The sequence below is a fragment of the Schistocerca nitens genome, chromosome 4 (genome assembly GCF_023898315.1).
Source record: "Schistocerca nitens isolate TAMUIC-IGC-003100 chromosome 4, iqSchNite1.1, whole genome shotgun sequence".
In the NCBI taxonomy this organism is placed as follows: Eukaryota; Metazoa; Arthropoda; class Insecta; order Orthoptera; family Acrididae; genus Schistocerca; species Schistocerca nitens.
In genome coordinates this window covers 159848563-159920651 of record NC_064617.1, presented here as the reverse complement: position 1 = coordinate 159920651, position 72089 = coordinate 159848563, and positions in this window count along the sequence as shown.

Genomic DNA, 72089 nt, shown 5'->3' with positions numbered 1-72089 from the left:
AAAACTACTAACAATAAGAATTATCACGTGCTCCACATGATATTAAAATAAAATAGCTTTTAAGTTCAATTTCCCGATAAATGGCACAAATGTGCATTAAAAATCTGTTCAGTATAAGTACGAAGATATAAAACTGGAACCATCACGCAGATATTTTGTGGGAGGTGACCTGTGCCTTATTTGCGATACGTAGCATGTGCCACATGTCTGCTGAAGAAACTACTGAGACACATAACGCTTGTTTGTCAGATTCTGGAGTACTGCTGCGCTGTGTGGAGTCCTTCCAGAGAGGGTTGACAGTGGATATTGAAAACCGTCACTGAAGTGCAGTTCATTTTTGTACTATAGAGAAACAGACAATATCATGGACATGATAAGCGAGTTAGGGAGGAAATCATTAAAACAAAGGTTTTTCCCCTTGTGGTGAGATCTGTTCACGAACTATGAACTACTGTCTCCTTCTAATGTCAAAATATATTGTAGACCCCTACCTGCGTAGGGAGAAATGACCATCGAAATAAAATGAGACGTAGTGCTCCCACATAAAGTTTTAATTGCCATTCGAGATCGAAGAAAAATCAGGACACATTCGTACTGTTTGTTCACCTGGGAAAAGCGTTCGACAATGTAACATGGTGCTAGATGTTAGAAATCCTGAGAAAAGTTGGGCTACGTTATTGGGAAAGACGGGTAATATACAAATAGTACAGGAACGAAGAGGTAAGAATAGGAGCGTGAGAGCAAGAACGAAGTGAACGGATTGGAATGGATGTGAAACAGGGATGTAGTCTTTCGCCCGTGCCATTCAAGCTGTGCATCGCAGAAGCAATGACGAAAGTGAAAGAAAGGTTCAAGACTGGGATTAAAATTCAAGGTGCAATTGTATCACTGTTAAGTCTCAGTGATGACATAACTATCTCCAGTAAAAGTGAGGAAGAATTACAGCATATGTTAAATGGAATGAATAGTATAATAAACAAAGAACACTGTTTGAGGGTGAAGCGAAGAAAGACGGAAGTAATGAGAAGTAACTGAAATGAGAACAGCGAAAACTGGCCATCACAATTATTGTTCACAAAGTAGATTAAGGTTTGCTAAGTAGGCAGCAAAATAACTTATGACAGAAGGAGCAAGGAGGACATGAAAAGCAGGCTAACACTAACAAAAATGGCATTCCTGAACAAGAGAAGTTTAATAGTACCAAAAATGAGTCCTAATTTGAGAAAGAAATTTCTGTACGTGTACGTTTGGAGTAGTCTACATTATTGTGTGGCAGAGAGATATGAAATTAGGGTAAATCAAAACAGAAGAGAATAGAAACAATTCACATGTGCTGATACAAAAGAATTTTGAAAACTGGGTGGACTGATAGGGTAAAGGATGAGGAAGTTCTCCGCAAAATCGGCGTGGAAAGGGATATATGAAAGTCCCTGACGAGAAGAAGGGAGAGGGTGTTAAGACATCAGTTAAGACGTCAGGGAATAACGTCTATGGCACTAGAGAGAGCTGTAGAGGGCAAAATATTGTAGAGGAAAACAGAGACTGGAGTGCAGCCAGCAAATATCTGAGGACGTAGGTTGCAAGTGCTGCTTCAAGCACTTAGGTGGGAACTGCAGAATAATCATATTGGCGTGGATGAAAATCCATATTTACATGTAGCTATAGTCGTGGATGTCCATACTTTCTCTTCCAGATTAATAAGGATTTTTGCTGTCTTGCAGCCGATGAAAACATTAAATGAAAATCTGAGTTTTTTTGTTTCATACTTCTGATCTACAGTTTTCTGATGTAGTCAATGGATGGAAAAGTCTTACAAGTGTGGCTGCATTACGCGTACCAGCCTTTGACAGGGACTTATTTTCAGCGCAAGTAGCTTCTTCTAAGATATTGTGACGAAACAGTGAGAGCAGCAATCGAGCCATAGATAATAATGGGGACGTTCACTAAAAATTAACTTACGCTCAATATGTTGTTAATTTTGCTGGAAGCGAATTTGTTGTATTGTTGCATCCACCGAAGTAAAACAGGGAGTAACGGTTGCACACGGATCACGCTTTTAGCATACCTAAGGGACTAGACTGACAAGAAGAAATAGTCGTAGAAAACAGAAAAATAGCAATAAATCTTTTAAAAAATGTGAATGGAGTGTCGTTGTTATTAGTATAAGATAGTAAAATTTGACCCATGGGAAGTAGTTCAGGAATCAGATATTGTGAAACCCACGTCTCGTGAAAGTGCTTGACGTTTGGTTACTGATGATTCATTTTACTCATTTTATTGAAAGTACTGTCTTTGTGAGGAAGACATCTGAATAGTAGTATTTTTATTTACTTCTAGAGAGAGTTCATTCGTTTCATAATGCAGTTCTGAATTGTGTATAAAATGAAATAATGCAGGGTTGGTAGGATTAAGGCATGGTGCCCACCAAAACGTGAATGAATGGTGCTCCCAAGTTTCCAGCAAACGTCAGCAACATAATGCGTGATGGTAACGGAAAGCGAAAACACGAAACATTTCACAATATCTCGTTGTGCAAATGTATGCAAACTGCGACTTTTTACTGTTGCAATTACGTTATTTCTGAACTACATTCCAATATGTGAACTTTATGGTATTTCAGTCATAAATAACAGATGAGCTATCCATCTATTGATTACTACCGATCTCAACATCCACAGAACAGCAGGTTTCAGAAATGAAGCAAGAATCCGTTCAACGCAGCAATAATGTGGGCGTGGGGGAAACTAAAGCAAAAGTCTTACACGTTTTTACAAAAACATAACGTTCTACAGGTATAGGTGTTGGGAGAGAGAAGCAAGGTAGCTTAAAATTTTCATTAGGCCCAAATGCAATCAAACATCAGAGGACGGTGATAAGTGGTAGGAGAAAAGCAGTGGAAAGAAAATCAAATTTGGGGGAAAAACACTGAAAAAGTTTAAATTTCCTGTAAACTATTGCTACCCATACGGTTGAAACAAGAAAGAGAACAAGTGCTGAGTGAGAAGTGTTTTCTCCTGAATAGGAGATATACTTCTAACACCCATAGATACACAATTGAAGAGTATCGTTCTTAAGATAAAATGAATAACATGATATATTCATAATATAGAAAGCTTCACCGACATTTTGCTTCTAATGATGTTCTTAAATTAAGGAATAAATTAAAAACGTCACAAATATATCAACCCTTTTTTAAGTATCGTTCTACCACGAAAATGCTCATTTACGAAACTTATATTGAAGGATGTAATTGCCGAGGGAGAAGGACTACTGGGAAGTCTCTGGAAAGTGGTGTGGATACACAGTTCTTGCTGTTGACAACTGTCGCGGATTTGTACACAGAGTATGGTCGTAGTGGTATTTCACGGCCCGCTGGCGACAGCGTTTGTGTCACCTCAGATGACGTCAGCAAACACAGATGGAAACACCAATTCAGAACGCATGACTGATTCTGTTTGGAAAGTAGCTGCAACGTTAAATTTAGCTCATCGGTCATTCGGAATAGAACAGCATATTGTGGCTCTTTGTCGGAAACGATAATTGAGAAAGAATGCTTCGCGGTTGAGTAGTCAACAATCAGCGAATCGGGAGTTCGTGTGTTGCTATCACGTTACTTTTGTATCCCGAGGCAAAGCGCGTCATCACTGACATCAAGTAATTTTCAGAGCTTGAGCGGAGTGAAGTACATTTTGAATGAATACATCAGAGGATTAATAAATGTAAATGTAGAGAGTTTTTACAGCCCTTGCATACCATTGTAAGTGGATTCTGTTTCATTAGATTGCTGTAACGAATCAGTGGATAAAGCTTTCTTCACGTTCGCACTTTTCGTTACATTTTACAGACCATTACTGAAATTGGAAATCAATAGAGACTCACTTTTCAAGAATGTCTGCCAGTGCTTTTCGGTCAAACCGTGAAACATGGAATATCGGTTACTTAGTTTTCCTTTTCCATTAGATAACAGTATAAAGGACAATTTAGCGCACCGTCTCATTTACGAGGGTTGTCCAGAAAGTAAGTTCCGATCGGTCGCTAAATGGAAACCACAGCGAAAATCAGATACATTTTATTTTGCAAGAGTTAGCTACACTTTCCAGATAGTTCTCTACATAGTCGCCGCTCCGATTTAGACACTTTTCGGAGCGTTACACCAAATTTCCAACACCATCGTCATTGAAGTCAGCCGCCTCTGCTTTCCGATAATTCTCTACGCTGGTCTATAGCGCGTAGCCTGCTCCCAAGTGTTCTTTTCATATCCAGCGTTTCATGTGAACAGAGATGATACTCAGGATGAGGCAATTAGGGCTGTGCCGTGAGTGATCGAACACTTCCCATTGAAAAGGCTGCAGGAGCGTCTTCCACTGCCCCTGCAGAGTGCGGCTGAGAATTGCCATGAAGAAGGAAGTGCGTGGCAGTTGTGTTAGGTGGGCTGCATTCATTAAGGCGAAGCCTCTAAGCGGGCACCCCTACTTGGCGGGACACACCGTTGTTCTAGACACCTTTACTAGCTCACAGTGCGCTCACAACTGAAAAGAGCGTATTGATGCGATCGACGGACATACTAGAGACACTGCCCAACACACCTGTGCAAAGCTTCGTCGGGTTTTCACTGTGGTGTCCATTACGCGACAGATCTGAACTTACTTTCTAAACAACCCTTATATGTCATCATGGAGAAGGAGTATAATTCTAAATTAAACAAATGCGTAGAAATCTGATATGTTTAAACCACCAAAAAAACTTTAAACTGTGGAACTTACTGGGAAACTATCGAGAACTTAAATCTAAGTGACGATAATCATCTTGAACACACTCCACCCTCACCGCATTTCATTTATTGAGCTTTAACCGTATTTTTCATCTCCGTACAAGACACAAACAAAATTCCATTTCTCAAAACAGGCATATTTTTCAGCAAGAGCACTATCTGTTATTTCATTTATAAATGTGTGCCGTCGGTAGATGGATTTACTGCTGTTAACGATGGTGACATGTGTAGCATTCAGACAACAATAGTCAACGATAAATCTTTCTGCTTTACAGGCCTCATTGGAGATAACGCAACCGCCTTACCTCCTTCTGCATGACAGAATGACGTATTATTCATCAGTGAAGATAATTTAGAAGAAAAAGGAAGGGGAATTAGGGTTTAACGTAACGTTGACGGCAATAGAGGTGGAGCACACGTTCGAATTGAGCAACGATGTGTCCTAGTGAAAGACGTTCTGCCGGTATTTCGCTTACGCTATTTCGTGAAACCGCCAAAGGCTCTGCCGCAGTGTTGAAACGGGTTCCAGTCAGGTCGCCGAAGTTAAGCGCTGTCGGGCTCGGCTGATCGTCCGCGTGGGACGAGCGTTGTTGCAAGCGACCTTCACTCAACCCTGGTTCGACCAACTGAGAGCTACCTGACTGAGAAGTAGCAGCTGCGGTCACGAACACTGGACAGCGGCCGGAAGAACAGTGTGCTGACCACGCATTCTCCATGGTCGCATCCAGAGACGCTTATTGGCTAAGATTGACACGTCGGTTGATCTGTATGGTTAGGTCTCCCGAGACTTGTTCCGCGAGCGAGAGAGATTTAGTGAGACCATTGAAACCATAAATCTGCCGGCCGCGGTGGTCTCGTGGTTCTAGGCGCGCAGTCCGGAACCGTGGGACTGCTACGGTCGCAGGTTCGAATCCTGCATCGGGCATGGATGTGTGTGCTGTCCTTAGGTTAGTTAGGTTTAAGTAGTTCTAAGTTCTAGGGGACTGATAACCACAGCAGTTGAGTCCCATGGTGCTCAGAGCCATTTGAACCAAACCATAAATCTGGATGATTGGATTGCAGTTTTAATCAGCCTCCTCTCGAATTTCATTTCAGTAACGTACTAATTTTGCACCTATCATGGTTAAGATAATAGCAGAATGATTACTGTGGAGAGTAAGGCCTTAGAAGCCCACCCGAATGGCCGTGCAGTCTAACGCACGGATTTCCGGGAGGGAAGGAGCGCCTGCTCCCCGGCACGAACCCGCCCGGCTGATTTGCGTCGAAGTCCGGTGAACCGGCCAGTTTGTGGAAGGTTTTTAGGCGGCTTTCCATCTGCCTCGGCGAATGCGGGCTGGTTCCTCTTGTTCCGCCTCAGTTACACTATGTCGGCGATTGGTGCGCAAACAAATTCTCCACGTACGCGTACACCACCATTCCTCTACCACGCCAACATAGGAGTTACACTCGTCTGGTGTGAGACGTTCCCAGGGGGGTCCACCGGGGACCGAACCGCACAATAACCCTGGTTTTGGTGTGGGGCGGCGGAGGGGTGAAGTGGACTGCGGTAGTCGTCGTGGGATTGTGAACCACTGCGGCTGCGGCGGGGGTGGAGCCTCTCCATCGTTTCTAGGTCCCCGGTTAACATACAATACAATACAAGGCTTTAGAAAAACCTTCCTGTGACAAACTATGGAACTACCTTCATTAAGATGGTAGATCAGGAGGACTCTCGATTTTGAAAATGATGTTCATGATTTTCTTTCAATAAAATAAAGACCCAATTACAAAGCTGTCTTTAGACCTTTATTGTACACCCTTAAGACACTATCATGCATAAGACAAGACAACGACATCGACGAAAAGCCTTCAAGGATGAGAGTGGTGGATAAAAGCACTGAGCCCCACAATGTTCAGCCTGGAACAAAATTTCAAAAACTGTTGATACTGTCCAACATTGTCAAAAATGGTTTTTAAAAAGGCTGCGGCATTCTAAGATACAAGGAAATTTTGTCGACAAAGAAGTCATTATGAAAACGTGCACCTCAAATCAAAATTGAAATGTATGGAAACATCCTAAGGACTAAGTAGAAAAAACAGACTCACAAGTTGCAAAAATGTAACATTTATAGCTGCCACCAACTCGAAAAATATTAAAATACGTTCAACTCGCATTTTTAATACTGAAACTGAACAAGCCTTTTATATTTTTTAGAATTTCTTCAGTTGCCATTGGAAGTAAAAATCGCTTGCTCTTACCAGTCATTGTTTATAACACTAAGTGTTCTGTGACTTTTGCCGCAATTTTGATTCTTTTTCTTTGTTAATAATCTTGATACACAGCTTTCATTACTTTGGGCTATTTGCGACGGCGTGCGTTACCTGTCACTTTGGCGCTGGTGTATTTCGTTTCTGTCCGTGCGAGTGACAAGACTTATCATTTGCATTTCTTGGCTGCGGCATTTAGAACTGCCACTTGAGCTTATTTAACTGCGTATGGTATGTTTATTTTTTGCCTTATTTGACATCGCCAACTTTTTTTATTATTTTTGCACGTTTTTTAACCTTGCAATTGCATTTGTGTTATGGGGAGAGTTTGTAATCCCAGACTGAAATTACTGACAGCGCACCAGACTGTGAACGTCGAAATAAAGGAAATCTCCAGAAACAACTATGAGATTAATATCACAACGGTTGTACTCGAGTGCTCGGTTGTATCAGGTCGCCATGCTGTAGCTCGCGGTTTTTACATATTTTAATATTTATGAGAGATTTTACATAGACTCTCTGGGGAACAATCTAAGTCACTAAAATTCAGGTAGTAAAATTCTATCCTTGTCTAATCCCTTAATACGAATCAGACATCGCAGTTATCAGCTATGCTCTATAGCAAAGAATGAATTTTTTATCGATATTAACAGTCACGATTGTAATCGATTAAAGTCGATGTCATCCACGTAAAGTGCTTGCGTCGTGGTCAGAAACATTTGGAAGAGTGGCTGAGAGCTAAAAATAAGGGTGAAGGTATAAAATTCTACTGGACTTTAAAAGTAGCAATCGACTATTTCCTACAGAAAAGTCAACTGGTTTTCCGAATTCCTTACGACAGTATAAATTTAATAGTAGAATTTGTTTGAAAATTATTATCTTTGTTTTAAGGCTGTGTAGCATTTATTGTATTCAACTTACAGTAATGTATAACACATCAAATAAAAACGCAACTCGAACATTGTTTCTCACAAGTGTTCAATGTGACCACCTTTCGTCACATGACACCCATCAAGTCGATGGGCGAGTTGTTCTCAAACCTTGATCGGCGTGTCTGGAGAAAATGTTGCAACAACTGCTTCAAACCTGTTCCTTAAGGTCGCAGATCAGGTGGTTATGTTACTTCACGAACCTCAAGGCTAAAATTCGCACTGCCTCATATCGGGTGAACACGGAGGCCATGCGAAATAAGTTCTGTCTTCCCGCCCCTTGCGGCCAGTTCAGAGGTTGGATACAACGTCTTTTAACCTACCACGTACTGTGTTATGCCAGTGACGTGGTACATCATCTTGCTGCCAGATAAAGTTACGTAGTTCAACTTCTTCCTAATGAAAAAATTGCTCCAGCTCTAGCACATGAAGGTACGAAACATGAGTTTCAGTGGCTTCACTGAAACAGAATGATCGATAAACATTCCGCTGTGATATGGCGCAAAAAAGTTTCAATTTAGGGGAAGCTCTTTGCAGCTGTACCATTTTGTGGGGATTTGCTAGCCCGCAGGTACATGATATGTGTTTACATTTCGACTTAAGTGATAAACCGATTGACCAATAGGATGACACGATACCGAAATTCTTGCAGCAACTCCTTGTTTGCAAAGTGGGTACGTAAATCGTGGTTTGTAGGCTCTAGAGCTTGTAACAGTTATACAAACAGAACTGAATTGCTCTCTCATTTGACGTATTATTTTTTATTTTAAACTGAACGTAATAAATGCTGCAAGGCCGTAAAAGACATACATTAATTTCGAAACACCAGCTATTAAATACTGAGTTTAGTCGTTCCCCACCTCCACCAATTAATTTTTCTCTCCACACTCCAATCAAAATTAAATTTCGACATATTTTGGTTCCTACTCGAAATGTAAAAACTGTTTGCAGCGTTACGCTGTAATGTATTTTCTTTCCTGCTGTATAAAGCTCCATATTACGCAGAATAAATTTAGGGAATATCCTCGGTATATTTTCTCTCAACCTTCCAGTCAGTTATGATTTTTTATGACTAGTCACAAATAGAATCATTAGTTGGTTGCAGCAGGAAGTAGTAATTTATTCAGCCTAAATTAAGGTGAAGAATAATAGTGGACCACCAAGAACGAAGTGCTCAGATTAAAAATGGTGTAAAATAGGGGTGTAGTCTTTTGCCCCTACTGTTAAGCAATGATGGAAATAAAAGAACGGTTCAGGAGTGGAATTAAAATTCAAGGTGAAAGGATTTACATGATAACATTCGCTGATGACATTACTATTAAGGGAGAAAGTGAAGAAGAAATACATGATCTGCTGCAGGAATGAACAGTCCAATCAGTACAGAATATGGACAGAGTAACTGGGAGAAAGAGGAAAGTAATTAGGACTACTAGAAATGAGAACAGCGAGAAACTTAACATCAGGATTGATGGTCATGAAATTATGAAGTTAAGAAATTCTACTACCTAGGCAGCAAAATAACCAACGACGGACGGAGCAAAGAGGATAATAAGCAGACTAGCACTGGCAAACAGGACATTCCTAAGGCCTTAATTTGAGGAAGAAATTTCTAAGAATGTACATTGTGAGCAAAGCATTGTACAGTAGTGAAATAAGGACTGTGGGAACTCAGGAACTGAAGAGAATCGACGCATTTGACAAGTGGTGCTACAAACAAATGTTAAAAATTAGGTGGTCTGATAGGGTAAGGAATGAGGAGGTTCTGCGCAGAATCGGAGAGGGAAGGAACATACGGGAAACACTGACAAGGAGAGGGGGCAGGATAATAGGATATCTGTTAAGACATCATCGAATGGCTTCCATGTTACTAGAGGGAGCTATAGAGAGCAAAAACTGTAGAGTAAGGCAAAGATTGGAATACATCCAGCGAATAATTGAGGAAGTAGGTTGCTAGTGCTACTCTGAGATGAAGAGGTTGTCACAGGAGAGGAATTCGTGGCCTGCCACATCAAACCAGTCAGATAACTGATGACTCAATATGAAAATGTATTCCATCGTGGGCAAATTGTTGGTGCTTCCCCGACCAGTGTAGTCGCAGTGTTATCTGTTATCTCAGCAGGCAAGGTATTGAAGATCTGTACCAGATACCGCTGAAGGAGAAAACATCATCTGCTAAGTCACAACACGGCCGACAATGTGTGTTGAATCCTCATGACAGACGGACGAGGACTGTGACGAACAATAAGAGGAAGAGAGGTGGAAAAGTCCCTTCAAAACTGAGTGTCGCACTCGCGAAGCCTGCCAGCACCAAAAAACGTGAAGGGAACTCCTTAGGTCGAGAATTTCAGGGAGAGCGGAAATTCCAGAACCACTTATCAGTGACGCAAATGACCGCAACAGAGAAACATGGTGCCGAAGTCATAATTCATGGTCTGTAAAGCAATGGAAGAAAGTCTTGTTTCACAGTGTTTCCAACTTCAAAGTTCTAGTCCCAAAACTGAAACATGGCGTGTTTTCGGTAATGATTTGGGCGGACATATCGTGGGTCCCCTCGTTACTCTGCAATTTAGCATAAACGCCAAGGATTATATGGTCCATCCCATGGTACAATGTTTGTTTCCTAATGATGATGCTGCGTTTGAAGACGACAGCGATCCTTTTCACACAACTCTGATCGTCCAGTATTGACGTGTAAGCATGAGCATGAATTGTCCGATCTCCATCAGTTCTCAGTATTATTAACCATTGTTGTAGACTCTGGAGAGAAGGCTGCGTGGTCGCTGCCCACCTTTATTATCGTTACCTGAACTTGCAATTTTTTGCAGGAAAAGAGGTAAAAGTTTCCCTTGAAAACGACACAGGTCTTGTATTTATCCATTCAGAGACGAGTGGAACCTGTTTTGAATGCGAACGGGCTCCAGGAAAGATACTGTGCTTTCCGTGTTATCATAATATTGTCCACCCCCTGTATACGTGATGCTAAGGCGAATGGAGGGTCATTCTGGAGACGTTACGAACCGTAAATGGGGTCCGTCTTGGTAGCTGCTGAGTAAGCGCGGCGAACTGCTAACCGAAGGAGCCATGGTTCGATTGTCGGCCAGAGATTTTTTGTTGCTCAGGGACTGGTTGTTGTGTTGTTCTTACATTTGTACCGTAATAACTGATACTACGCTGTTGAGGTAGATGTATGAGCTATTACCGAAATGCAATAAATTAAAGAAAAAAACTCGCAAACGTGAAATTCAAAAACGTAAGTGACTGCGACAAAGGGCGACTGTCTTGGACCGGCGCCTGGAAACTAGTGAACAACGAAGTGGGTCAGCTGTTCGCGTGATATTGTCGTGAGCGTATATGGATAGTGGTTCAAGAACGGAGAAAGTAGAAGAAACCTGTTGGAAGTTAACACCTCATTACTGAACTTTTAGGTTGTAAATTTCCTGGAACTGTAAAGTAGAATAGGTGGCAATGTGCGGCAGGTCTGAAAATACGCTATGATGTCGATTCTGTCGCTAGTGTTTAGGAACACAGCGTTGTACAGTAATATGATCGGTCAAGTTACTAGTATATACTGTGCGCTTCTGACGGTAACTGTTTTCGGGAGACCTGAGTGCGAGAGATTCGGTGAGTGTTTTTCTCGAAACAGGCATTGTTGGACAGGCAGGAGGTTTCTCCCGACCGTTACTCCTCGAGAGCATGGAAGGTTTTGGGCAAATATCGTAACCTTGATACCCGACTATGGTGCAAAATCGTAAGTCTTAAGGTATGCAAGTAATTAGCACAGCGAGCATTCGGGTTTAATAACAGAGTGGAAACAGGAAAGGAAATGCAATTAATCCTTAAATGAAGAAACATTTATCCTGAGTTATAAGTGGTAACATATATTTGTTTTACAAAGAGAGGAAGAGGTCTCCATTGTTGTGGGGGATTTGGCGATCGCCTATAGGTTCAGATCGAGATCGAGCAGCTGGGTGCAATAACGGATGCCAGCCTGCTAAAAACCGTGGCATAAGTAACCAGTTTGTGTGTTTGTATGTTGGCAGCACTATGTAGCGCTCTGCATGAATAACTCTGACAGCGCTGTGCGCACTCTGTAAGAGACTCTCTGTGGCTGGTCGGACTCGCAGTTGGAGGTGGACAGTCAGCAGCAATGGAGGTTGGGAATGAGTTATCAGCAGTTATGGAGGTTAGAGGTTAATAATTAGCAGTATTGGGGGTTTGTAGTATTAGCGCGAGGCGGACGGTCTGAGTCTGTATCCGTCGTGGAGATTTATTACAGATAATTATATAACTTTTTCAACTGGTTGTGACTTGATTAAAGTAAAATCTGCTAAATACATTGTTTGTTCTGCAACAAAATGTTTCCTTTGCTAACAACATGTGTATTAGTAGTTAGATCTTTCAGTAGTTAGAATCTCTTATTTAGCATGCAGTATTGGCGCTGCTTTGCTGTAATTCGTATAATGAAGATTTCCTGTGAGATAAGTGACTTACGATATGTATGGGATATTGTTAGGATTTATTCTATTTTCGGGTCGTTCTTTTGTGTTAATTATTTGAAGTCAGGTTATCATTTTTGAACAGTCAGATTGCTTTGTGCCAGAATATTGTGCGTCAGTGTTGAAATGTTAAAGACACGCAAAGAGACAGTACGTTCAGTTACACTAAGCAGTTTCAGAATTAAATAACGTAGAAGTTTCACCTTCTCAGCTATAGTAGTTAAGGTAAAAAATAAAATGTTAAATTAAGAAGTTTCAGTGGGACCCAACCTCATTGGTATGGTACTTGACAGAGGTCGGATGAACATTCTCAGCGTTAACAAATATTCTAGAAGACACATTAGAATCGGCACGTTTCACACTGTTCAGCTGTCCGGAAAATCCGTTTTAAGTAATGAACTGAAGACAGGGACAATCTTCGTTTCCTTGTGTCTTTGCCCCTCACCGGCGTAGGGTCGGCATGGTTAGTAACGGATATGGCGTAGTTAGTTTGAGAGATAACGGAGATTAATCATGGTTCCATATCCCACTTCCTAGTATTGAATACTTTTTCTTGTTAACGTATAACTACCTTTTCTTCTTGTAACACACATATCTATTGCTATTTATAAAGGAATAATTTGTAAATAGCTCAGCGGAAAATGATAAATCTAACCTCCCTGTAGTATAGAGTTCGGAAATTGAAGCATTATCTGCGTGATTGCAAGCTGGAACATAGACTGGTTTCCCACACCTAATAATATGATCAGACTTAATATGCAACACATTTCTTAACACGTGGAGTAAACGCTGTTCCGTCTTCTTTTGTGCATACGGTACAGTATTTAACAATCGTTTTCTGAACATTGTTGGTGAATTAAATAAAAATTTAGCTTTAACAGGGAATCGTATACCTCTCTTTGGAAATGCCTTTCCGTGATTGATGTCCGAAATACTCCTCTGTGATACAGACGAGGGGGAGACTGAGTCAATAATTAAATCACTTAAGACTAAGGACTCTCATGGTTATGATGCTGTGCCTAGCAGAATATTAATGTACTTTGCTGCAGATGTTAGCCCTGTATTTAACCATTTTCGTAATCTTACTTTAGGAATGGTCAGTTTCCTGAACGATTAAAGTGCTCAGTAGTAAAGCCACTTTATAAGAAGGCAGAAAGGGATAATGTAGACAATTTTAATTTCTATGCCACCAGTGTTGGCTAAAGCTATTGAAAAGGCCATGTATGTAAGGACAATTGTTCATTTTTATATCACACGATTTGCTACTAAATGTACAGTTCGGCTTTCGTAGTCGTTAAACAACGAAAATGCTATGTTTTCTTTTCTCTGTGAGGTACTGGATGGGTTAAACAAAAGGTTTCGAACGCTAGGCATATTTTATTTAATTAAGGTTTTCATTGTGTTGATCACAAAATATTGCCCCAAAAGTTTGACCATTACGCATTACAGGGAGTGGCTCACAATTGGTTCACCTCGTACTTTAGCAACAGACAGCAGATGGTCATTATTCACAATGTTGAGAATAGCTGTGATGTGGGGTCTGAGTGGGGTACGGTCAAGTGGGGTTGCCTCAGGGCTCAGTGTTGGGGGCCACTCCTGTTCTTTATTTATGTAAATGATAAGCCCTCTAGTGTTACGGGTAACTCTAAAATATTTATGTTTGCTGATGACATTAGCTTGGTAGTTAAGGATGTGGCGTGCAACATAGGCTCTGTTTCAAATAGTGCAGTTCATAACCTAAGTTCGTGGCTTGTAGAAAATAAACTAGCTATAAATGGTTGCAAATTCATCGACCTCCGTTATTGGGTGGAGAACTGTAGGGCCCCCCTAGACAGGTCAGGCGTGCACTACACACCGGAAGCAGCTACTAGGGTAGCAGAGTACGTGTGGCGTGCACACGGGGGTTTTTTAGGTTAGAGGGACCCCCCCTTGGGCGAAACGATAAAATACCTGACGGCTTACCAGAGAGAACATTATCATCGTTGATAAAGAACGTCCGTCCTCAGAGACCAAAAACAGGAAAAGTTAACGTAATATTGGTAAACTGCAGGAGTATCCAGGGCAAGGTTCCTGAATTAGTATCTCTTATTGAAGGAAATAGTGCGCATATAGTATTAGGAACGGAAAGTTGGTTAAAACCGGAAGTGAACAGTAACGAAATCCTAGACACAGAATGGAATATATACCGCAAGGATAGGATAAACGCCAATGGTGGAGGAGTATTTATAGCAGTAAAGAATTCAATAATATCCAGTGAAGTTATTAGCGAATGCGAATGTGAAATAATCTGGGTTAAGTTAAGTATCAAAGGTGGGTCAGATATGATAGTCGGATGCTTCTATAGGCCACCTGCATCAGCAACCGTAGTAGTTGAGCGCCTCAGAGAGAACCTGCAGAACGTCGTGAAGAAGTTTCGTGATCATACTATTGTAATAGGGGGAGACTTCAATCTACCAGGTATAGAATGGGATAGTCACACAATCAGAACTGGAGCCAGGGACAGAGACTCTTGTGACATTATCCTGACTGCCTTGTCCGAGAATTACTTCGAGCAGATAGTTAGAGAACCAACTCGTGAAGCTAACGTTTTAGACCTCATAGCAACAAATAGACCGGAACTTTTCGACTCCGTGAATGTAGAAGAGGGTATCAGTGATCATAAGTCAGTGGTTGCATCAATGACTACAAGTGTAATAAGAAATGCCAAGAAAGGAAGGAAAATCTATTTGCTTAACAAGAGTGATAGGGCACAAATCGCAGAATATCTGAGTGACCACCATCAAACGTTCATTTCTGAGGAAGAGGATGTGGAACAAAAATGGAAAAAATTCAGAAACATCGTCCAGTACGCCTTAGATAAGTTCGTACCGACTAAGGTCCAAAGCGAGGGGAAAGATCCACCGTGGTATAACAATCATGTACGAAAGGTACTACGGAAACAAAGAAAGCTTCACCATAGGTTTAAGAGTAGTCGAATCATAGCTGATAAGGAAAAGCTGAACGAAGCGAAAAAGAGCGTAAAGAGAGCAATGAGAGAAGCATTCAACGAATTCGAACATAAAACATTGGCAAACAATCTAAACAAGAACCCTAAAAAGTTTTGGTCATATGTAAAATCGGTAAGCGGATCAAAATCCCCTATTCAGTCACTCGTTGACCACGATGGCACCGAAACAGAGGACGACCGAAGAAAGGCAGAAATACTGAATTCAGTGTTCCGAAACTGTTTCACTGCGGAAAATCGTAACACGGTCCCTGACTTCAGCCGTCGCACGGACGCCAAAATGGAAAATATTGAAATAAACGATATCGGAATTGAAAAACAACTGCTATCACTTAGTAGCGGAAAAGCATCCGGACCAGACGAGATACCCTTAAGATTCTACAGTGATTATGCTAAAGAACTTGCCCCCTTTCTATCAGCAATTTATCGTAGATCTCTGGAAGAACGTAAAGTACCTAGCGACTGGAAGAAAGCACAGGTCGTTCCCATTTTCAAGAAGGGTCATAAATCAGATGCGAATAATTATAGGCCTATTTCACTTACGTCAATCTGTTGTAGAATAATGGAACATGTTTTGTGTTCTCGTATTATGACGTTCTTAGATAATACAAATCTCCTTCATCATAACCAACATGGATTCCGCAAACAGAGATCATGTGAAACCCAGCTCGCCCTATTTGCCCAAGAAATTCACAGTGCCGTAGACACTGGCGAGCAGATTGATGCCGTATTCCTGGACTTCAGGAAGGCATTTGATACGGTTCCGCACTTACGTTTAGTGAAAAAAATACGTGCTTACGGAATATCGGACCAGGTTTGTGATTGGATTCAGGATTTCCTAGAAGAAAGAACACAACATGTCATTCTTAACGGTTCAAAATCTGCAGATGTAGAGGTAATTTCGGGAGTACCGCAAGGAAGCGTGATAGGACCTTTATTGTTTACAATATACATAAATGACTTAGTTGACAACATCGGTAGCTCCGTGAGGCTATTTGCAGATGACACGGTTGTCTACAAGAAAGTAGCAACATCAGAAGACTCGTACGTACTCCAGGAAGACCTGCAGAGGATTAATGAATGGTGCGACAGCTGGCAGCTTTCCCTAAATGTAGATAAATGTAATATAATGCGCATACATAGGGGCAGAAATCCATTCCAGTACGATTATGCCATAGGTGGTAAATCATTGGAAGCGGTAACGACCGTAAAATACTTAGGAGTTACTATCCGGAGCGATCTGAAGTGGAATGATCACATAAAACAAATAGTGGGAAAAGCAGGCGCCAGGTTGAGATTCATAGGAAGAATTCTAAGAAAATGTGACTCATCGACGAAAGAAGTAGCTTACAAAACGCTTGTTCGTCCGATTCTTGAGTATTGCTCATCAGTATGGGACCCTTACCAGGTTGGATTAATAGAAGAGATAGACATGATCCAGCGAAAAGCAGCGCGATTCGTCATGGGGACATTTAGTCAGCGCGAGAGCGTTACGGAGATGCTGAACAAGCTCCAGTGGCAGACACTTCAAGAAAGGCGTTACGCAATACGGAGAGGTTTATTATCGAAATTACGAGAGAGCACATTCCGGGAAGAGATGGGCAACATATTACTACCGCCCACATATATCTCGCGTAATGATCACAACGAAAAGATCCGAGAAATTAGAGCAAATACGGAGACTTACAAGCAGTCGTTCTTCCCACGCACAATTCGTGAATGGAACAGGGAAGGGGGGATCAGATAGTGGTACAATAAGTACCCTCCGCCACACACCGTAAGGTGGCTCGCGGAGTATAGATGTAGATGTAGATGTAAGACTCAGTTTTTACAGTTTCTAACACAAAATTCAACAAAACCTGACGTTTTAATTTCACAGAATTCGCATATAATAAGTGAAACTGATCAGTTCAAATCGATGGTTCAGATAGATAGTAAACTGACGTGGAAAGCCCACGTTGAGGATCTTGTTCAAAGACTTAATGCTGCCATTCTTACTATTCAAAAGGTTTCTGAAGTGAATGATCGTTCGACCCGAAAAATAGTCTACGTTGCTAATTTTCATTTGCTTATATCTTATGGTATTATATTTTGGGGTAACTCTCCCCTTTAAAAAAATGGCTCTGAGCACTATGGGAGTCAACATCTGAGGTCATCAGTCCCCTAGAACTTAGAACTACTTAAACCTAACTAACCTAAGGACATTACACACATCCATGCCCGAGGCAGGATTCGAACCTGCGACCGTAGCAGTCGCGCGGGTCCAGACTGACGCGCCTAAAACCGCTCGTCCACACTGGGCGGCCCTCCCCTTTCCAAAAGGATATATTTGGTTCAGGAACGGGCGGGTCGGGCAATAAGTGGTTAAAGTTCACGAACCTCTTGTCGACCCCTGTTCAAGAGTCTGGGTATTTTGATATTGGCCGTATTAGTTGATTCCCAAGAATAAGCAGCTTTCAGTCAGTTCATAAACGGCAGAAATCAAACCTGCATTTGGATCGGACTTCCTTAACTCTGGTCAGAAAGGTATGCAGTATACTGCTGCATCCATTTTCAATAAGCTACCACTTGAATTCAAAAACTTTAGCAGTAATCCACGCGCTTTCAAATCAAAGCTGAAGAGTTTCCTCATGGGTCTCTCCTTTTCTGTCGAGGAGTTCCTTGAAAAAGTTAACATATTGTTGTTGTTATTGCGTTTACTTAAACTTACGGACTGACTTTTTCCATGTCATAAAAATTTCATTTTTATCAGTTATTACTTTTATGTTATAATTTCATGTTCTGATACGTTCTATAACCTTAAAGATTTGCTCCTCAGATTGGTCCTACGGAAATTGATGTGTAAATAAAAAATAAGAAAGGAAATAAATATCATCACCCCATAAGAAAACTGGAATTGATTGTTGAAGTAATTATTACTGACCACTACGTACGAACCTCAAAATATGAAGTAATGCAAGGAAGGAAATAATCAGGAAGGAATAAGAGATTTTTTTCCTTGGACTCATACATCGATTCACGCTCATCACTTTTTTTTACATGCTGGTTCTACTAAATCTTCGTTCTGCAATGGACAGATCTGACCTATTTAGGTCGACGTCTATGACATTTATAGTAGTCTTGCATAATTTTCTTTTTGTCCTGGAAATCATAGATACACGAGCAGAGTTAGCACTTATTGTGTTTAGTAGCAGCGTAACGATGTCTCGAAATACACTAAACTGAAAGTAATATCTGACTGAGCAATTGAGACACTAATAAAGTACGAGTGCAATCTTAAGGATTAACTAGTATTCGACTGGCAAAGCATCATATCCCTGCTTTTAATATTTCTACTCTTATTGCTTTTATTGTCATCAGACGTAAGAGTAGTTTTCTGTCCATCAATTACCCATCAAGTTAGTTCATTAGTCTAGTACCTTTCGGCATACGTCATTCTCTGGCTGTCGAAGACCCCCTGAGGCGTCGTCATTTTAAGCACGTTTGTATAACGTCCTGCTGCAACACCTGTCAATTGCTTCCTATTTAGTTTTGCTCTGAGTAACTTTTTTATTCAATATCTTACATGAATTATGAAGTTTCTGAATATTCTTCGAATTGACTGCTTGTGTAATGTCAGTAGACTCCATTTCAAAGCGTGAATCCTCGTTGATAATCAACTTCTAATATCTGCTTTGTCTGGCACAATATCGCTTTGTAAGTAGTTCTATTTTTTTACTACACTGGCTTAACGTTCGACACTTTTATTTAACAGTTCATGGGCCCCTACACAACACAAAAACATTTATATCTCGGCATATTTTGATGTTTCCGCTAAAGTGTTGTATTACGCTGCCTCTTCATGTCATTAGCAATTATTTCTAAACCTTATTCAATAGCTGTGGATAGTTTATGTCACTGCAGAGCTTAGCACTTCCATTGCACCTTTATTTTTAATTGGAAACTTTCATTTCTTTTTAAATTGACGTTGAAAGTAGAAATTATACAATCGTTTCCAAATACGGTGGTGTTTCGGTGTAAGTACTTGTCTAGTGGATACCAGGGCGCCTTAATATTTTATTGTTATTTATCAAAAATGACCTTAGTGTTCGTACTAGTTGACAAAATTATTTTCTAAACTTATATTTCCTTATCACTTCGTGTGTTGTGATCCATTTCAAAAACGTCAAAGAAAAGATATATCCAATAAGAATTCACGTTATGTGTAAGCAGTTACAAATCGTATTGATAAATAATTCCTTGTTTGATTTTGAGTGTGTAGTATGTATACTATTCAGTGTAAAGGGCACATCTGTGTAGTGTACACAATCCTCTGCGAAACTTAAAATCGAGCTAGATGAACTATCGCAATATAGTAGCTAATAGATGTAAAAACTGAAAATGCTGTAGCTTGTTCCCACTGGTCTTCCAGTCGCACGCAGAAAGTTTCACGTCACATGGCATGAGTCTAGTTTAACTATAGTGCAAACGTAGACTGTCCTCGGTACACGAGATAGCTGGAGGAACGGGAAAAGCTAGCATGTGTCAATCAACGGGCAGCTGCGGTACACCGTGGATGAGTTCATCCTTCAGCCTGAGTAGTGACTTCTGACGTAATTTGGGGAACGTAATGTTCCCAGCAACATTGTCAAACTTGTTTGTTTTGGTGGTCCAGTTGTTATATTGTGGAAAGGCATAATGCTGCATGGGCGTACTGACTCCAAGTTCAGTGGAAACAGTACTGTTACCCGTCAACATTATTGTCCTTCCCGATGTCTGTCCTTTAATTTTTATGGATGACAATGTGCAACCGTATCGAACAGCGCACGCGGAAACTCTCTTTTAATGGGGGATATCGGCGAATGAAACGGTTGTCCTTTCCCCGACAAATTCGATCGGTCTCGTGTGGGATGCGCTGGGGAATCGTACTGCTCGACCAACGCACCAACGACCATTCTGCAGTTATCAATCGCCCTGTTTTTTTTTTTTTTGTTTTTTGTTATGGTTTTAGGGTGCAAAACTGCTACGGTCATTAGCGCCCGGAATAAAGGCTCTGGTGCTGCAGTCGAACGCCCTGCCACAGGAGCTCGTTACTAACCATGGAAGCACGTCCCAGGGCATGCACTGATATCCATAGTCATCCTACACTTTATTAGGGGAAATCCCTGGGCTACACAACGGAGTGGGTGCGGTTATATTTGTAGAAAGGGGCCAAAATAAGTTATACATTGAAGGCTTTCACGACCGGATGGTACTGTTGTTGATAATTCTTCCGGGTTATAAGGCCGTGGTCCATGGAATTCTTCAGTTCCTAATGTTTCGTCCAATACTACGTTGGACATCTTCAGAAGTATGGCTGGTCCTGCTGAGTCCTGACGACAGTCGGCAGGACTCAGCAGAACCAGCCATACCTCTGAAGATGTCCAACGTAGTATTGGACGAAACGTTAGGAGTTGAAGAATTCCATGGATCACGGCCTTATAATCCGGAAGAAGTATCAACAACATAGTAAGTTACTTTCAGTTGCACTCAAAATTTAACTTTATTTCTTAATACACACAATCACACAATCAAGAATCAAAACTCTCAAGATTTTAATGCAAGAATTCCGTTGATTTAATTTAGATCGGCTGTAGGTCACATCGAAAATCCAAGGCACAAGGCCTAAGCAAGGAATTGACGTACAAGAGTTCATCTGGAGGTTTCACTTCTTCAGAATTTTTTTTTACTTTCAATGTAAATAAACTGAGGGCCTTAGCTTAAATTTTTCCAATGAAACTCGGATGAAGGCATCACATTAATCAAGAACAGTGTTACAGCTTGAGGCTGAGATAAAGATTTTCAAAGTTTAATCTAAATAGGCTGAAAACTCGGCTTAAGGCCGCATATCAACAAACAATTTAACGGCTTAAGGCCTATGAACAAGAGCTTTCAATTTCAAAAGTTTTGCACCAGCTCATCATACAAACAATCCTGTACCTTCCAGTCTGTCGGTTTATGCAACGACTAAATATAACCGTTATTGAGACATTGGCCCTTGCTGTATATAAACGTGTAGGGTTGGTAGGCTGCATCCGATGGCAACTAAAAAGCCGGCGTACACAACGAATTCACAGTGCAGGCAGGTCATTACAATTATCTTGTCAGTAGCACGGAACAGAGTGAAAAGTGATCTTAAATTTCCAGGCGCAGGTTACTTACTGATAGAGTATTTTCAGCTCACCAACTGGAGGACTTTGTACCAAGCCACGTGATCAAACGGCAAGGTGTAATAATAAAGGTTGAAACCAGCTTAAATTAGGAAGAACTATTGAACTCTTGCATGTGATAGTTTTACCCTATACGGTCTTGCATGTTAGAAGCATGTCAAAAAGTTGATGAAGGACGGAGTCACCACTAACGCACCATTTATTGGTTTAGTTTGGTACGCAAGTACTGCCACATTGTGTTTCAATTTACGGGATTCATTGTACAGCGGATATTTATGTTCCTTCTGTGCGCCATTGTTTAACTGTCTCACACTGAGTTATGTAAGCACCCAGTTCCACTCGGGGTATATTTCGTAAACCACATCAAATACTGACGAATAGATTCCACAGACCGAACGTGAGGAGAGAGGCTAGTGTAATTGGTTAATACAAACCATACAAAAATGCACGGAAGTATGTTTTTTAACACAAACCTACGTTTTTTTAAATGGAACCCATTTAGTTTTGTTAGCACATCTGAACATATAAACAAATACGTAATCAGTGCCGTTAGTTGCATTATAATATGTTAATTACATCCGGAGATATTGTAACCTAAAGTTGACGCTTGAGTACCACTCCTCCGCTGTTCGATCGTGTGTATAGGAGAGTACCGAATTACGTAGGGGTCCAATGGGAACGATGATGGACCTTAGGTACAGAAGAGACTGGAACAGCACATTACGTCCACATGCTAACATCTTTTTACTGGTCTTTTTCACTGACGCACATGTACATTGCCATGAGGGGTGAGGTACACGTACACACGTGGTTTCCGTTTTCAATTACGGAGTGGAATAGAGTGTGTCCCGACATGTCAGGCCAATAGATGTTCAATGTGGTGGCCATCATTTGCTGCACACAATTGCAATCTCTGGCGTAATAAATGTCGCACACGCCGCAGTACATCTGGTGTAATGTCGCCGCAGGCTGCCGCAATACGTTGTTTCATATCCTCTGGGGTTGTAGGCACATCACGGTACACATTCTCCTTTAACGTACCCAACGGAAAGAAGTCCAGACGTGTAAGATCAGGAGAACGGACAGGCCAATTTATGCGTCCTCCACCGCCTATGAAACGCCGGTCGAACGTTTACCTTACCCCTCATGGTAATGTACATGTGCGTCAGTGAAAAAGACCAATAAAAAGATGTTAGCATGTGGACGTAATGTGCTGTTCCAGTCTCTCCTGTACCTAAATTCCATCACCGTTCCGTTTGGATCCCTACGTAATTCGGTGCTCTCCGATACACACGATCGAACAGCGGAGGAGTGGTACTCAAGCGTCAACTTTAGGTTATAATATCTCCGGATGTAATTAACATTTTACAATGCAACAAACGGCACTGATTACGTATTTGTTTATATGTTCAGATGTGCTAACAAAACTAAATGGGTTCCATTTAAAAAAACGTAGGTTTGTGTTAAAAAACATACTTCCGTGCATTTGTTTATGGTTTGTATTAACCAGTTACACTAGCTCCTCTCCTCACGTTCGGTCTGTGGAATCGATTCGTCAGTATTTGATGTGGTTTACGAAATATATCCAGCGGTAATGTTAGGTGACTCACACTGTATATATATATATATATATATATATATATATATATATATATATATATAAAATTGAGCAAGAATAGCTTTTCTATAACAACTGTAACATACCTGAGAAAAACTCAAAAGCATAATTAAATATTTCTTTACTTGGCAATAACATTATTTCCCATTTGAGCTACTGATAACAGAATTTTGTGCAAAAGTTTTGACGAAATGCTGCCATAGGTGTTTGGGCGATATTTTCGTTGATCAAAGCGATTTTCGGGCGGCACCTGCAACTCCAAGTACATTTTTATGCACCAATTTTCATTTTATGTTATTTTAATTATGTTCACAGATCAGCTGCCTTGTGAAATACTGAAATATAAGGACCCCACTGTTCGACCTCTCTCCAAATAAAGACTGCAGTGATAATACTTAACCGCCATACATAGGTAATTAGGCTGTTATGTAGTGCGTACATATTTTTACCTTACCATAATGGTAGTGCGAATCAAAATCGTATTTCCTCTTCGTTCTTGTCACAATTACAAACTATCGCAACAGCACACACCGAAAAAACGAAAAATTGCAGCACATACATTGAATTCAGCTGCAAGTAAGAACTTAAGTGATTCATTAAACAGCTACTAAGCTCAAGTAAGTTCAACAATATACAGTAGTTTGCCTTGGCAAAAGTAGAGGCGGGCGATAGCTCAAAGTGCTATTGTACGTCGGGAGTTTAAATCTATAGATGGCTTTGTTTGCTGCCGATAGTGCGTGTATCATCTTTGGCATACGTCTGAAAATCAAAATAACTTTCAATTTCACTACACAGCAACTTCTTCGTGTGCAATTTAATTTAGGTGAAATGGGGTCAGGAGCCCCCTAACCCTCTCCCACGCTGTCTATGTCTTTGACATATGAAGTGAATTAAATAAATGAAGTGCAATATATAGTATCCTATACGAAAGATGTTATCCTTGCCGTGAATTAATGTGCTCGTTATAGAAAAATTATTACTATTATCAATATATAACGTCAAGATTTTAAACATGGCTGCAACAGCAACTGTTGAAATTCTTCACGCTTTGACCCTGTGCCCATAGTCATGTTGTACTAATGGAGAAGATGTCTCAATTATTGACGACGCCTGTGGCACAATTGTTTTATTAATCTCCATTACATGATGTAATTTCAGATTTTGTACTTCTGATGAAGGTATATTTATATGTACCGAAACCTTGGTCAAGAAATTTTAATAAATTTTTATCCTTCAACTGTTTTTGGCTGTCATCCTTTATCGTGAAAAATATATAACGTCATTACGTAAAACAAAGCTATTTACTACGTAGATCAGTTACAGTGGCTATGCACAACACTGACAGATTAATCGATTACTACTTTAATGAAACAAACGGCATATTTACTTAGATGAAGCTGGAATATTATGCTGCTGTGAAGTCGACAAGTAATACCAATGGTAATGAAATTATATAAGGAAGTCAAGACATAATCTTGATTGTGTGTAAGATAGAGGATTAATTGAACTTGATAAGTCTTACGTATTTCAATGTATGATCAGTGTGAAATGAAGGTTATGTTGAGAATACAGACTGATAAAACAGTCTAATCGCAGTCACCCGCTAAATGGCATAAAATTTATATTACAGCCTCGGAAATACAGCCGTAAAAAGGGATATTACAATTACCAGGAGCAGCTATTAGACTATTTCTAACACTTGGGTGAAGTTGTTCGGTACGAAATGCGGTCACTTGTGGAGCTGGATGGGGACCGATGTATTTGCTTATTGCGCGAGAAGTAGAATCAAAGAGGATCAATAGTGATAGAGTGTTTGTAGGAGGATGAAGATATTGTAGATCGTAATCGGACTTTATTACTAATGTTGATATTATATTGCACTGAGGAGCGTAGTAAAAAAAAAGTTATGTTAAGAAAATCTGATCCCACATACATACAAGATAAAGTAGACTTCGAAGGAGTAATGTTAATAATAAGAAGAATGAAAGTACTCATGGTATGCTGTGTCTCACAAAAATCTGACCTTTATCGAGGAAACTAAGTTCTTATACATGTTGCTGACTAACAACAGCCATGGTCAAGAAGCCTTTTTACAACTGACCCAGCTTGTGGTTTGTTTGGATACACACTAGAATCTAGATGGCAATTCCACGTCTTAGTGGGGATGGATGTAACGATTCATCTATGTCGGCCATTAGTAAATAAATTTAATCCTCGTGCATGTGACTGAGAAAAGGGACTGAATTAAACAACATTGCTGAGGGACCAGGCGAAACCCGAAACCCCAGGTAATTTATTACTCATGCGCAAATGTCTATTAAAGTTTGTTATAGAAAGTAGATCTTAAAGTTGTCAATCAGCATGCAGAAGTGTTGGAGAAATATAGCGCCTGGCCACGTAAGGGGTGCAGTGACACCAGGCTGACAATACCAGCAGCTGTGGAGCATCGGGTGACTATTGATGCGGAACGTGAAACTGAAATGAATATCGTTAACCGTCAGTCTTTGAGCTGGTATATTTGAACGGCTAATGAAACATTTCTACTTTTCGACAAACTACAACTCTTATTGAAATTAATACTTGATGTTAATTGGGAGTAAAGTATTCCAAGCTAATGTGAGAATTCACAGCACGTTGAGAGTAACGTTGCCGGCCGCTGTGGCCGAGCGGTTCTAGGCACTTCAGTCTGGAACCTCGTGACCCATATGGTCGCAGTTTCGATTCTAGCCTCGGGCATGGGTGTGTGTGATATCCTTAGGTTTAAGTAGTTCTAAGCTCTAGGGGACTGATGACCTCAGGTGTTTAGTCCCATAGTGCTCAGAGTCATTTGAACCATTTTGAGAGTAACGTTGTTTCACAAAGTATAAATGAAACAACGTTACAACATTTCTAATCGTTATGATTTTTAATTTGAAGATGTTCCATTGACACAGCTGTATTGTGATAAGTGAACTGTAGTTAGTTATCCTGAACAGTAACATTTGAATGTGGGAAAGTAATTGCGAACAATGAATACAATTTACTCTTTCGGATCGGTAGAATTGGAATTTTCGGATCACAGGCAGAGACGAACTTTACTTTCTACCCAGGCAGTTTATTATAAAGGTCCATCAGTCTAACGAACCGTTACGTTGATAAGCGGATTTAATATTGCTGCCGTATTTTGGATTATTACCTGAGCGAATAGATTCATCACCTCCTGAACCGCTCAGGATCGGAACTGTACAGTTGTAACTTCGTTCTCCAGTCACAACCCGACAAGTGGAAAGCCATACAAGGTAACAACAGCCTTGCTAACAGGCTTCATCGAATACTCGGGGACATTACTGTCCCCGGACTGGTCCGCTAAGTCACACGATATTACTCCCGCAGAAAATTTCGGGGGCTCTATGGAACATCGTGTGAAACATAGTGCTGAACATTCCCACTATGTTGTGGCTTTACAGGATGTCGGCCTCTGTCGTTACTTCAGCAGGAATTATCACACTTGTGGACATGTTCATTGCAAAATTTAGAGATTGACGCGGTGTTATACGTTATCAGTGTCATGTCTTCTTGGGGCAGCTTATTATTGAAGCATACAAGTTGTGCAGTAGAAATATTCTAATATTACTTTCAGATTAAAGTAAAAGTATTCTACATATCAATGGCAGTAACATATGATATGGGGGTAAATGCGCAACGTTAGTGGTGTTTTCGACTATATGAATCGCAATACAGAACGTCTGTGGTAGGGGCAACAGCTGCGTATCTTTTATTACCTTGGTGATCATAACTGGATTTAATAACACAGTTCCCATACTGAGGACAGAGCACAGTTGAACGAAATTGCCTTATCATTAGTTTATTATCAGTTTGTTAGCACAATTTGGGATGTCTATTGTATGAGTGCTGATTTTGTTCCAGTATTCAATTTAGGGGTGAAATTTAGACCAATTCCATTTTAATTTCAGATAGTGCACCACATTTCAAATTGCATATTGTAATGATTACGACTAACTGAAGTATCTCTGTGTCGAATTCGTGAGAAAATTAATAAAGTCATTACCTTTAGCAAGTTGCAGAAACGTGAACAAGGTATTCTGCAGTTGCCTCTATTTCGGCATATATACTGAGAAATCACCCTAATTTTAACTATAGTTCTGCTAGCAATGTCTTGAGTTGACACACGAACGCCTATACCTGTCTCTCACTTGTGTACCCACTACACTACGAATTCGTCCCATATTATGCCAACGTTACAGTCTGTCACTTGACTTTGTCCATGATTTAAAATCCACAAGTTTCGCATCGTGTGGATGATGAGTAAGTCACCAGAGGTTCGAAACTGATGATAAAGGATCAGGAAATACCGCTGTTGGGATGGAACTCCAAAATAAAAGGAATAAATAAATATTCTACACAACAAAAGCACATCAGACAAAGTCCACATCTCATCTTCAAAATGGAAGATGGAGTGGTGCTGACGATCATTTGAGTTTTTACGCTACAAGAAATAGCGTTGTTACATTTTCAGCAAATTAGCTTCATCTACTTTTTGGTTGGTAATTTTTGCTAGTCTCCAATTATTATTTGATATAAATCACATTAACTACTAATACTAGCCCACCGATCAGTTATATGTTTCGTACACGGGAGATATATCAGAATGCACAATTTTTTTATCCACACTTAAGTTTTAAAACTAAGTCCTGTATGAAAATTTTATCTGTGAATAAAATTCATTCACTCCTCTGTAAAATGTCAACGCAACGTCATTACTTACGCAGCAGGAGAATAGTGATATAATTCGTTCTCAGTAAAAGAACTAATTAGCTAATGAAAGTAACAGGTAATTAAACAGAAACCACAAGAGTCAGTTTAAACATTACAGTTAAAATATTAGTTTTCGTACGAAACGCCGCAGCTCTACGCTTAAAATACGTTGTATGTTGGCTGACTTGAAAATAACTAAATAAAGAGCGAAACTTTGAACTGTAAATTATTAAATATGTAAAAACGTATATAATGAGCAGTTTTAATTACTCACTACGAGCCGAGGTTTTCAATTTCAGCTTGTAATTTTTCGCTGTGGTTGTTGGTATGAAGAATGTGTATTTTGCAACGCAATAACCTGATCAACATACTGATGTAGCATACCAGAATCTCGAAGGTATTAATTGGCTCCAGTGTAGATGCAGTATATTACAGGTCACCGAAGAGGCCCCAAACAACCTGCTGTTCCCAATTATTGTTTACTTTCTAGGAAACGCCTTTCCTGATAAGTAACATAGTTTTCTAATCATCAGATCGCAAAAGAAAAAAAAAAACTGATTCAGCAACTTTCACGCAAGCAATTATTTCCCAAACTGTATTAACTCAGGTCAAGGTCCGCCGTGTTTCCAACTTTTCAATGAACATAAAGGACTGTTTTACAATGACGTCGTATACATTCAATAGCACCTTCTGTTGCCAAAATTAAAGATTTTGATAGTTGGTTTTGAAGCCTGTTCTAACAAATGTTCGTAATTCAATAAGTGAATGATTTTTACGCTCTGAACCTGATGAACACTAGGAGAACGTGATAACTCACGCAGAGATACAACAGTCAGTCAGTACAAAAAAGCTGAATTTTGTGGTCTTTTCGTGACTATGTGTGCCAAAGTAGCGCGACCCCATAGGAACGTTGCACTGACTCTCTATGAATTACTTCATTCACAAATACTCAAACGTACGCAGTTATCATGCCATATCTCATTATAGCCAACGTATGCTAGACCAACATTTCTGGCCCATATACTCGTCAGAACACGTTAACAACGGCTCTCAGCGACTCATTAACCACCCAGCCGTCGTTACAAATACTTTCACTGTGGTATTCAAGAGAATGCCTTATGTAAAGAAACGTCAGCCTGGAAACTACGAAATATTCACTTAACTTATTGTGGAAATTAAGATATATTCACTTTACATCTGTGATACCACATACTGTTGTAAACAATGGCCTAGTAACTGTAAGTACGTTAGATTACATTTGCTACACAAATTTTCCTGAAGCGACAAGAAACAGTTGTTCAGGACTCGCAGAAAGTCATTAACATCTCGCAGGTGGAACTAAATAGTTTTGACCTACACCTCTCGTTCCACGGTATCTGCCGAATAGATGAAGAAAACACATGCTTATATCTAAATAAAATTGCATTGATTCCGGTAATAATTCTGTTTCAGTATCTACAATGTACAGATATAAATGTATTTCGTTTGAACGTTGCAGGTGGATCAGGGATCACGCGAATTGTTGATTCCAGGTACTTGACAACTAATATTTTAGAAGTTCTTTTGTTCAACAGCAAGTGTAGCATACTAATGAAGAACATATGAAGGTAATATGCCAGTTCAAGAGATTATCTGAAAGCAAATCTCTCATTATCGGTGTTTCATAAATATTCTGCGTGAATACTGAAAATAAATAATTCCATTCTTTACCAATGAACCACACGTAACAAGTCTATGGGACTGTTCGCCACCATACGCGGAAACCACTAGTCCTACAAAGTAGAAAAGATGTGTTTTCGTTAGGGATGGTGAACAACTACTGACAGCTTTCACATTATGCATATTAGAGCATATGTTTACTCCACTTTTTTTTTCTTGTTTTGGTCCATACTAGTTACTTTCAAAATAAGGAAAAGCTTGGAGCAGAAGAGACTTGTTTAATATTACCGAGGATGATGAAGTGCTCGTAGTTATTAAGATTTACATTTTAGTTCCTTTATTTGTTACAGTTTTTGCCATCCCTGAATACTGACAACTCCACCCGGAACATCCCGAGTAATAAGGAACAAGAAGGAAGCGAGGTATGAATCTGAGATGTTGTCAATGTTGTGGTCTTCCATCCAAGGACTGTTTTGATGCAAGTATCCGTTATAAACAGTCTTGTACAAGCGTCTTGATCTGCGGGTAACAACTTCAACCCACTTTCTTCTGAATCTGCTTACTGTATTCATCTCTTCATCTCCCTCTACGATTTTTATCCCCCACGCTTCACTTCCGTACTATATTGGTGATCGCTTGATGTCTCAGAATTTGTCCACCCATCGGTGCTTTCATCTGGTCAAATTATACCACAGATTTCTTTTCGCTACAATTCTATTCACCAATAGTTACGTGAACTACACATTCAATCTTCAGCTTTCTTCTGTAGCGCCACATTTTAAATGTTTTATTTTCTTCTCTAAACGGTTTCTCGTCCATGTTTCACCTCCTTTCACGGCCACACAGCTACATACTATACAAATACTTTAAGAGAAGCCTTCCTGACTCTCACCTCTATACTTGATGTAAGCAACGATCTCTTGTTCAGAAAGCCGGCCGCAGGCCGGTGTGGCCAAGCGGTTCTAGGCACTTCAGTCTGTAACCGCGCTACCGCTACGGTCGCAGGTTCGAATCCTGCCTCGGACTTGTATATGTGTGATGTCCTTACGTTGGTTAGGTTTAAGTAGTTCTAGGTTCTAGAGACTGATGACCTCAGATGTTAAGTCCCATAGTGCTCAGACCCATTTGAACCATTTTCTTCTTCAGAAACACTTTCCTTGAATTTGCCGTTCCACATTTTATATCCCCTCTACTTTGCCCTCTTCAGTTATGTTGCTTTTGTGATCCTCCCCCCCCCCCCCCACATTTCAAGCCACTATCCATTCTGTTCAATTGCTCTTCCATGGTCTATCTCTGACAGAGTAACAATCTTATCGGAAAAGCTCAAAGTTTTAATTTCGTCTTCCTGAACTTTAATTTCTATTCCGATTTTTCCTTTCGTTTACTATTTGCTCAGAGTATAGGAGATAGGCTACAACCCTGTTCCACTCCATTCGCAACCAATTGTAGGGAAGCAGCCTACTCACGCCTTGTAAAATTCACATGTCTTTCCATTGTGTGCCAGCCAGTCCACTGTAACTAGCTCTGACGTCATAAATGTTGCGCAATACTTTAAAAATCTAGTAAATAACCTGAAACGTTTCTAGCATGTCAGGAGTAATACTAAATCAATATGTTTTGATTATCAGTTCAATCACTTTAACCATTTTCGAAATTTGGACGTTTTCTGTAAAAATCATTGGGGCAACAGAAAAGAGCTAGAAACTTAAAAATTATATTTAGATTCCTTTTGCATAATAATTCAGTAGAAACAGTATTCTGGATCTCACAAATTAAAATTTTAGTTGAAATTCATGATTTTCTGGTTTTTGTCTTAGAAATTAAGGAAGCAAGATAGATTAAGTAGGCGAATAAATAAAGCTAGGATGTTTAAATTCAAGTAGAAGGGAGATCTGCTATAATCATAAAAATGTGAGAAGTTTCAACAGAATAACTATGTAACTATAGCTATAGCGTATCTCCAAAGAGCAAGTTCAGAGCTCCTCTACTGCGTGTAGTGTAATTAAATTAATTCTCTCGCCCAAAATATTTGACTTAGCCACGTCAGACTTTTATTATGATTACTTACTTGTGTGCTGATTGCACTATTAAATTGAAAGCTTCATCGTACCAGCAAAGGAAGCAATGATTTATGCGATAAATTGAAGTGGTGCATTACTAGCCCAGCGGCTAGTCGGGAGAGCAGATTTCATCAGGCGTTCCCTTAGCCGTCCGCACCGCGCCTTTATACGTAAGAACGCTGTGCAAGAGGAAGGAAGGCCCCAGTTCTCTCCAGATGCTGATTAGAGCACCACCTGTGCCGGCAGTCGCGTCGCGTAGGTATCGTTGATATAAACAGCCTCGGATGCAGTAATAAGTTACTCGGGATACGCGTAACCATGAAACCGTTTTCGAGTGAAGTGTTAATTCTGGGAGGACTTTAATGATCTATCTTCAGTTTGCGTATGTCCTATTTTCACATGCCGCCGCAGGACAGACATTCTACCATTATTTAGTGTGACGTTTGATGATTATCATCATCAAATTATGGCGAGCATTCACTTAAACAATTAATTTGAACAGTTGTAGTTGCATCAGCGCATTAGACTCCGAACTGCTCTGGTAGTTTGATTGTGTGGATTCTTTTTGGTCTGTGATTTTCAGAATATAGTGAACATTTTAGAGAAAATGGTTTTTGATTATGAATCCCAGACAATCTTCTAATTCCTGAGAGCTATGAGCTGTAGCTACAAATCTATTTCTCAGATGAAGTGGGCACTAGGAATTCTAATTACAGGCTTCACGTTTTGCTAATCACTTTCTGGTTACCAACATTGTAGTTAGAGAGCCAGCGTTGACAATGGCAAACAACAGCATTAAATAACTAATAGGAACATTTAACAATTATTCCACCCGCCGCCTCACACAATGCTTCCCTTCCATGCCCCACGACTGTTGTAACTGCCGTCTGGTTTCTGTACAGGTTGTAAATATCGTTTCACTCCCTGTATTTTACCCATGCTACCATCAGAATTTCAACATTGTCTAAAGCTTTATACAAATCTACATATGTTTAAAACATAGGTCAGTCTTTCCTTAACGTATCTTGTACGAGAACCCGTAGGGTCAGTATTACGTCGCATGATCCTGCATTTCTCCGGAATCCGAAATGAACTTCTCCGAAGTAGGCCTCCACAAGTTCTTCCATTCTTCTGTAACTAATTCTAGTTACTGTTTTCATCTCTGTCAGCACCTTATTTCATTGGAACTGGTATTATTATGTGTCTGAGAGGATTTCGCCTGTTTCGTACATGTTCCTCACGAGATGGAAGAATTATGCCATTGCTGGCTCTCTTATGTTGTCTGCAATTCTACTGGAATTTCGTCTACTCGGGGGCCTCGTGCTTAGGTCATCTAGTGCTCTGTCAAATTCTTCTCGCAGTATCATATCGCCCATCTACTCTTCATTTAAGCTCTCTTCCGTTTCTATAATATTATGCTCAATTTTATCTACCTTGTATTGACTCTCGGTATACTCCTTCCTTTCTGCTGAATAACTATCACAAAAATACTTCATGAATTAGACACAATGAAACTGAATTCATTAAGCAGCAAACTATATAGACAACGATCTCAGTTTAGCATAGAATGTACAGTAATGAGAGCAACATGTTTACTGCGCTCATAAACACACTTACAGTGCAATAATACTCATTGTTTCACAGTTTCTACTTCCACATTCTTCCACAAAGGCATTTTGCTTCAACATACTTTGGAAGTAGTGATTACTGTGAAGTAATCAGTAAACGTGAAGTGGATCATTACTTTATCTTGTAACATTCATACCGCTAGATTTGCTTAAAAGTACTAACAAGCCACAAAATTTGTTATTAATACACGTTGTAAGAGGTCCATAATAAAGGAATTTGTTGCTAGCGCGCTCGAGCAGATGTAATTTCGATGGATTGCTCACTTGCTGCCTACGATATGTAAGCTGTCAGATAATCTCAAACCAGAGAGCAGTGTTGTATGCAGTAGGAACTGTGTGTTAGTAGCAGTAAGTAGTTGCCAGCAAGCGGTCTGGTTGTATTGTATTGGCAGGGCCGTTCGTGTGGAGCGATGGCGGAGCCTGAGCGTTGTAGTATAAGGTAAAAGCAGCCTCGTGCATATGTAGTATTGTTATATCAAGTCCCATGTAAGTGTTTTTTAAAAAAATCTCTTAATAATAATCTTTCTCATAAAAAGTTACTTTTGACAATCATTCATTTCAATTTAAAAAATTTACTAATTTCTCCAATCCTTGGTCATCCCGATTATTGAAAAAAAAATCTTGTTTCTTTTTATACATGACAAATCTATCGGCCAGCATTGCACTGAGCAGCACCAGAAAAATTTCTTATAGGAGCAGATATATACGCATTATCCGGCGACCTAATTGAGGTAAGATTTTTCAATTTATTCAGAACGAATTTTCAGGGCCATGACGCAGCACTGCTGACGTCTAAAATTTACCAGTTTAAATTCACACATTCAATTATTGAAAGGTTGTAAGTGAGCCACAATTTTTTATTGAGAGATTAGTCACATTTTATTATTGATAGGTTACGCAATTTAATTGTTGAGAGGTTACAAAGTAATGTACTCTGAAATTTTAAGTACCTACGAAGTCATATTGAATTTACCTTGGAGAGCCATACAGAACTTTTCGATATTGGATATGTGATCAAGCAGCACTGAAGTACAGAAATGTCCTAAGAAACTGTAGCAATAAAATCCAACTTCATCAACTTCTTGTTAGAGAAACTGCAAATTTTCAACCAGTAATCTGATCATATTATACTAATACAATGTAACACTTCCATCACTAGTTGATTACAAAGAATGTGATAAAAAGACAAACTATAGTGTCTCTGAATCTCTAAATAGCTTGTGAAATTACATAACATGATTTCAAATGGACCAATACTGGATTGTAATACACTAACACAGTTATTTAGTCACACAGAGCACAATTATCTACCACAGAAAGTCAAATGTAGCATAGTTAAATTATGATTACTAATAAATAATTCTCTGTCTTAATTGTGTGTTTAGTTTCGTCATTTCTCGGTTTAGTAAAAGTTCGAAAATCTACAAAAATGTTTAGTCACACGCAATGTTGTTTCATAGCACCCAGAACATAATGAATTGGGCGAATGGTGTTTGCTGTCTTGGAGTTACATGTCCATTCTGGGATATTATGCTCTTAATTTCTTTCCAGATTTTCCAATTTTTTTTTTTGCAAGCAATAGGCAGCATACCCGTTCCGTTTCTGATCCCTAGTCTTACTCTTTGCCTTGTACAGTACCTTTATTCGTCAAAATGTTTGCAGAACATCATTTCTACATTGTACAAAAAGGTGTCTGAAAATTCTCAATTTAAACTTAAGTGTGCTTCCATTAACAATTACACATAATCATCCCAGCTCAACCATGTGTGACCTTTACCATTCGAAAATTTGCGAAATAAAAACATCGTAGTCATTCCAAACTGTAAACTCAGATCTTGTGGTGGACTGGCGTAATTCAGTGTGGTGCTTATGTTTTCGGTAATACTCTTCTACCGTGCGTACATTTTCCCAAATGCATGCTTTCCCGCCTCAGCAAGGGATTTTGTATAACTCCAGTTTTCGAAGGCCTAGATCGCCCACAGAATCTAGCAGTGCGGACGTCTTAGGGGGTTGGCGGAATATACTTGGAACTTTGTGTCAGTCGAAGATTGCGCTGAATTTTCTGCGTGTATTGCCAAATAAGAGGACGCACGATTCTGATTTGTGATCCTTTTCTTCTTCCTATTATTGACTAGGTACAGCCTACCAGTGCCCTCGTCTTACCAGCCTTCTGCTGTACAATATCTAAGAATTGATAATCGCAGGAACTATCACATAATCTGTTTGAGAGATCATACATGCAAGTTGATGACGCAAATGATACACAGACGAATAGTGTAGACAATTTAAGAATTGTCACATGACAGTTTCCATTTGCTATATATGAAGGCACAAGCACACGTTTTGCGTTCCATAGGGTTCGTCGGCCTAGAAAGAGCGTCTGACAATGTGAACTGAGGCAAGTTATGTAAAACATAAATATACTATAAAGTGAAAGATGGGTGACGTGCATGGACGACAAACGTACTTGGATTAAAAAAGGCGTAAGAAGGAATGCAGTTTTTCTCCTCCACTGCGCTATACGTATGTCGAAGAAGCATGGTAGTAAAAGAAGATTTAGTAGTGGGATTAAAACTTGGGGGGGAATGCATACCTATCATAAGCGTCATTGAAACCAGGTGACAGTAAAGAAAAACTGCAAGACCTGAGGTGAATTGATGGAATTAATGCTGTGTTGGAAAGAAAATAACGGTAGATGGACAAAGCACTGAAGTCACGAAGAACGCGGCTTGAGAAAGCTGTCACCATGCTTATATCACTGTAGATAGTTCGTAATTTTAGGAAGAAATTTCAAAAAATGTACGTCTCGAGCACGGAATTGCATGGAAGTGAGTCACAAAATGCCCGAAATCTGGAAAGAAAAGGATATTAGCTATTGAGGTGTCGTAATAAAGACGAATGTTGTAAATTTTGTAGACTTGTAATGGTCCTTACTCTTTTTATTTAACCTAAACGTGTTGATATTCAATAGTGACTTTTCCTAGGAATATGGCTATATCTGTATTATAACAAGTATAAATGTTGAATGCAGTACTCAACCATAAGTAAAACATACACTCGGGGGATATATTTTTACCGAATTTCCGAATTTCAGTGCAAAAATTAGTAACTTGCAACTTCAAAGTTGTGGACAGTTGAATTTAATAACTATTCTCTAACTGATATTATTATAAGATCCACTCTAACGAAGATTAGGAGGGTTGGATCTTCAATAATGGCAACTATTTATTTACAGCTCGTACGAAATAGATACGTGTCTGAAAGTTTTACTGACCTTCAAAGTAGTCACCAGCATTGTGTGTAACCGGTTGCCAGCGATATGGATGTCGTAGGATTCTCTTAGCAGTGCCAGTTGTGTTGACAGTTCGAGTGGCGCGCCCTATCACCCAACGAATTTTGCAGCAGTTCTGAAGCGAATGCCGTGAAGCGTTTCCTTCGGTTTAGAAATCGAGTTGAACTCACGAGGGCTTAAGTCAGGGGAATGCAGTAGGTGATGTAGCACTTAGCAGCCCCATCAGTCAAACAAATAAATAAATAACAGCTTGCACTGTACGTGCTTCACCATTGCCCTACAAAATGGTCAGGTCCTGCAGAAAGTGTCATCACTTCTGTCTCTAAACTGTTAGTAGGCTGTGTTACAAAAATGAACGTCTTCATCAGTTCAGTGACACCTCTTAGTAACCTATGCTGTTATTGCGTCCTTGTGTATGAATCAAACCGAGCAACACTCTTGTCACTGACTTTTTTTTTTTTTTTTTTTTTTTAAAGTTTGTGCTTAATTCCTGTGGAACCAAACTGCTGAGGTGATCTGTCCCTAGGCTTACACACTAATCTAACTGAAACTAATTTACGCTAAGGACAACACACACACCATGCCAGAGGGAAGACTCTAACTTCCGACGGGGGGCGCCGCGCGAACCGTGGCAAGGCACCTTCAGACGACGCAGCTACTCCTCGCGGCTGTCACTGAATACTAATGGCAGCAAGAAAGAACAGTGCCGAAGCAAATGACATTTAACTTGTGACCTAAAAAACATTGCAAACTTATGCTTATATACAGTGAATACAAAACAGCAGCATCTGTGTCAGTTTGTCAGAAATTCGGTATTTAATTTGCTAGAAAGCTGAGTTGTACCATATCGGTAAACGCCGTTAATGAATTATTTGAAATATGGATGTTTAATCAATAAGATGATATGATAGATTCTCAGCTCATTTAAGGAACAGGTAAGGAATCTCACATGAGTAATACGATTCTAGTTAAAAATTACTTGAAGAACTTCAGTTAAATTTTATGTTAACGCGAACTGTGATTACTGGTCCCGTCCTTTTACAAAAGTAAAGAATTCTAAGTACAGCTGGATGCGATGATGCGTCGCACGTAGCAGTACGTTATATCCGTCGCCAACATGTACTTGTAGCATATGCCACCCGTCCGTCCATAGATACGGTTGCCAGCATGAACGGTATTATAATGTAGCAACATTATTGCAACCTTTGATCTCCTGTGGAGCTAAAAGACTGAGCAATTCCACCTGTTGTCATAGTAAAACTTTGGCGCGATTGAAAGCGCCATACAGCTAACTCCGTTCATGTACTAACGTCAGGCTCCCTATCAGCACACTACGCGCTCGGCGCCCCTTGCCTACTTCTACTCTGTGCTCTGAGATTAATTATATAATGCAGAACTGACGTATGTAACCTACACCAGGTACCTGTGGCTAAAATGTATTCACAATTTAATTTTTCAAAGTATACGCTTCTGAAATATGAAATACTTTATAAAAATATTTAAAATTAATAACAATAACTTTATTACAAGACGAAAAATTGAAACATTTACTTAATTCGTAGAAAATGCGTAGCGCTGCGTATCTTTGTGTTATAACCTAATAAAAAATGAGGAGGTTCTCCACGATATTGGTACGAAAATGTGTGTGTTCCAAAGCAAATAGAAGACCTGACCAGATAAGACATGTTCAGATTTCAGAGAACAACATCCACGGTGCTAGGACCCCTTTCTAGCAAAACCAGTTTGGATAACGTAATTAGAGTTACGAGCGGCGTTCAATTATTAATCAAACCATTTATTCTGAAAAAAAAAATGTTGGTTTTATTAAGGATTTCAATACATCATACCATTCGCCACGCTTTTGGATATGAAATTCCTTTTTTGTGACGTCCTTACAGCACGCTCTGCTGGTGCACGTCGGAACCAATACCCCTCCTCCGTCCCCCCTTCCCACCTATCTACGCGTCCACGTACTACTTCCCGCGGAGTGCATTCTTCATTGAACTAATCACATGGACGTGGGACGGTGTGCAAACTGGGTTTGTAGGGTTGATGAAGAAGAGTGAAATGAAGTTATGTGAGCTTCTATTAGGTGCGCAGAGTTGAGTGAGGTCTTGCGTTGTCATGGGGAAAGAAAAACGCGTTTGCATTTTTGCAGCGACTAACATAATGCACGAGTTATAGGTATACGCACCCGGCCGGCACAGGGGTGGTGGGACAGGTTTGCGCTATCTTGTTACTCCGGCCGGAGTGGCCGTGCGGTTCTAGGCGCTACAGTCTGGAGCCGAGCGACCGCTACGGTCTCAGGTTCGAATCCTGCCTCGGGCATGGATGTGTGTGATGTCCTTAGGATAGTTAGATTTAATTAGTTCTAAGTTCTAGGCGACTGATGACCTCTGAAGTCGCATAGTGCTCAGAGCCATGTGAACCATTTTATCTTGTTACGATGACAGATACCTCGCACAATGAGTCACCGTGCTTTTGTTCACCGCCAAGTCTCCGTAGATATTCTCCAGTGAATATCTTAGTCGAGTGTTTTTCTGTCAAAAGAATCTCAATGACAGCTCTCTAATTAGAACGCAATTTCGTTACAGGCGCCATTTAGAAGGCTACGCATAGCGCCGCTACCTAATGGAATTTTACGAAAGTTTAGGGCTGAAAATGAAATATTCCAGGATGTTCCACAACAAATTCAGCCTTTTCTTAACAAAAATTGGTCAAGAAAAACATTTTACATTACTTATTAAACGCCCTTCGTATATTCAAAAATTTACTAAGGATGCTGGCTGTAAGTGATGCTCCGAAACGAAGTTGTTAGCACAAGAGAGAATGAGGGCCACGGATGTATCAAACCAGTCGGAAGACTCATGATCCAAATAACAACTATACCTACTTAATATGGTTATTCCACTTCACCGAACTGCTCTCACTAGGTGTCCGATTTCGTTCGACCTTATGGTATATGCAGGGCTCGACTAGAAGTGACACAAGTGGGTGCTCCAGATGGCCAAGCGTTTTGAGAAAACACCATTTCTGGTGTAGGTCGGGCGAGAAATGAGCCATTTATATTAGCGTAGTTTCCAGGTAGCGGCCTGCGCAATGGAAAGAGTACAGAAATGTAAGCCAGGTGCCGGCCGAAGTGGCCGTGCGGTTAAAGGCGCTGCAGTCTGGAACCGCAAGACCGCTACGGTCGAAGGTTCGAATCCTGCCTCGGGCATGGATGTTTGTGATGTCCTTAGGTTAGTTAGGTTTAACTAGTTCTAAGTTCTAGGGGACTAATGACCTCAGCAGTTGAGTCCCATAGTGCTCAGAGCCATTTGAACCATTTGTAAGCCAGGTTCGGGGGCGATGGAGCCCCTACGTGAAACCTTTAACTTAGTTTCGCCGCAAATAGACCGAAAAATGTGTAGAGAGTAAACGCGGATGCAACGCAGTGTGGTAAAATCATTTACGGAAAGTTTATTTCTGGCTTTCTACGTTCGTGCAGAAGAGAGCACTGACTCTGTTGGAGCGAGTATTCAAGAAACGGCGGACGAATTGGCGGCAAAATACAGCAATATCGCGATTACATCTTCAAAATCTGGGAAAATTACAACAGCCTTATACTCAAACTTTCGACTAACTCGATGAAGCCCTACGTGCAGGAAAACAAATTGCTTCGGTTAACTGACCTGCGGGGAAGACAAACAAATACACAATTATACGACGAGAAGTTTCCAGATGAAAAAGGATTAACATCTTGCAGAATTAAAACGATTCCCACTAAATGAACTCCGCTGCTGAAACCCTATAATATCTGTTTTTATCATTAGCTACAGACTTTAATCAATAGGCTTCAGAACTACCCTAATCTGATCCAGAGAGAAAAAGAAATCACTTCCCAAGAAGACTCCGTAATATTACTTGTACATCACCGGTTATCATAGCCGGTATTTGGTAAAATGAGGCGTTGCGCGTGGTTTCCTGTCTAACTGTGCCATGAGTGAGAATTTTTTTAACATTTTAAACCAAGTTTTGCTCTATAGAAACTTCAAAATAAACATGAAATTTTAAAATTGTGGCGTTTGTAGCGTCTGCAAGATACGGAGAAAATTACAGCTTCCCGTGTTTTTACGATGAATCATTCTAGCACGTGTAACTGTAAAACAATAAAAGTAATTTTAAAAATGGTTCAAATGGCTCTGAGCACTATGGGACTTAACTGCTATGGTCATCAGTCCCCTAGAACTTAGAACTACTTAAACCTAACTAACCTAAGGACATCACACACATCAATGCCCGAGGCAGAATTCGAACCTGCGACCGTACCGGTCACGCGGTTCCAGACTGTAGCGCCTAGATCCGCACGGCCACTCCGGCCGGCAAAGTAATTTTACATATGAAGTTCTTGTATACGCCTTTTGATAGCTTCCTGGAAATGCATATCCTACCCCGGATTATCCCTTGCCTTAGCTTTTAATGCATTTTATGAAAATATTAATAAATCCATTATAATGAACATTATTTCCATTTATTTATTGTGATTGTAGCGTAAAAGACGAAAATGAAAAAGTTCCTGCCTAGAGGCTCGACCCCACGGCCCATGTATTACCGCTCTGTACTCTTTCCGTTGCACCAGCCAGTGCCTGAAAACTACGCTTGCGTACTTGTATATGGCTGATGCCACACGCACTCCGTGCGGAAAATGCTATTTTCCCTAAACGGTTGGCCATATGGGGCTCCCATTTCTTTCACTTTCATTCTTGGCCAAGCCCAGCACGTACCATTAATCTGAACTAAATCGGTGATGAGTAGCAGGCGCGGTCCCTTTGGCAGTCTGTTCACGATAGTAACAGCTACTTAGTTCGGGAACTCTGTCGAAGCTGACTGGACCACCGAAGTTGTTCGGAAATACCGAATACCGAAGTGAGTATGAGATTCACACTGCAGGTCACTCCGAGTTCATTGATGGAGATGCATTATTTGCCATTTAACACTTTATTTCTAGATATTGGGATAAGAATTAACTCACCAAATTTAGTAAAACGTCCTCACTCTTCGAAATGGCTTGAATTGGCTTTCCTTCTACTCTCTGGACACAAAAGTAGCACCTGCCTTCCATATTTAAAGATAATTGAATACACAGTAGAATTTGCTAAAATGAATAATTATTCTATGAAACGAATATTTAATCAGCATGTTGGTAACGACGTATACATTTTTCCGGATCGATACGAACGTCCACTGCGTTATTATTATTATCAGTTGCTTTGGTGCCACTTAAACTTCCATATACTGGACATGGTGTTGTCCTTGTAAACCTTACAAGACCATTTACAAAGAAACCTTGACACATTACTTACGTGTAATGTGAAATATTAAAATACAATGCTGGTACTTAGTTCATTTCATCCCGATACCGCTATTAACTCCACATCCACAAACTTCACGGACTTGGAATCTAGGAAGTCCGACGTATAATGACACATACCACATCACTTCTTCCAATACGCTGAGAGAAACTTCCGCTTACTGTTTAAGCACACACACATTGTAGATTAACAGCAGCCGACGACGATGATCCCTGAATCTCACACTACTATTTAAGGACACCCATTTCTGTTGTTGTAAGGAAATATTTCCGTTGCCGCTTTCAGCGCTGTCGGAGCCGTAATCATGACATCAGAAGACACGACCCGTTTGTATCGAATTAGAGCTAGCGTATCTTTCCTAGTCTTACAGCCTACGCCAGCTGCTAACGACAATACGTCGGGGGGTTTAAGCGTTGATACAGTCATCACTGATACCACACTGTTTAGCCTATGTTTTTGAGAAAGCTGTTTATGAGAACACACATCTTAAACCAGCAGCTACACACCATCAATAACGTTAATTAAATACGGCCCGAAACATTGGCAGCTGTTTACTACACTTCATTCACTATCATTAGATTGTAAATGCTTCGAAAATTTCGATCTCTTTTGCTGGTATAGTGTTGGTCGTGTTGTTTTGCTAGGTTCGTGTGAATTTTGTGTCATCTGCCTCGATTCGAACATATAACATAGTCGATCTCTTAGTACTGAAGTTGCTGCGTGATACATTGACAGGAGAAAATAGCGGTGGGGAAAAGAATCTGAGCTCTTTTAGTCAGAGGAAGGACAATGTATCCATAGATTTTGGAACAGTTTTAGTTTCGGTTAGTCTGTATGAAACATCTGTTCATAAACAGTATATGACATCACAATGTGCTCTGTGGGGGTCATTCTGCCTACCGGAGATTCCAATAGAAAGAGGACACCCAACGATGAGGCGTTCATACACATTCAACTACGACACATTCTGTAACACGTAGTGGGGAAACAATTGAGACTTAAGACTTTACAAACTTAGTCTCGAAACCTGTCAGAAAATCCAAAGAGATTCTGGTCGTATGTGAAGTATTTTAGCGCCAAGAAACAATCAATGCCTTTTCTGCGTGATATCAATCGAGATACTATCGAAGACAGTGCTACCAAAGCAGAGTTACTAAACACAGCCTTCCCAAATGCCTTCACAAACGAATACTAAATAAATATTCCAGAATTCGATTTGATTACAGCTGCCAACATGAGTAACGTAGAATTAAATATCCTAGGAGTAGTGAAGCCACTTAAATCAATTAAAAGCGAGTCTTCTGGTTCAGACTGTATACCAATTAGGTTCCTTTCGGAGTATGCTGATGCACTAGCTCCATACTTAAAAATCATATACAACCGTTCGCTCGACGAACGATCCGTGCCTAAAAGACTGGAAAGTTGCACAGATCACACTAATATTCAAGAAAGGTAGTAGGAGTAATCCACTAAATTATAGGCCCATATCGTTAGCGTCGATATGCGGCAGGATATTGTGTTCGAACATTATAAATTACCTTGAAGAAAACGGTCTATTGACACACAGTCAACATGGGTTAGGAAACATCGTTCCTGTGAAACACAACTAGCTCTTTATTCACACGAAGTGTTGAGTGCTATTGACAAGGGATTTCAGAGCCATTCCATATTTCTGGATTTCCGGAAGGCTTTTGACACAGTACCACACAAGCGGCTCGCAGTGAAATTGCGTGCTTATGGAATATCGTCTCAGTTATGTGACTGGATTTGAGATTTCCTGTCAGAGAGGTCACAGTTCGTAGCAATTAACGGAAAGTCATCGAGTAAGTAGTGATATCTGGCGTTCCCCTAGGTAGTGTTATAGGTCCTTTGCTGTTCCTTATCTATATAAATGATTTTGGAGACAATCTAAGCAGCCGTCTTCGGTTGTTTGCAGATGACGCAGTCGTTTACCGACTAATAAATTCACCAGAAGATCAAAACAAAGTGCACAACGATTTAGAAAAGATATCTGAATAGTGCGAAAAGTGGCAGTTGACCCTAAATAACGAAAAGTGTTAGGTCATCCACATGAGTGCAAAAAGCAACTCGTTAAACTTCGGTTACGCGATAAATCAGTCTGATCTAAAGGCCGTAAATTCAACTAAATACCTAGGTATTAGAATTACGAACAACTTAAATTGGAACGAAAACAGAAAATGTTGTGGGGAAGGCTCGTCAAAGACTGCATTTTATTGGCAGTATACTTAGAAAATATAACAGACCTATTAAGCAAACTGCCTACACTACGCTTGTCCGTCCTCTTTTAGAATACTGCTGCGCGGTGTGGGATCCTTACCAGATAGGACTGACGGAGTACATCGAAAAAATTCAAAGAAAGGCAGCACGTTTTCTATTATCGCGAAATATGGTAGAGAATGTCACAGAAATGATACAGGATTTGGGCCGTAAATCATTAATAGAAGGGCGGAATCTTCTCACGAAATTCGAATCACCAACTTTCTTCTCCGAATGTGAAAGTATTTTGTTGACAACACGATAAAATAAGGGATACAAGAGCTCCTACAGAAAGAGATAGGTGTTCTTTCTTTCCGCGCGCTGTACGAGATTCGAATAATAGAGAATTGTAAAGGTCGTTCGATGAACCCTCGGCCTGGGACTTGAATGTATTTTGCAGAGTATCCATGTAGATGTAGATGGCACTCAACGATGAGGCGTTCATAAACGTTCAATTACGACACATTCTGTAACACTTAGCGGGGACAACAATCGAGACTTAAAACTTTACATTGCGGTACACGTATCCCATTGGAAAAAGTGGCGAAACACGGGACTATGTTAAAGTTATAAATCTTACAGGTACCTCCGTTACAGACTGAAAAGTTTCGTGCAGTCAAAAATTTCAAATTGCTTTGTAATATGGAAATGTTCACCTTTTTCTTTTAAATGCTATGCCTTTTTGTTGCATTCATTCTTCCCTATTTTGTTCACTCCTGCTAGCTCCTTAAGGAGGAATGAAAGATTCGGTTTAATGTGTCGTTGACATCGAGATCGTGATGAAGCACAGGCTCGGATTGTAACAAGGATGGGCAAGGAAATCGGCCGTGCTCTTTCGAAGAAGCCATCGCTACATTTGCCGTGAGCGATTTAAGGAAATCACGGAAAACCTAGATCCGGATGTCCGGAGGGGGAAACATAGAATTAATGCCCTAACTGGTATTTAATCGGATTATCAGTGTAGCCAAGCAAATTCTAACGGTTCAACTAATATTTCCCTTCTGCCCGTCCACTGAGTGCATCAAGACCCTTTCGAGTGACTCACACGATAAGAGAAATACAAGGGGCCGATATATTAGTAAATGAGTTGAAATTTGCACAGCTGCACGTCCGAAATGTAATCGATTACTGCAATTTGATTTCTATTCTTACGTCTGTAATTCGGTGATACAGAATTTCACGACGGGCGTTGTTGGTCTTTTCTTTGTGATTGTGAAGATTGTTCGTTGGTTACTTGCCTGCAACGTTCAACACAACTGATCAACCTAGGTCGGTAAGCGAATAGTTTGAAACGTCAGGTATAATTTTTCCACGCAGTTGACTGTAACGGCTTATGTTTAGAGGTGGTGGAAAGTGGAATAGTTACTATAGTGTAATTAGTGTCATGTTCACGTGCAGGTTGTCGCACCACGTTGAAGTTGTAACGGCAATGGGAGATTATTTTTATTTGCACCTCGGTCGCCAGGAGGTACATTAATTTATAGAAGAAACATAATTCACTAATAGAAGCCAATATATTATACCAGAGGACGAAAGAAACGGTTTATTTCCTTATAAAGGGCACTGCTGATATCCCTCTCCGTCCTTGAAATAATGTGAGCTTCTTTTCCAAAGACCTCATCAACGACAAAATGTTAAACAATAATCTCCCCTTTCGTTATAACAGAATCGAACGATACGTTGAGTACGGCATAAGGAGATTCGGTAGAAACACTAATATTGCCAATGTACACATTATCCCATAGTGTCTGTAGCAATCACATTATCACTGACTAAACTGTTGTGTATAGGCAATGATCATCGGGAAATTCGGAGTAATTTGCAGATAATGTGGACTGAACTATAAATCTGTTTACATGCCGATAAAAGCAAATGCCCAGACTCGAATGACAAAGAGAGAAATCCTGATCATTTTCAAATAAGCTATTGTTAGTAAGCTTATAGATCATGTGACATTTTATTTGAAGAGTAACCCACAGGAAGTATTACATTTTTACATCTTTAGCCCAAGGCTTAATGTACATTTACATCATCATTATACCTTGGTAACTGTTCTACGCACATTTCCACCACAGAGAAGCTAACTGGAAGTTCATTGGCTATGTGTTGCTGTAGACACTGTCGGGAGGTCCCCTTGTCGTTTACAATCGTATCTTGTGGACCGGTTTTTGTCTTTACGCGGAGGCTTTAGACTGATCAGTACTGCGCAGTTGCCGAGATCGCCACACAGAAGTAATCAATGGCTGAAAGTTCACGTGATATGGGATATAACTGAAGTCACGCCTCTATATATTCATTGAATTACGGGCTGAATTAGCTGTAGACCCCTCCTGCTTAACCATGACAGATTTAGACTGTAATAACCCTGCAGCTGTGGGGTGAAGAAATTGATAAACACGGTCCCTTGGAGCTGGCCCTCCGTCTTCAAAAAATAACATTGCCCAACGATTGCAATGGACAATCTAATAGCAAACCTACAACGACATGTCGGTTACTCTGGGCATTTTGTCACCGTGTCCGAGTAATGTCGGAACCTTTGTTTGTTAATAATCGAGTTCAGATGAAAATTTACCCCACCAGATGGCAGGTTCGTCAGAAATCCGTCGACCTTATTCATTCTGTCCAGTAACGCTGTGCTGAATATGCACCTACAAACTTTAACTCCCGTTAGTAATTGTTTAGCCACCTTCGCTTATAAGTCTGAAATCTTAGATTTATCACAGTCTTCTACATGAGAGGGACTTACAATGCTTTAAAATGGCGACGAACAGATCTCGTTAGCTTCGTAGTTGAGCTGCACTTACTCGTATGATGTCTTCCGGCGTTCGAAGCGTCATTACACCACTTGGACATTGTTCTTTAATATGGCACAGTTAAATGGCGGTCTCTTCCACCGCGCATTGTACTTTGTACAGCCGAAACGCTCTGAGCACGATAGAACTCCTCCATTGTCTCGATATGCCCCTGCACTGCCGAACATTCCATCCTAAACTAAATGGCATACTATGTGAATCCGATTAGAAGCGATAGATAGCGCGAGTACATCTAAGTCTTCGGACGGATTGCCAATTGAAAATATACTATTTCCTGTGGGTCATTCTGCATTTTTTGGTAGTGGTGTTAACGTGAACGACTTATTGATTTTGTAAATTTTCTGATATTGTGCAGCGAGTCTCTAAACAAAACGGCTTACAACATCTTCAGCTTTTTTAGTCCTGTCTTCCTCAGTTGCGTGTAATATTACGGTATATTGATATTTTTTTCTTATGGGCCGTCTGACAGCAACTGAATAAAACAATTTTAGTGCCATACGCGTTTCGCCTTTATTTTCTGCAAGGCATCATCAGTGGCCTGGAATATGTACATATGTTAGTTATTTAATTTACATTTTTGTCACTGTGCCTATAGGTTATAAACAGTTCTGGTGGTTGGTATATCCTATTAAGTAGTAATTTTTCGAACTGCACTTACAGGTTGCGTGGACCGTTTATTACATATTACGCTCCTGTCGCATTTTTGGTGTTGTTCATCTTCTTATGAATGCCAATTTGCGGTTTTTTCCCAAGTTTCACAGCAATATGAACTGAACGCTTGTTTCAATGCAATGTTTTGGTTTCTGTTGCCGACTGTCAAATGTTTTTGCCAAAAATCGAATGTTATTGGCAAACTTTCGAGTGTAATTATTGAAGTATCTGTGATCTGTTCGTGTATGCATGTGTGTGCGCGTGCGTGTGTGCGTGTGCCTGTGCGTGTGCGTGTGCGTGTGCGTGGGGAGGGGAAGAGTTTTTTGTTCTATGTATACGATGTTTGTCATGGTTGCTTATTCTCACTATTTTCATTTCTTGTTCCACGTTTGTACGATGATGGTTATGGTGTTTTAAATGCTCGCAAAAGTGGAATGGTTTGTTTCATACTTCCAACATCTGATGTGTTCTTTGTATCTTGTTTCAAAATTCCTGCATGTCATGCCTATGTATACCGCATCACAACTTTGACATTCAAGTTTATATATTCCTGATTGTTGGAAATGGTCCCTCTTGGTAGCTGGCTGGCTTAGGTGTGATTGGAGGGTTGGCCCAGGCTTATATGCTATTTTGAAGCCCTGTCTCTTTAGGATGTTTGCAACTCTGTGTGTTAGTTTGTGTGTGTAGGTCATGGTGTACCAACTGGTTATTTTCTGTATGGTGTTGTCATTGTATGTGTTTGTTTGTAAGTTTTCAGTTTGTGAGTTCTTTTGTATTCTGGAAATGTTTTTGTTTTGTATTTGTGTTTTTATTTTTTGATTGCGCCTGTGTACTACATGTGTGTCATACCCATTGTTCCTAGCTATTTGTATGATTGTACTCATTTCTTGTTCGTAGTTCCTTTTGCTGAGTGAGATTCTGTTTAATCTATGTAACATGTGTCTTAGTGCTGCAAGTTTCTGGCTGTGGGAGTGGTTGGATGTGAAATGTATTATTGTGTCTGTGGCTGTTGGTTTTCTAAAGATGTTAAATGTATGTTTGCCATTTTCTTTTTTATTGTAATGTCAAGAAAATTTATTTGATTTTCTTTTTCTTTTTAAAGTGAGAATTTTAGGTTCTGACGAGCTTTGTTTATTTCTGAATGGAGTTTATCTATTTTTTCACTTGGCTCATCTACCAGATAAATAATGTCATCCACGTATCCGTACCAATATATGATTTTGAAACTTTAATTATTGGTTATCTTTTCAAATATTTGATTTTCTAGGTGACTGATGAAAATGTTTGCTAGTGTTCCTGATATTGGGGATCTCGTGGGCAGTCCATCATTTTGTAGATAATATTCTTTCTCAAACTGAAAGTAGTTTTGTTCAGTTGTCAGTCTGAGCATACCTGTTATTTCTTTTATTGCGTCTGTGTTGAGACTGCTGTGGGATGAGAGATTTTGTTGTATTATTTCTATAGTTTCTGTGATAGGGATGGAGGTATACATATTTTCTATAACGAATGAAATCAGTGATGCTGTGTGTGGTACCTCTATGTTGTGTATGTTTTCTATTAGGTTTCCTGTGTTTATCACTGTTCTGTTTTCTACTTTATAGTGTTTTGTAATTAACTTTTGGAGGTGTTTGGCTATGTGGTATGTGGGGGCTTTCTTAAAGTTGATAACAGCTCTCATTGGCATTCTGTCTTTATGTACTTTCGGTTGACTGCGGAGTGTTGGTGCTTGTGAGTTTTTCTGTGTTATGTAATATTTCTGTTTGTCTGTGAGTGTGTGTTCAATGTTTTTCAGTGTTCGTTTCACGTTTGTCTGGAATCGTGTAGCTGGATCTGACTTCAGATTTTGTATGGCATTGGTATTTATATATTCCTTCGTTTTGTGATGTATTACTCTTTATCCATGAGTACTTTTACATTTCCCTTGACTGCTCTTGTCATTAATATGTTTTTGTTTGTTAACTTTTGTTTTAACCTTTTCATAGTGGCTGCTTCTGTTTGGTTGTTCTTACTGTGTGTCTGCTGTGTTTGTTTTATTATGTCTTCTATTTCTTCTTTTCCTAGTTTTCTTGTTAGTCCTATGTTTATTTCACAGTTATTTTGTTCTTCACGTGTAAGGATGTGTTCAGTTTCTACTATGAGATTTTCCATGTATTGATTGTTCATTATCATGTTTCAAACCTTTTTCCAAAACCATTTTTTTCATTTTCGTGTAGTTCTGTCTGTTAGGTTAACTAAACATAGATGGAATGTGTGTTGGTGTTCATGTGGTTTCACGTTTAAATTGTATATGTATTTTTGCGTCTTTTTTACTGTTAGTTTCATTATCTTCTGTTGATGTTTGTTTTGTGTTTCATTGTTAAATAACTAACATATGTACATGTTCCAGGCCACTGATGCCTTGCAGAAAATAAAGGCGAAACGCGTATGGCACTAAAATTGTGTTTTATTCAGTTGCTGTCAGACGGTATGTAAGTAAAAATTATCAATATACCGGATTGCAACACTTTTGTAAAACCAGTTCTTCACCGTTTTATGATCTTGTTAAACACGCGTGGCAGTACTGATCGAAATAACAGAGATACGCTGATAGAACTGTAGCATGTTAGTTTACCCGACACGAAGGTCTAATAGCTGTGGTCATAGTATTTAAGTGGGTAACCTTGAAAGAAAGACTACTTCGAAATAATTCCACAGTGTGGTGTAAATGTGGGTTAGTGATATTCAAGGAAGACTATGTGAGTATTCTCTTACTTCCACACTATGTCTCGCATATGAATCGTAATAATAATGCATGTCACGTGTACACAGTAGAATAGCGCAGAAAATAGCCGACACTGGCATCCAACATACTTGGCTATGAGTAGAAGATAGGTAGTTACGGGTGCGACGAGAAACAGCTGAACAGCGAGTTAAATTAGTTACGATTCGTTATCCCAAGCACAAAAACACTAAAATCCGTTCCCGATATTCAGTGTTATTTTTCTTTTTGTATTATATCGGTTGTCACTTTCCGGAAGCCAATAAGAGGCAAATTTATTTACATACGGGCAACTCACTGTCACAGGAACTGAAACATATTTTAAATTGAATCAACTGATAATTGCGTTCCAACTGACAAAGCAGTGTGACCATATTCCGACAAAATGTCAAACGAAGCGTAGGTAATTTGCATTCTCCAAACAAATCCAGGTTGTTTGACGTTGTCAATTTCATTTTTTCCAATTACTCGTCGAACAGAGTGTTCTGCAATGGCGTTGTGTCACAGTTACTTTTACTATTAGTCTAAAGTATCATTTATAGATAAATGTTTCCCTTTGACATCTTTTATATTACATTACACGTGTCGCTAACAGAATTATAACATAGCGTTAATTTACGGAAAGATAGTAGGCCAATATTGAATACGCTTAATAGTTAGCAAAATACTGAATAACTATACTTTCATTAACGAGGTGTTTACGTAGCAAATAGACTACTGCCAACCGATTTATAACTGATGTTACTCTCACACAAATAAATTATTACTACAGTATACCGGCAGAAACATTTTATTATGCATATCTTCTGAAACATGAAGTTTATGTGCTTCAAAACTCAGTCGTTGTCAGTATTAATGTACCGAAACATGGACGATTCATTTTGCGACCAGTAACTTCAAATTTTTCTTAGTGCTTCCGGTGAATTAAATTAAGATTCATGAAATTCCCGTTGTTATTAGACAGTTCTGCTGCTAAACATTCCACAACCTTTATACACATTTATTCTCCGGTTAACGGCACTGGATAAATGTTTTACATTCAGCGAAATAGTGCTGACGACTATTGAAAGTTTTGTACCAAGCATATTAATAAGAAGTGAAACAGGTCAGGACACTGTTGTAGAAGCAAAGCAAATAACACGTTATGACCGAGGAATATTTTTGTTAAATGCAACAACTCCGACTGAGTTTCTTGGCAGATGCCCCATGGGTGTATTCGGCAGGCATCACAAGAGGGAGGCAAACCCATTTGTAAACGATAACGCCTTCGGAACCAGCTGAATCCTATTCCTCACTTGATTGCCTTTTATGGTTACAGCATGTGGGTAACAACTGAAAACCCGCCAGATCGGTCGGGGATGGAGGTAAAACTCGTGGCAGGAAAAGCAAGCTCTCCATTTTGACTACTAGATGGGAGTGAAGATAACCACATGTAGGTGGAATGTTCCACAAGATAATGAAGAAGGTGAGGTGAAACCACATCCGAGTGATTCAAAAAATGGTTCCAATGGCTCTGAGCAGTATTGGACACACCTTCGGAGGTCATCAGCCCCATAGAGCTTAGAACTACTTAAACCTAACTAACCTAATGACATCACACACATCCGAGGCAGGATTCGAACCTGCGACCGTTGCGGTCGCGTGGTTCCAGACTGTAGCGCCTAGAACCGCTCGGCAACTCCAGCCGGCCATCCGAGTGGAAACAGACATGTAACAAACGTATAAAAGGGTCAGCCATGGGCAGTTGAGAACAGTCACAGAGTCAGTGAGTAGTTAGTAGTAATGGAATAAAAAGAGTATCGACGAAGGAGTAAGAAACTTGTACGACAGCAGCTACTAACGGAGCAGTAGCACTTCAATGATGAGAAGACAGTAGTTCATCTGGCGATGCAATAAGTGATACATGAGTGCCAACTTTAGAAGTCTCTTATATATGTTACACTGCATAGGACTGAACAGAGTTAGCACTGTTGTGGATTAGCTAGTAGGAACAAGCAGCTGAATATTACTTGTCTCCTGTGAGTTAGGCCACTGAGCCAGTGATACAATAATATAACATGAAGTAACTGAGTTAGTAATTGCGTAAAGTGGCCATTCATTTCCTAGACAACAGAACAAATGTGATTAATTGCAGTTGTCTCTGAGCTAAACACCACAGGAAGTGCATTTTATATGGATTAGAACACGGAGCCAAGTAGCTCTTGTTTCTTGACAGTGGGAAACCTATGTGTGGTAAGAGGGAATCGTAGTGAGAGGACTTTCGACAGTAAAAAGTTGGAACCATGTGTAAATCATATATACGAGTAGCTGTTAGTTGGTGAGACACCTCGTATGCAAATATATCTATCGAAAAAAAAACCTTATTTCACGAGCCAAAATCATCATGTTACTTTGAGGCATCACATATATGTTAAAAATCCTTCTCTGTTCCCTAGCACCAACTAGAAAACAACCAAGAAGGTTCTACTCCCTCTTCACTCCGATACAAGATTTCATTGGCAGAAAATCAAAATGAACAAGGCTGTCGTCAGTGCCCTGACTGATCCACACAGACCACACCAAATTTATATTGGTAGCTTGGATTTATGCCAGGACACGCCAAGCATGCAAACTTTAAAAGGACGCAAAGTCTTGAAATTAAAGATTTTCAGATGTTCGAAACTTACCCGAGTCGTCAATACAAGATGATTTTCACAGTTTCCACAACGAACGTCTGTCTCGAAATCTACCAGAAAATCCAAAGAGGTTATGGTCGTACGTGAAGTGTACCTGCAATACGATACAATCAGTACCTTCTCAGCACGATAGCAATGTTGCCCACCGTTATTAAATACGGTTTCTCGAAGTACCTTCACCATTAAAAAGTGCGAGGTCCTCCAAATGAATACCAAAAATATCCGATAAATATCCATTTTACACAATAAATAACATAAAACTGTAGATTCACTTAAATAGCTAGGGCTTACAATTACAACCAAAGAGGAATAATCAGTCAGAAAAAAACTATGGAAAAGGCGAATCAAAGAAGGTGTTATGCTGGCAGTATACTTAGAAGATGCAACGTATCAACTAAAGAAACTGCGTACACATCGCTTGTCCGTTCTCTTCTGGAACATGGCTGCGGGGTTAGGTTTTCTTACGAAATGGGATAGAAGCATATTAACGTAAAAGTTCATAGTAGAGCAGCTCGTTTAGTATTTTCGCCAAATAAGGGAGAGAGTGTCCGGGATATGACAAGCAAGTAGGGTTGGCTATCTTTAAAAGAAGATTTCTCGTTGAGGTGACATTTTATCGCTGTATTTCAGTCGCCAGCTTCCTCCTCTAAAAGAAAAAAAAATGTTAATTGTCATCAACATACAGAGAAATGCCTTTCGAAACAAAACAAAAGCAGAGTTCGCAAGGAAATATACAGTTGTTGATTTCAACCACCGCAACTGTAGAATATTAGTCTGAATCTGGTTCCATGAACGCTGTGCCAAGTGCGAACTGCGGAATGGTTGTGCAGATGTAGCCCACGATGTTTGTTAAGTCCCTAAAGATAGTGTTTTAGTACTTTACTTGCAATGGAGAAAACCACATGTGTTAAGATCTAGCTTATACAGCGTTATCTGCAGCATTAATTTACTACGTCTGAAAATTGCTCCCCTAATTTCATCTGAAAATAAATTATGACAGATGGTATGTTTTACACACTTAAATTATCGACGCAAGAAATGTAAGAAACGAATTGAATTATAATATAGTAATGTCTGCTAATTATGAGATACAAAAATCCATTAAATGAGCACGACGCTCGACAATAATGAAAGCGTAACCATTGAGTAGAGAAGGAAAAATTTGCTCAGACAATCCGCTGGTCCTATTGTAAAGGGTGTCAATGGCGAGAAGTTCAATATTTTTGGTAGCTTATGTTACTGAGAGATGCTCTGTTCTCCCAACGGTCTTGTCAAAGACAGTGGAAGAGTGAGAAAAGGTCTGAGGCACCCTCTTGCCCTTGGGGTGGGAAGATGTCCAGATTGGGGCTGGGGGGGTGGTGGAATTAGCAGTGATGAATGCATGAGGATTTAGAAGACAATGGAATTCAGTGTACTTAAGTCACATAGTATGTATCCACAGAAATGTAGCCGGCAGATAATAAAGCATTTTTGCCAGAAAGTTTGAATTATTCCTCCATTTGTATCGCCGGGAGGAGACTGCCAGGTGGACGCAACCGCGAGAAAAACACAGAGTAATCAACGGAAGAGTAACATTACTCCCGTCAGAGCGTCAACAGTTAGAAGAATGAATATGATAGGCAAACTAGGAGAACATGAAGAAAGAAGTGCAAAGTGTACCGTAACTTATTTTCAAGGAATATTCTTAGAAATCTATTTTATTTACTAGCGATTTATCAAGAACATTAACACATTTAATCACAGTATGTGAGCGTGGAAGTAGTTGCCAGGGAGTAACTGATGAAATTATAATCCAATTACTTCTAACAAATGGGAATTTCCTTTCTAAAAACGTTTATTAAGAAACAGATTTAAAATTATAAGCAGAAAGCATCCTCTAAATATCAAGTTACAATCTATTCAGAGGCAGAAAGAAAGAAATTTTTCAGTGTATGGGCTTTCGGGCTGAGAACCTTCCTGCTACCTCTTGACACGGCCATAGTCACTACCGCTCACAACAACCTCTGAAAGACTACACTGGTGCAAATCTACAACACACCAGATTAATTTAAACTAAAGGTTTTAACAATTCACACAAGCACCCAAACTATGCACCCCGTGGGAGGGATGGAAACGGTACAAAACACTACAATTAAAAGATTAACTTGCTACCAAAGTTGCAACTTGATTTTAACTTCTAAGAAAAGTCTTACGGAGGAAGGGTGGCCACATTATATACTAATTTGACCATTTAAATAAAAGCGCACGAAATGCAATCCTATATAAAATTATACAAGGTTGGCCAAACGAGTTAACATGCTCTACAGTACACATATACTACCTCTCAAGATGATAGGGAAGACAAAAACATATTTAAGGAATTAGGCCGTTAGACTCCAGGCAATGAATTCGTTAACACACCGAATCCTACAAACGTGACAGAAGCAGCTACTAACGTACGGCAGATTAATAGGGTTGCTCTAACCCGCCCCTACTCCACAAGGGAAAAACGGACAACCCAATTCATAAATAACCACCTTCCTGTGGATGGACAAACGAAGAAGAATGGTGGGACGACACCAAAACAAAGTGGCTGGTGACCTCACCAACAAAACAAGTAGAATTCAACAAGTAAATGAAACATCACCAATCACTTAACTTCTAACAAACTGCGATTTCTGCAGAAGACCTGGCACAGCACCCCCAAATCGCTCTCCCGAACCGTCCGCTGCCAGCCGCTTCAACGGACGCAGGACGGGGCGCCGATCTCCCGTCTCATGGCGTCGCAGCTCGCACCGGCCAGACGTTGTCGTGGGTTGACTCCTGTTGCTCTCGTGTTGGCCGCGAAGCAACTACCTCTCCCTATACGGCGTGGCCCACTGGACTCACGTGGCGACCTCACATGCGCCAACGCTCAAGGTGGACAAGTCATCTTGTGCCTCAGTGCGTGACCGACCAACCGATCGATCCAACCGCCAATGACCATTGCCTGAGAAAACTCGAGCAGATTGACGGCCTAACGCGTAGACTGAAATGCAGGAACTAAGCACCGACCGGGCGTCCCCTCGCTGAGTTCTCTTATGCCCCACAAATCCGGACGAGAGACAGAATAGCAAGCTGGGGACGAGAGACTGACCCCAGACTGACTCCAGACTCACCCAGACTCACCCAGACTCACCTACTGGCGATCTCATAGCGCCCCTTAAATGCACGTGAACAGGCAACTTTTGCACTTTCCCACCAGAGGGAGACATCGAAGCTGCGATTGCCACAGCGGCGCCACTGCCTGAAACGGAGGGCGACTGCATCACACAACGCGCTGCGGCGCGCTCTTCAAAACAGCAATTTTTATCACGGCTCACAAAGTCTAGATATAGTGGGAGTCAGTGAAATGAAATTATGAGAAGGATATACGGTTAGGCGAATATAGGGTAATTTCATCAGAATCTGGTGCAACTGAAGTAAGATTCGTTGTTTGTAAGAAAGTACGAGGGCAGTTCAATAAGTAATGCAACACATTTTTTTTCTGAAACAGGGGTTGTTTTATTCAGCATTGAAATACACCAGGTTATTCCCCAATCTTTTAGCTACACAACACTATTTTTCAACGTAATCTCCATTCAATGCTACGGCCTTACGCCACCTTGAAATGAGGGGCCTGTATGCCTGCACGGTACCATTCCACTGGTCGATGTCGGAGCCAACGTCGTACTGCATCAATAACTTCTTCATCATCCGCGTAGTGCCTCCCACGGATTGCGTCCTTCATTGGGCCAAACATATGGAAATCCGACGGTGCGAGATCGGGGCTGTAGGGTGCATGAGGAAGAACAGTCCACTGAAGTTTTGTGAGCTCCTCTCGGGTGCGAAGACTTGTGTGAGGTCTTGCGTTGTCATGAAGAAGGAGAAGTTCGTTCAGATTTTTGTGCCTACGAACACGCTGAAGCCGTTTCTTCAATTTCTGAAGAGTAGCACAATACACTTCAGAGTTGATCGTTTGACCATGGGGAAGGACATCGAACAGAATAACCCCTTCAGCGTCCCAGAAGACTGTAACCATGACTTTACCGGCTGAGGGTATGGCTTTAAACTTTTTCTTGGTAGGGGAGTGGGTGTGGCGCCACTCCATTGATTGCCGTTTTGTTTCAGGTTCGAAGTGATGAACCCATGTTTCATCGCCTGTAACAATCTTTGACAAGAAATTGTCACCCTCAGCCACATGACGAGCAAGCAATTCCGCACAGATGGTTCTCCTTTGCTCTTTATGGCGTTCGGTTAGACAACGAGGGACCCAACTGGTGAACAATTGTGACAGCACTACCAACAGAGATGTCAAGTTGAGCACTGAGTTGTTTGATGGTGATCCGTCGATCATCTCAAACGAGTGTGTTCGCACGCTCCGCCATTGCAGGAGTCACAGCTGTGCACGGCCGGCCCGCACGCGGGAGATCAGACAGTCTTGCTTGACCTTGCGGCGATGATGACACACGCTTTGCCCAACGACTCACCGTGCTTTTGTCCACTGCCAGATCACCGTAGACATTCTGCAAGCGCCTATGAATATCTGAGATGCCCTGGTTTTCCGCCAAAAGGAACTCGATCACTGCCCGTTGTTTGCAACGCACATCCGTTACAGACGCAATTTTAACAGCTCCGTACAGCGCTGCCACCTGTCGGAAGTCAATGAAACTATACGAGACGAAGCGGGAATGTTTGAAAATATTCCACAAGAAATTTCCGGTTTTTTCAACCAAAATTGGCCGAGAAAAACAATGTGTTGCATTACTTATTGAACTGCCCTCGTAGATTCAAAGCATGACTTACTGTGAACAGTTGCAGGGTAGGATTAGTCTCTTCAGAATGGAAGGAAATCATTTCGAACGACAATATATAAGTTATAGGTACATATTGTAACGTCCCCTTAGAAAAATTCATTAATGACTGTGCTTAAACTGACACACAATATTTTTAGCGGAATGCAATCTGACTTTCAATAATGACTACAAAAGTATGGCCCTGACTAACATTAACCTACACCTGTCACAAATCGCTTACCTCACAAAAATCTTCGTTACTCGAACTACTGCAATACAGCAAGCGCCACTACTGCCAGCTAAATAAAAGATTCAGACTAATGAAGGCACTAGCTAATGATAGGCATAGTTAGCTAATGAAAGATTTTGATAGAGAACAAACAATGTATTTACCGTTTACAGCCAACTGCCCAACACTACAATAGCAAATTCCAGCAACAACAATGCAAACCAGCCACAGACTGCACACAGCACAACCAGTGATTTTCATACAGAGCGCTACGTGGCGTTACCAATTAAAAAAAAAAAAAAAAAAAAAAAAAAAAAAAAAAAAAAACTATACAGCCTACTTACAATATCTCCGTCACAAGCAAGGAATGAAGAGAGAGAGAAAGTGTTTAATAGTATTCGACCTGTAATTCAGTATTTACAGGGAGTTGAAATTCTAAAATCGTAGATGTTAGGAATGCTGTAATGAAGGAAGGATCGGAAGTTGAGATCAACAAAAAATATCCAGCTAGTAAAATTGAATACGCTGTAAAAAATCATAAGAAGAGAAGTTACATTTTGAAAAGGCATAGAGACACGTGAAGATTTCAGGTGGATTACATCACAGTTGATCAGATATTCAGAAACTGGATATTGAATTGTATGACGTGCCCGGCAGGAAATACAAGATCAGATCACAATTTACTAATGATGAAGATCGACTGAAGTTTAAGACACCTGTTCGAGGAACAAACGTCGGAAAATGTGCGGTACTGAAGTACTGAGGAATGACGAAATGTGTTTGAAATTCTCTAAGGCTGTAGGTATCACCATAGGGGTTCACATGGAGACATGCATATCTCTGATAAAGGCAATCACAGATGTTGTACAGAGAAAAGTCGAAACAAGGAACACAATCTCGAAAAAATAGGTTACATAATATGTTGAATGTTCAGCCATATTTCGTGGGTCGTGAACCATCTTTTTCCTCGTAGCAGAAGAAGGTCGTCTGGAACATGTTATCCAATGCAGGTGAACTAAGTTTTTGTATTTTCCCCATCTTGAAAAAGAAATTTGTGTTACTTGCCAATAAATTTTAATTCAAAAGAGTTTTTAACTTGTAGCCGGTCTTCGATAATATTTCTTTTCTATTTCATTTCACTTATTGTTTGTTAGTGTTTAGTAGTGTGATAATTAAACAGGTACACTATTAAATAGGCTACTCATTATATTTTCTCGATTGTAAAACTTTTAAATTTGAATAGAATACTTGTTCGTAAGTACATGACCATGTTTTACCTGGAACAGTTTTTCACATTTATAAAAATCTTTGTTTTTCGTAGTAATGTTTGTAATTTCAGAAACAAAACTACTGCACACATAAATTGAATGCTATCTTTTCAAAATGGAATAAGAAAATGTATCTAACTTCTAGTGATGGGCTTGGTACAGGCGGAAATCTGAAAAGTTAGAACACGCTCACCTATAAAATATTTATTTAGGAAAAAAATAAATAGGAAGCGCAGGGAATTCAAAGGAAAATAACTACAGGATAAGTGCTAAGAAATCTGAAAATATATGGTCGTCGTCAGGAATGTCTCATCACACAGAGAAATCAAATCCACTTTCAGTGTGGTTCCCATTCAATGAGGGCAGAGAAATGTCTGCTGACGTGATGGAAGAAAAAATGGTTGTCGATTTCGAAGACATTGGGGATCAAGTATTGCAGTGAGAGTTTAACAGAGTTCTGGAAAAGGCGGAAGACATAGATAACATTCTTTCGTAATTTCTAAAATCAACGGAGAAAGTATCAACCAAACAACTGTTCAAGTTAATTTCCATGATTCATGTGACTGGAGACATGGTACTAGATTTTCGGAAAAATATCATCCCCACAATCCCAAACATAGAGTGGTTTGTCTTACAGCAGCTTACTATAAAATGAATTTAATTTTCTACGGCGAGTAATATGCGGAAGAACGGGAAAATTAATTGACATTATGTTAGACGAATATCAGTACGGCTTTATGAGACGTAAAATCTCCGGAGAAGAAGTTCTGATGGCATGCCTGACAATGGCGGAAGACTTAAGAAATACCTACATACTTTCATAGGGAGTGCCCGCCTGGCAAAGTTTTTCAACAACGGTAACTGGTGTAAGGTGGTGGAAATTATTCGGAATATGCGTGTAACCTATAATGAAAGGCGATTCATGTGTAAAGCACATTACTAATGTACAACAACAACCCAGAGGGAGAGAGAAGAATTAAAAGACCAAGAAAAAATTTAAATAATTTTGAAGGCCCTCTCCCATCGTTCTCTGAACCTAGACCTTGCCGTGATGAGCTGGCTTGGAGGCCTCAACGATACAGGTAGTCATACCAAAGGTTAAACCACAATGGTAGGGTGTCTGTAGAAAGGCAAGACAAACATGCAGTTTCTGAAGAGGGGCAGCACTCTTTCCGGTAGCTTCAGGAGTGACCGTCTAGTTTACTGTCTGATCTGTCTTTGTATTATCAACAAACATGGTCTTCCTGTGCTGGTACTGCGAACAGTTGAAACTAAGGGAAACTACAGTTGTTAATTTTCACGACGGCTTGCTGCCTTACCGCATTGTTAAATCCTGATGGCGTCCTCTTGGGTAAAATATTCCGCACGTAAAACAGTTCCACATTAGGGTCTGTGGGCATGGGTTACGCAGGAGTCTGTCGTTATCAGGGTCACAAGACTGGAAATCCGGTGATCGGAGGGTGGAAAGCTAGAACCCGTAACTGGAAAGGTAGGTTAGAAAATTTCAAAAGGAAAATGGATAGGTCGATGTTAGATATAGTGGCATGAGGAACAGGACTTCTGGTCAGATGACTACAGGATTACAAATATAGAATCAAATAGAGGTTCAGTAGTAGTAGGTTTAATAATGAATAAGAAAATAGGAATGCGGGTAAGCTACTACAAACAGTATAGTGAACGTATTATCGTAGCGAATATAGATACGAAGACAACATCCACCAAGTAGTTCAACTTCATATGCCAACTAGCTCCACACAGATGGAGGTATTGAAAGAATTTATTTAGAGATATAAGAAATTATCTAGATACTAAAAGGAGACGAAAATTTCAGGGAAGGTTGCTTATATTGTACCACTCTTTTATTTTGTTACTACAAGTCTTTACTATGCATCTAACTGAAACAAAATGTACTGTACAGAGATCTACATGTTGTTCACTCTGAACAGGTGGTATTATATTTTGAACAGTCACATGGGTATGATTTGAAATTTAGAAACGCGTAAAATGTTCGAAATAGGAAACTGATTCTTTAATTTCGGCCTTCAGTTGATAAAACTGGACCAATTGGAAAGCAATGAGGAAAATGGTAAGTAAGAAGTATAATATTTTAAGTAATGCTTCTGTTCAACATTTTTACTAAACATACATTATCTAGGTACTCAGATCACATTATACAAAACAAACAGTTTTGAAATATTCATCATCATCAAGATGTATGTATTAGGAATCTTCCGAAATAATTTTCGTAATCATAGCTACAATCGCTTCAAATAAAAACGAAGAATTAACTAGGATACTTGTTGCACGGAAAAATGTAAGAAAACTTGACACACTGAAAGGTACTAATATTTCGTATTAACTGGGATTAATAATGGCAAGTTACATTGAAGTGTAATTGCAATCTCAACAGATAATTTCCTTTATGCTTGACCTCACTTTGGCACATTATGTATATACCCATAAATTACAGTCCATAAACTTTATCATGTCAACTTCTTTAATCTTCTTTCAAAAAACACAGAACTGTGCCGTTGTCTTCTGCTCTTCGGGAAATAAAGTTGTCTTAGAAGCTTCCTGCTTCTTTTCTTGACACTTCGGCTTCTCTAATTGTTACTTATAACGGCTGTTAATGATTACAGTAGCCTTCTGTGCTCTTCCTCTGGCTCGAATAGCAGGCTTCTTGTATGAATTTGAAAGGAGTGACAGCCTGTTCACAATACTCTTGAATATCTTTGTGGATGTCGTAGCCCTACTCTCGTCATCACTTCAAATATCTTCTGAAGATGATTCCTTTCTAGCGGTTATAGAAATGGGATTCTATAGAAAAATTATCATCAATTTTTAAGCAACCAGCTGACGAAAAATGACGATATAAAAACACATTCCTATTCATAGGGCAAATTACTTCTGAATGTAAGGTACTCTCTGCTTTTCCACCAGTACCAACTCGACCGTAGGCTTCATTCAACAGTCCAGATACCTGAAACTGTGTTATAGATTTACCTACGTTTGCATGTTACCACCTGTACTCGGCTTCAGTCAAGTAGGTTTGAAAGGTGCAAAAAAGTGATATCAAGTGTCTACAACCTGCGCGTAGTGCGCCTAGGTAATTGCAACGTGATAATACCATTACCACGAGAATACTCTGCTGCCCTCTTGATTTCTACTGCTTGTTGTGTGACCATCGAGTAGCAGTAGCTCAGACAAATCCTTGCTTCAGTCCACGTGGGTCTGAAGTGTTTTACCCACAAACAACTGTGGTGTTAACTCCTCGCTCCCCGCTTCTGATAGACCCCACTTGATGCATGCCTTTTTACGCGATGACTTTTTGTTGCCTTTTTGGAACATTTGTAACTCCAGATTAGTCGACGTTAAATATGCTATTAGCTGTAAATCTCTTCTCATCGACTGTTTTCCTCAAGAAGGTCGCAGAACTGATTCACATTCTCTCTATTAAACGCATTTGCTCTGGCCGTTGACGTTCCATCTGGCAGACGGAGAGAAAGCTGTGGATTTCGTTTCAGAAATGAATAAAGTCACTTTTCACCCTATAAAATAAATAAAAATAAAATTTAGAATAAAATATTAATGATTAATTATTCTGTATGTATGATGATTGGTTGTAATTGGTATTTGCTTATCTGGAACGTGGACGTTTAATTATTCGGTATCAGGCGCTTGACAATGGCTATTTGGAAAAGGCAATGTAACTCGTAGTTGACCGTGAAAGAAAACTGAAATAATCGGACTTCGTAATTAAATCGTTTCCAAAGACTGCTGCGGTAGGTACAGACTCATGATCTAATCTCAATATTACAATGATTTGCCAGCCATGCCAATACGTCGTACAGAGGTGATTGTCTACTAAACATAAAAAAGTTACACAGTTAGTTAAATCAGATATATTCAATGAAATAGCCTACAGTTCATAATCCTACTTACTTTTATAAATATAAATTCATTACAGAATCGAGTGCCTAGTGTGGTTGCAACTCGCAGTATTCTTCTATAACATGAAAATATGGCGGTGTTGCAGACAATAACATAAAATACGTGCTTCTCGCACCACTTCTACCTGAGCTCTCTCCTCTCTTAAAACAGACATAAGAGTAACGTAATTATTCTTTTGTCTTTATCAGCGACACAGCGCTGCAGTTGTGTGCCATAGGCTTTATTTATTAGTCACTGATTATTTATTTAATTAATATTTCGCGTTTCCGCGGAAACTCACGCTCGGCATGCAAACGTGCCTTTATATTGCCCCCTGAATTGCGAGGCGAAAGGACACACCTGCAGGCGAGCAATTCACCTAAAGGCACAAGAAAATCTAAGTTATCTACAACTATTCACATGACTTACATTACACACATTATACACATTATATAGAAAATTTGAATGACGCGGGTGCGTCGTAAAAGTTCTTATGTTGGCAGATAGAGTGCGCGCATGCACAGAAGCGTCTGTGTGACTCCGGCAGTGCCGTTATATCATACAGTTAGATCACGCGGCACAGTAATGCAGTTCATATTGTTCGTGTGCGCGCGTATCTTAGTCGTTGCACAAAGAAAATATTCAACCAAGATTACATATGAAGACTACATTCTATAGCAGGTAACTTAGTTTTAAATTTACATTATTTGTTATATCACAATACAACTCAGATTGTTGAATGTTCTTAGTTACATAGTATTGTTTTGAAATACTTCAAAGAAAAATGTCCGTATGTTTCAGGTGCGTCGACCTATTCACATCGTGTCGTTATTACAGTTCATATTCATCTGCTGCACAATAATTTTTTTCACAGGTTAGTATCATCGTTGTATAACAATGTGATTAAAACATAAGCGTGTCCATTTCCATTTCCATTATAGTCGTTGTGATGCAGTTCGTTGTGACAAAAAAAACATTGTTTATTACAGATTTGACGTGACCCGTTAGTAATTGGTCCTCGTGCAGTTTGTTTTTTACATTCCGTGGAAGCTTGGTTGCAGAACCTCGGACGGCACATAGCTGGCTTGGATCCTTGGACAGTCCAGGTAAGAGTGTCCGTCACATTTCGAGAACATTTCATTCCCTGAAGTTCCAACCAAAATTCTTCCACCCGTCGTGTTGTTTTCTGGACAGGCACTTTGTGTCCGTTTAATCCAGTTAACATCTTGAAGTTAGGTACTGTAGTATTGTCACTAGACGATGCACGAATTATGCACTTCACATTTTCAGTTTTTTGCTGAATATAGCTCACCTAAATGTTCGTAGTTATTAATCAAAGAAATGGTTCATCGCGTTTACATAGGTACGATGCATAAGGAATGTCATTAACAGTTTCTTTCACATAGGTTTCTGCGTAGTTGCAGAGTTAGTAATGTTCATTAATGTCCGTGAACAATGGTTCACTATGCAATGTCCTTTTGGCACTCGTTTTGTTCAAATTTCTTTTACATAGTAACAGTTACATTATACATCATTGAAAGAGAAGAAAAAAAAAATATAAGTAATCATACATACACACGTCACATATTTTCTTAGCATAAATATAATACAGTTGCACATAAACATGTTTACATCATTATTACATAGCTATAAATTATCTCATTGTGTCACATTTGATTACATGAATTGCAGATATTTACGTCCTCTTTATCAGTTTTGCTGGGATTTTATCGATGTTTATTTTGTGATGTCATCTGAAATTAAGATAGGTTAGACACAACATTCATTACATCAGTAGGCAAGACCAGGCATTTTCACTACTCAATAAATATTCAAAATAGTGAGAGAGAAAATGTTTGATTCCTCGCGTTTTGTGCGTGTGCGTATAGTGTCTGTGTGGCCTTGACTACTGATAGATGCTTTTCGTGTTGAGAGATGTGCGTCTAATCTATTTCTCAAAGTAAAAGTTTGCTTCACAGATGACGTCTGTCGGTTCGTCAGGTGTCACACCAAGTCAGTGATACCCACAGTCACAAATGTTCCGTAAAAAAATTAATATATCATTCACTGCTACGTAAACATAAATTTTATTTTAATATTCTGTCTTCCAGGTGGTGGCGCGCGCTGAAAGAAGAGTTCTTCTGCCTTCAACTGCGTCACTGGAACCGCTGAAATGAAAATTTCTATACTACTTACTATCTGTGTTGTAGCAACAGAGTTTTTTGGAGTTGCTTAGCAATGTTTTGATGGATGTGACTTTGACATTATTCCGCATGAAATGCTCTAAGATCTCGGTGTGCGTATAGCCCAATAATTTTGTTAGTTCTACGATGTTGTAACAAATACGCACCAGGATGCGGTATGTTAACAATTATATAAGGTCCTTCATATAGCAGACGCCACTTAGCGTTGCGTCGTTTGAGTGCTACAGATTTATGATGAGTACGAAGTAGTACAAGCATTCCTACCTCGAATTTTTGTTTTCTTTTTATTATGTTTCTGTGATGTTTGTTTCGTATCTGTGCGTGATGTGTCAGCGTAGTCAAAACTTCTTTTATTTTCTGTTCAGGTGTGATTTCCTTGTCTGACAACTTAGGTAATGGTTCTATCCACTGATCGTTCTGTTTGCAATTGAACATGATCTCGTTAGGTGTGTAATTTGTATCGTAAATATTGAAGTTATTGTGTACGTCTTCGAAAAGACTTAGGTAGGACACCCAATTAGTATGCTTTGATGAAATATAGGTCCTCATGAATCGGTTTAATTCTCGGAAAAGTCTCTCAGTCGCGTTATATTGTGGACTAAACTTTGAAATAGATATACTTTTAATGTTATTGTCCTTCAAGAAATTTCTCCATTTGTACCCAGAGTAGTATGCTGCATTATCTGACAGAATTGCTTTAGGTTTTCCCACGTGCGTCAGGTAATCACTTGAGAATCTTCGTATTATAGCACTTGCAGTGGCGGATTTTCAAGCATAAAGTTTTACATGTTTAGAAAATATATCGTAAAAAGCCAAGATATATTTGCCGCCTCCAGAGCTTACTGGATGCGGTCCACTGATGTCAGTACACAGAATGTCCAGGGGTTTACTGGGTAAAATAGAATGTAAATCTGTCTTTGTGGATAAATTCTGAGGTTTTGATTTTTGACATATGACACATGTTTTCAGTTCCCTGTAAAATTTTCTTCTCATATTGCTAAAATAACAGTATGTGCTGAGCTTTGCTAAACACTTCTTCGTCCCATAATGACCCCAAACTAAGTGTGTGTGCCAAATTAGATTACGTTCAGACTCTTTGGGAATGCATACACACCAGTTAGTAGCATTTGAATGTCGGCGATAAAATAACACATCATTGTGTAACTTGTAATACTTAGTCAAAGGATGATTGTGTTTTTCTACCAGTAATGTTATTATCTTATACCAGTGAGGATCAGATTTTTGTAATTTAGCCATGTTTCTGCACATATCAATATAATATTGGTGATACTGCTTGTCTTGCATTAAGAGAATCCTGTAGTCATTTATATTTTCTAAGTCACTGTTGGTTTCATTCATACCTTGTGGAAGTCTAGACAAAGCGTCGGCAATGGTGTTGTCCTTACCTTTTATGTACTTAATTTCAAAAGAGTAGTTCTGAAGTGTAACTGCCCATCGTGATAGTCTAGGATGTACAAGTTTACAAGTTAACAAAAATGTCAGGGCCTGGTGGTCGGTGTAAATTACTGTATGTTTTCCCAATAAATAATAATTGAATTTCTTGAATGCCCATACTATGGAAAGTGTTTCTAACTCAGTAGTGGAGTATGTACGCTCACATTCAGATAGAGTACGACTCGCAAACCCAATAATTCTTATCTGTTCCTTATCTTTATTCTTCACAACTTGAAATAAGCAACATCCCAAACCAGTACGTGAAGCGTCACAAGTCATACAAAAATCTAAATTGAAATCTGGATGGCTCAATAAGTTTGCATTCACTAAAGCATGTTTAATTGTATTAAAGTCATTCTGGCACTGTTCCGACCAGATCCAAACTTGATTCTTTCTGAGTAGATTTAGCAGATGTTTACTGTTCAAAAGTGGTTGTGGCAAAAAACGTCTGAAAAATGAACATAGCCCAAGGAATGATTTTAAGTGCTTTTTAGTTCGAGGACTAGGAAAGTTGACTCCAGCTTGTGCAAATTTTTCTAAAATTCTTTGTAGTGTGTCAAGGTGTTCATTCCAAGACTGTGTAGCTATCAGTATATCATCAACATAGTGTGTGACTGTCCCAACTAAATCGTCGCCAAGCACGGTATCCAGGGCTGTAATGAATACCCCAGAACTGACATTCAGTCCGAAAGGTAGAACACAAAACTGATAGGTTCGCCCCCCGAACATAAATGCAGTATATTTCCGAGAATCAGGAGTGATACTCACCTGCCAAAATGAATTAGCGAGATCTATTGTGGAAAAATACTTTGCATCTAGAAATTTCTGTAATTGCTCTTCTAAATTTTCGGGTTTTGTGTGAACTGGTAAAATTATTTCATTAATTGCTCGTGCGTCTAACACTAACCTGATGCTTCCATTTGATTTTTTGACAACAAGTAGAGGACTACAGTAAGGTGAGGTGGATGGTTCAATGACCTTCCAGTCTAGCATTTGTTTTAATTCTTGCCACACAGCAGGTCGTTGAGATAACGGTACGTTATATGTCTTGTGGTAGAAGATCTTGTGAGGCTTAACTTCAATCTTGTACGCATACGTGTTGATAACACCTATTCGCTTGGCAAAAACTTGTAAATATTTGGATAACACTTCCTGTAGTTTTATACGTTCATGTGCACTGAGAGATGTAGCTTCATTTATCTTATGATCAAGCAATGTTTTCAAGTCCATTAGCTCTGTGTCAAATGAGTGTGTGTGCGTGTCTTGAATATCATTGTCAACTACTAACTGAACCTTGTACCCTGTACAGTGTTTGTCATGCTTTAGAGTTCTCCTGTCCAAATCAATAATAATTACACTGCCTCTATCATTTAAAATACATTTACCTTTGGAGAAGTCTATAATGCAGTCCTTCTCGCTCATAATATCTATTCCTAATATGCAATTTGTCACAAGGTTTTGTACAACCAGGAATGGCCATTGTACGGTTCCATTACCTATTTTAATGTTTACAAAAACTTGCTTCGTAACCCTACATGACTTATTACCTAGTGCAGTAGTTATTTTACAGTTTTGGGCAGGAAACTCAGGCACAGGTTCCAATTCACACATCTTTTTATAGAAATTAAAAGACAAAACGCTCACAGCTGCACCTGTATCTAGAATAATAGTAGTTGGAATCCCACCTACTACACCAGTGGTAGATGCTAAAACAATTTCATTTGTTTTTGAACGACATTGTGTACTGTCTTGTAAAAGTTCATCTGATATATTGTTATTGTGGTTGTATCTTATAAATAAAACAGGTAATTTTTGTTTAGAATTATTCGGCATATCATTATTCTGATGTTCAACTGTGGTGCCAAATAACTGATTAACATTGAAGTCGCCCCCCAAGAATTCCTCAGCCACGACCTGGGGCATAGAAGTGACTGTTTCTAGTTTGTTGGATTAGCATTTGTACTAGGTACTGACACAGATTGAGGTTGTGTGTCAGGTGTCATTTCTATTATATTCACATTCGGATATTGCCTATTGTGATCTCCTAACTTTTGTGGTTGTTGTTGCTGTTGCGCATTATAACTTACCTGTCGGTCATAAGGTATGCTCCAATTTTGTCCTAGTGGCTGCTGTGTTAAAGCAGTGTTTTAATGAAAGTACTGATCGTTACGAGTCCAGCCTTGACGCTGTCTTGGCTCGTAGTTATTATTATTTCTGTTTCTGTTTGTGTTTTTGTTGTTGCCTATGTATCCGTTGTTACCGTTGTAGTTATTACCGCGGTGCCTTTTGTATGGATTGCCGCATGAAGTGTTATTACTGTTGTAACTATTGTTTGTATTGGAATACGCGTGTTGATTTTGATTTCCGTATTGAGACGGCATGTGAGTTTGCTGTTTTTGTTGTACCGCGTATCCAACTGTGGGCGCGCCAGAATTGAGTTGGCAAGCCTGCATGTTTTGCATTCCACTAGTGTAAACATTGTGGCTGCTGTTTTGCCGCGCGAAGCGCTGATCTTCAAGTAACATGTCAACCGAATCTAAAGCTGTTAAAAAATAATCTGAATCGTCATCCGGGATATGTAGGAGTTTTTCTTTAATGTTGAAAGGCAATTTGGCCTTCAACGCACGGAGTATATCGCGTGTTGCGACTGGTTCGTCTAAAAAGTGTCCCATGTTCAAGTATTTTTCAAAATATCTGCGTAAGTTGCCATTTTTACTGTTAAAAGTTTCAGGTTCTAGAATTTGTCTTCTGAGTCGCTCCTGGACGGATTGCGACCAGAATTTGTTCAGAAAAGCACGCTCAAACTCACTGTACGTGGTACATACGTCAGCTTGACTGTATGCCCAGACAGCTGCATCGCCTTGGATGTAACCGACAATATATGAAATCTTTTTCCGGTCACTCCAAGTGCGTGGAAATGCGTTACTAAAAGATTTAAGAAAAATCACCGGATGAATGGTTCGTTTTTCTGGGATAAAAATCTGAAATTGCCTGTGTTTCATTAAGCTTTCTTCTTCCTTCGCATTGTGATATGGATTTATTCCACTGTAATTACTGCTATGTTCAGCTGGCGAGTAATTACAATAATGTTGCTGTGGTTTACCATGATAATAGCTTGTGTTTGTGTTTGCACCTCGTGGTATGTGTTGTAGTCGTGGTGTGTTTTGTTCTTGTGTGTTTGTCGTGTGCGGTATGTGTGTGTCATACTCGAATGTATATTGGTTCCTGAACTGTACATTTTGACTGATATTTTCGTTACATTCAGACTGTGGTCGATCGGTGAATTGTGTCATTGGTCCAGTGACGGATTGTACTGCGTCACTGATCAGCTGTTTGTTATTAGTAATGTATTGCGCTACGGAGTCGTGCACAATTGTTGGTAAATTTTCACGTAGGCATCTATCAAAATGTTTGTCTTTGTTCACTACCCAATCATGAAATTCTTTATTAATGTTTTGAAAATGATCTGTAGCATTAGATTGTAAGATGTCAGTCAGGTGTTGTTCAACATTGTCAAATTTATTCTGTACGTCAGTAATTCGTTTTTCAAGGTTGTCGTGTACTGAAGGATATGTTTGAATTTGTTCAGTAAGAACTTCACACGTGACATTAAGATTTTTTACTTGTGTCTGTAAAAGTGCTACGTCAGTTGTAGTCTTTTCTTGTGTCGTATTAAGCTGGGAAAATTTAGTACTGAGTTCAGTCATCTGTTTGGTCAGTGTGGCGTCTATAAGTTCCACACGTTTACATAAAGTGTCATTACTCGTCTTGAGTGCTATGAGGTCAGATTTAATTTCGTCATTTTGTGTCTGTAAGGTTGCCATGTTTTCGGCGTTCTGTTTCATTATCATTTGTATCATGTCGGCAATGTTTACCGTTTGCAACGTCTGTGCCCCCGCCGCGTCATTAGACGTGACGTCATGCATTAACATGGGCTCTGACTGAGACTTTGAAATTTTTGTGGTGGACGGCCTAGTGTCATAATTTCCGTCAACACTTGCGTCAATGTTTGATAAATCGTCACTACCGGTTGCTGTCGTAAAGTCATTTTCTAACATTTGTCTCTCGTCCGAGTCGGATTGTGTCTGAATAGTACGTCTTTGCTGTTCCATTTTTGCGTATTGATTTTTAGTCATTACCATGCCACACGTGATTTATGTTTCAAGAAAATATTTGACACTGATTTTAAAATGAAATGCAGTTGAGCATGAATCGCTCGTAGCAACAATGGCTGTCCCGTTAATTTAAAAATATAAACTGAATTTGAGATTATTGGTAATGGCTGCTGGCCATGTTACATCATATCGTACAGAAGTCGGCCATATTGTACACTCGTGTATTGGTATTGTTGGATACGTTATTGTTTAGGGAAAAGTGCTAAGAATGAAATTTGTTACTGAAAACTGTTATGCGCGAAAGAAACACTACAGAATTTACTGAAAAGCTAATACACTGAATTATACGTCTGGTCAAGCCTGCTAATGCAAAGATGCTGCGTCTTACCTTATTTTGCTGGAAGCTTCATTGCGTCTTCCGGCAAAACTTTAGAATTGGGAAATATCTTCAGATTTTCATTATCTCTCATACATTCACGTCCAGGTCCAGAAAGTTGATTTTTGACATGAAACAAAAAGAACAATGTAACAAATGACAAAATAACAAGTCCGACACGCAGTCGCCAATATAAAATAAATAAAAATAAAATTTAGAATAAAATATTAATGATTAATTATTCTGTATGTATGATGATTGGTTGTAATTGGTATTTGCTTATCTGGAACGTGGACGTTTAATTATTCGGTATCAGACGCTTGACAATGGCTATTTGGAAAAGGCAATGTAACTCGTAGTTGACCGTGAAAGAAAACTGAAATAAACGGACTTCGTAATTAAATCGTTTCCAAAGACTGCTGCGGTAGGTACGGACTCATGATCTAATCTCAATATTACAATGATTTGCCAGCCATGCCAATACGTCGTACAGAGGTGATTGTCTACTAAACATAAAAAAGTTACACAGTTAGTTAAATCAGATATA